At 38.8% G+C, this 69734-nt stretch overlaps 8 protein-coding genes and 1 long non-coding RNA gene across 9 annotated transcripts in view; 5 read left to right on the top strand and 4 right to left on the bottom strand.

Annotated features, from left to right (window-relative positions):
* Positions 1 to 1785, bottom strand: part of LOC130737095 (uncharacterized) — a 2346-nt gene extending 561 nt beyond the window's left edge. The window contains exon 1 of the mRNA XM_057588865.1: positions 1 to 1785. This exon is cut by the window's left edge and continues 561 nt beyond it. Coding sequence (XP_057444848.1) covers positions 1 to 1785 — 1785 coding nt within the window.
* Positions 1786 to 7825: 6040 nt separating this feature from the next.
* LOC130740065 (uncharacterized) lies at positions 7826 to 12316 on the bottom strand. The gene is made up of 5 exons (XM_057592560.1): positions 11890 to 12316; positions 11515 to 11613; positions 11165 to 11309; positions 10967 to 11071; positions 7826 to 10723 (listed from the first exon to the last, which is right to left on the bottom strand). The coding sequence occupies exons 1-5, from the start codon at positions 12076 to 12078 to the stop codon at positions 10590 to 10592; spliced, it is 672 nt and encodes a 223-aa protein (XP_057448543.1). The 5' UTR covers positions 12079 to 12316; the 3' UTR covers positions 7826 to 10589.
* Positions 12317 to 14444: 2128 nt separating this feature from the next.
* On the bottom strand, positions 14445 to 21078 carry LOC130740064 (uncharacterized). The gene is made up of 7 exons (XM_057592559.1): positions 20989 to 21078; positions 15954 to 16108; positions 15780 to 15878; positions 15645 to 15686; positions 15163 to 15307; positions 14916 to 15017; positions 14445 to 14829 (listed from the first exon to the last, which is right to left on the bottom strand). The coding sequence occupies exons 1-7, from the start codon at positions 21047 to 21049 to the stop codon at positions 14750 to 14752; spliced, it is 684 nt and encodes a 227-aa protein (XP_057448542.1). The 5' UTR covers positions 21050 to 21078; the 3' UTR covers positions 14445 to 14749.
* A 1900-nt stretch (positions 21079 to 22978) lies between these two features.
* Positions 22979 to 27207, bottom strand: LOC130740063 (glycine-rich cell wall structural protein). The gene has a single exon (XM_057592558.1). The coding sequence runs from the start codon at positions 27054 to 27056 to the stop codon at positions 26538 to 26540; it is 519 nt and encodes a 172-aa protein (XP_057448541.1). The 5' UTR covers positions 27057 to 27207; the 3' UTR covers positions 22979 to 26537.
* Positions 27208 to 31895: 4688 nt separating this feature from the next.
* On the top strand, positions 31896 to 37377 carry LOC130740062 (protein DETOXIFICATION 27-like). Its single transcript, XM_057592557.1, has 10 exons — positions 31896 to 32379; positions 32512 to 32574; positions 33197 to 33568; positions 33662 to 34783; positions 34870 to 34956; positions 35271 to 35327; positions 36478 to 36716; positions 36824 to 36942; positions 37058 to 37147; positions 37239 to 37377. The coding sequence occupies exons 4-10, from the start codon at positions 34719 to 34721 to the stop codon at positions 37296 to 37298; spliced, it is 717 nt and encodes a 238-aa protein (XP_057448540.1). The 5' UTR covers positions 31896 to 32379; positions 32512 to 32574; positions 33197 to 33568; positions 33662 to 34718; the 3' UTR covers positions 37299 to 37377.
* Positions 37260 to 43720, top strand: LOC130740061 (protein DETOXIFICATION 27-like). Its single transcript, XM_057592556.1, has 9 exons — positions 37260 to 37387; positions 40210 to 40515; positions 40606 to 41147; positions 41237 to 41323; positions 41541 to 41597; positions 42623 to 42861; positions 42972 to 43090; positions 43208 to 43297; positions 43393 to 43720. The coding sequence occupies exons 2-9, from the start codon at positions 40234 to 40236 to the stop codon at positions 43450 to 43452; spliced, it is 1476 nt and encodes a 491-aa protein (XP_057448539.1). The 5' UTR covers positions 37260 to 37387; positions 40210 to 40233; the 3' UTR covers positions 43453 to 43720.
* A 1905-nt stretch (positions 43721 to 45625) lies between these two features.
* Positions 45626 to 49180, top strand: LOC130740060 (uncharacterized). The gene is made up of 3 exons (XR_009020039.1): positions 45626 to 46083; positions 46350 to 46436; positions 46506 to 49180. It is a non-coding gene; the product is annotated as an uncharacterized LOC130740060 (long non-coding RNA).
* A 6255-nt stretch (positions 49181 to 55435) lies between these two features.
* Positions 55436 to 59713, top strand: LOC130740059 (protein DETOXIFICATION 27-like). The gene is made up of 8 exons (XM_057592555.1): positions 55436 to 55869; positions 55957 to 56498; positions 56586 to 56672; positions 56965 to 57021; positions 58568 to 58806; positions 58917 to 59035; positions 59154 to 59243; positions 59354 to 59713. Exons 1-8 carry the CDS (start codon positions 55588 to 55590, stop codon positions 59411 to 59413), a joined length of 1476 nt encoding a protein of 491 aa, XP_057448538.1. The 5' UTR covers positions 55436 to 55587; the 3' UTR covers positions 59414 to 59713.
* A 3357-nt stretch (positions 59714 to 63070) lies between these two features.
* On the top strand, positions 63071 to 66136 carry LOC130737094 (uncharacterized). Its single transcript, XM_057588864.1, has one exon. It carries the CDS (start codon positions 63071 to 63073, stop codon positions 66134 to 66136), a length of 3066 nt encoding a protein of 1021 aa, XP_057444847.1.
* The last annotated feature ends 3598 nt before the right edge of the window (positions 66137 to 69734 follow it).

Genomic DNA, 69734 nt, shown 5'->3' with positions numbered 1-69734 from the left:
AACCAAGTTAATTAAAACTTTATTAGCTGCTTCGACTTGTCCATTCGCCTGAGCATAATATGGCGTTGAAGTTAACAGTTTTATTCCAAAATCCTCAGCAAACTGAGCCATTTTCCTCCCAGTAAATACTGACCCTTGGTCAGTAGTTAACGTCTCAGGGATCCCATATCTAAATACTATGTGTTCTTGAATAAAACTAATAACCGTATCTTGGTCGACGCCTCTCAGCGGAATGGCCTCGACCCATTTAGTGAAGTAATCGATAGCCACTATTATATAGTCATGTTGTTTAGACGAAGAAGGATGTATTTGACCTATCAAATCCAACGCCCAACCCCTAAATGGCCAGGGTTTCACGATCGAGTGTAACTCACTTGCCGGTACATGTTGGATGCCAGCATGCTTCTGACATTCGGCGCAAGATTTGGCATATTCAATGCAATCTTTTAACATACTTGGCCAATATACTCCTTGTCGAAACAATGTCCACTTCATCTTATGGCCAGCCTGATGCGCCCCACACATACCATCATGAACGGCCTTGACTGCCCGAAACGCTTCTTCTTCACTTAGGCACTTTAGTAAAACTTCATTCACCCCTTTTTTAAACAATTCGTCATCCAAAATCAAGTAACTTAGAGCTCGATACTTTGTTCTTCGATCTATTGGTGCGTTTGGGTTTTGCAAGTATTTCACAACAGGTTTCCTCCAATCACTGTCATCCAAATTACTAATAACCAATACCTCCTGCTCGAACTCCACTTTCCTTTCTTTAAAACTAGGAATAAACTTTCTTTTGACCTTTACTAGCTCTTTAAACTTTTTCCGAGGTAGCCGGTAACCTGACGCAATTTGTGCCAAAACATTCGCTTCAGCATTCTCGATCCTAGGGATATGACATAATTCGACTTCATCAAAACTTCTTAACATTTTAACTGCTTTCGAATGATATTTCATTAAATTCTCACTAACGCATTGGTATTCACCAGTTAGTTGCTTAATAACCAACTCTGAATCTCCACGAATTAAAAGCTCTCTAGCCCCCAAGTTTAGAGCCGTTTCGAGCCCAATCAATAAAGCTTCATACTCTGCCTCATTATTCGAACACTCACCTTCGATGCCCAACTTAATTTTTGTCGGGATTCCTTGGAGTGAAATTACCAAGATACCTATCCCGGTCCCCTTCTTATGCCTCGAACCATCGAAATACATTTCCCAAGGTTTCAACGTCACCACCGTCTCCTGTTCTTTCGACCCACTATGATCAACCAAAAAATCAGCTATTACTTGGCCTTTCATAGCCCTTAAATGTTGATAACTTAAAGAAAACTCAGTAAGGGCCAACGCCCACTTTCCAATTCGACTATGAAGAATGGGCTTGAACAGCATATGCTTTATTATATCATAATGGGAAATAACGGTTACATCAATAGGTTTGATATAGTACTTAAGTTTAGTACATGAAAAATACAAACATAAACACAATTTTTCTACTAAACTATATCTAGTTTCGGCATCATTAAGGATTCGGCTCAAATAATATATAGCCCTTTCGATTCCATCTTCATCATCTTGAGCCAACACACTGCCAATAGTTTCCTCTGATGCCGAAATGTAGAGTTTCATTGGTTTTCCACGAATGAGAGGAGCCATGACTGGTGCCGTTGTTAGGCTGGCTTTTATTTCCTCAAACGCCTTCTGATGTTCTTCCATCCATTGAAACTCTTGTTCTTTCTTAAGTCGAAGCAATGTGGAGAATACCTTGGTTTTCCCGCTTAGATCCATGATAAACCTTCTCAAGAAATTGACTTTGCCCAACAAAGATTGTAACTGTTTTTTATTCGACGGTGGTTGAGTATCGAAGATTGCTTTCGCCTTATTCTGGTCGATTTCAATGCCCTTCTTATGAACAATGAATCCCAGAAATTGCCCTGGCTGTTCGTATGAACTTTGCTCCAAGTAAGCGCTCCACTTCCTCTTTTATCTTTGAGAACACCTCCGGGGCGAATCTCCTTGGGGCTTGCTTCACTGGTTTCCTACCAGGCCGAATTGGTAACTTCAACTCCACTAACTCCCGGCTTAAACCCGGCATTTCGTCATAATCCCATGCGAAGCAATCTTTGTATTCCTGCAACAAACTAACAATCCGATTCTTAAAACCCGAATCGATCAACGAACTTACATACGTCGGCCTTTTCTTAGTCCCATCTCCTAAATCAACCTCCTCCAAAGGATCCTGAGCCTGCATTTTTAACATGGGATCTAAAGATTGCTCGAATCCAAGGGGTTCATCATCATATATACAATCAAGAACCGGTTTTGATCTGTCTTCATTAAAATGATCCAAATCTAGGCACTCCTCCGGCTTGCAAATTTCTTCATATTCGGTTTCCTTTGCCGTTCCTATATATTGTTCGGCCTCCAAGGCCGTCTTTAATCTCATCTCGGCCGCATAGGCCGATATTCGAGCTACGCTCGACTCAATCATCTAATTCAACGATTTGCCACTCTCCAGTGGCATTCTGAGCACGAAAGTTTTTATTCCAAAGAAATCCGTACTCCGGATGAAGATTCATCGCATAACTAGTGGAACCTTCCATGTGTTCTTTTCCTTCTGATTCATACGGAGCAATGTTTGCCATCCGCTTCTCGAAATTCTTTCGGTCAACAAACTCCACTTCAGCTTTGTAGTAACTCTGGTCAGCATCAACATTTTCGACCACCCCATCTGGCCTCCAAATTGACAGCTTTTGATGAAGGGAGGACGGCACAGCTCCCACCCCATGAATCCATTCTCGTCCTAGCAACAGATTGTAGTTTGCTTTCGATGGCACTACCACGAACAGAGTAGGTCGAGAAACAGTACCAATTGTGGTGTCCACTAATAACATTCCCAAAGACTTAGAAGTTTTTCCCTCGTAATCAGTCAACATCATGTTATGAGGTTGCAAATCCTCGACAGATTTCCCAATCTTCTTAAGCAGAAACTTTGGCATCAAATTTATGGCGGCTCCGCCATCAACCAAGACTTTATTGACGCCTACTCCTTCAATGCGGGCCCACACAAAAAGCGGTTTCAAATGCTTCTTCATCTCCATATCTGGTTTCTTGAAAACAGCACAATCATCTTCGATTCCTCCTTTAGTCATCACATAATAGCACAGTGGATTGTCATCATCCTCCTCGACGTAGTAATCCTCTTCATCATCAGTGATTTCAGTTTTCACATCGAACTCTTCTGGAAGGATCGAGACTAAGCTGCACATGGACTCAAACTCAGACTCCAACATTTCAAAGTTGTCCTTCATTTCGACATCTTCAGACTGTTCCTCTTTCCCTTTTGCCTGGTTAGTAGTCACCCAATTCCCAGCATTCTTCATACTCTGCTTAATCACCTGAATAGGAACCATAGGAGCCCCACCACTTTGGCCCAAAAGTTGGTACTTGACTGGCCTCTCAGAACTGGATTGGCCTACCTCGAAGGCTTTCTCCCTCTGGTGACGCCTCCATTGAGTTTTTGTCATTGGGTTTCGACCTAGATACGGCCTTGGGACATAGGTATAATTCTTATGATTTCGAGAATTATCCATATAGGCAGACCCACTTCCCAATTCGACCACCTTAACCTTAGGGTGAGGCGCCTGACTCCTTGCCATCCACTTGTTGAACGGAACTCGACTTGGTGGCATATAAGTTCGACCACGCCCTCTTCCGAACCCAAAAGATCCCCTTCCCCTTATGAAGGGAGAATCAGCTCGTCCTCTGGACCCAAAACTAGGAGGCCTTTCCGGTATTACTGCGCGGCGTTTCTTGATTTCAGCATCTTCTATAGCTTGAGCAGCCACCTTGTCAAACACGACACTGCACCTTGGGCACAACATCACTTCAGAGTAAGACTTTTGGCAACGCTGCAGGAATTCCAACAGGCTTTCCTCCGACCGAGGGTAAACCACCTTCTTAGCGGTTTCGACATCTTCTTCCACGGAAGGAGCATCCATTCCCTCTTCAGACAATTCGACCTTCTCCATCCCTGGAGTAGGCCCCACAGCTTCGATATCATCTCCTCCAGTAGCAACCTGATTCAAATCAGACAACTCAACCATCATTATCCCGGCTGGCTCGACGTAATTGGCGTTGCCAATTTGCATTGGGTCAGAATCAATCTTCATAGCAGCCTTATCCTTTTCCTCGAACTTGAGCCGTCCTTCTTTGATTGCAGTTTGCACCAGATCCCTGAAACGTACACAATTATTAGTCCAGTGACTGAATACATTATGAAACTTGCAAAACTTTTTTCCTTTCCTTTGGTCGAAAGGTACTTCTTTTTGATCAGGAGATACTTTAATTTGACCATCTTTTAACAGAATATCATAAATCGCGTCGCATTTAGTAACATCGAAATTATACGCTTTCACAGGAAATTTACCAACACCTTTGTTTGTTTCCGCATTTTTAGATTCATAGGGTTTTAACATCCTACAAACATAAGGAGGTCCTGATACCAATTCGGCCACATCAACCTCCTGCTGTTCGATATCATCACAGTTGCCTGGATAAGAGTCATAATCGACTTCATATTCGTAACTTTCGACGAACGCAACTTTACCCTTCTTGGGAACTCTATTAAATTTTTCTTTTTCGAGCTTCAAATTTTCAATCTGTCTGACCCTGTCAGCCAATTGAGCCATGTCCCTAAGATGTTGGGTATCTATCTTCTTACGAATTGAGTAGTCTAGGCCGCCAGCCGCCATTTCGACTAACTCATGTTCTGGGACCTGAGTGAAGCACTTCGACTTCATTTGTCTGAACCTATTCAAGTAATCATCTATGGTTTCTTTGAATTTTCTTTTCACGCTGGCCAATTCCTTCAGACTGACTTTCGACTCACCCCTGAAGAACTGTTCGTGAAAAACTCTCTCTAACTGAGCCCAATTATGGATTGAATTAGGCAACAAAGTAGTAAACCAAGTAAAAGCATTTTTAGTCAAAGAGCTCGGAAAATATTTCATCTTCAGGTTCTCATTATTTGCTATATCCCCTGCTTCTATTTGGTACCTAGCGATATGTTCGACTGTCGACTCTCCAGTATCCCCCGAGAACTTGGTGAACTTAGGAACTTTCCATCCTCTAGGCAATTCTGTTTGCAGGACGAATTCGGAGAAAGCCGAAGCAAAATGGGGTCGATTTGCATAACCCACATTGAATCCATGTTGGTTCAATAACTGTTCGACTATGCCTGCTATATTTTGATGCCCCCTAACGTTATTTTGTCTAACTCTCTCGACTACCCTATCTGCATCCATATTTCGATTTATTAAGATAGGATTTTCAATGTTCAGAGGCATTTGGCCACCAAGGTTATCCAATTGATTTCGACCTTGCACTACCGCCACTTCGGCATTTGCTTGAAGCGGAACATTCTGAGGAACCGCATTTATTTCGACGGCATTATTCGCCGCTACCCCCACAGGATTCGCCACCTCGTTTCGAGGGACTCCAAAAGCGTCAGCAATTCGACCCATTTGTCTCGTCAACTGCTGATACGACTCATTTGTGTTTTGGATTAAAGGATTAAACACAGTTCCTATTTGTTGGGCCAACATATTCACCATTTCGTGGTTACTATCATCCATTTGTTGCCTCAATACGTTAACAGAGGTATTTGTCAACGAAGTCCCTAAATGGTTGACACTCGCCCCTGCCATCCCCTGAGGATAAATATTATTTCGACCCCCGACGTTGGAGGCCGAAGCCTGGTGTTGATTCCTCGGGGATCCGACTGACATTACGTTATCTGAATATATGGCAGGAAATGTCCCTACTCCAGCCATTAACCCTGGAGGCATCCCAAATGGCGGATTCACCGGCATGTTCACCGGTTGAGGGCGAGATGCCCCAGCAACCATTTGTGATACGACTGGAGTCGTCGGAGAGGGCACTGTAGCCGCTTGCGTCACCACAGGTATAACATTTTCGGCCACATTGGTCGTTGTTGCCTGTGCCGTTCCAGAGTTCAAGGCATTTCCCTCAACATTCACTCCAGCACCGGGATTTCCGGTTTGACTTGCCGAAGGTCCAGTATTCGCGGGAGGGGAATTACCACTTCTCGATCTACCATTCGCCATACTTACTAGTCTTCCACTTCTTAAACGCATAAACGTGGGTTAAGTAAGTTTGAATGATAACCGAATTCAACAACTATTTTCACAAAGAGGTCCCACTGGGCGTGCCAATTTGTTTACACCAAATTTTGGTAAAACAAATAGAGAATCCAAGGATCAATCTGGGACTGGATTCGAGTCCTCTTGGGTTCTTTGGTGAAAATAAATTAAATTTAGTCACTCAAAACTAAAGAGATTTAATAACAAATTAGAAACAAAACGAATACATTCGGTTTAAATGATAAAAGCAATAAATGAATTTTCTAAATCTGAATGATAATAATGAACTATAAGATGCAAAGTGTTACACGAATCCCTACTTTTTCACTCTAACTTGGCTTGTAATCATTGTGATTGATTGTAAGCACTTGAGAATTTTCGAGTAAAGATTGTGAACCCCTATTCTTTCTACAAACCTGCTATTTATAGACTTAAAAATGTAACTGACTTCTAACGGTCAATTGATAAAACCATTACAAGTGTCTTCTGAATATGTCTTCGTCCTACACGTGTCCTTTTTTGCTCCTTACGTGTCTTTCGCGAACTGTCTTCAAAACAACCGGCCTCCCGTAATGGATTCTTCACATCTCGAAAAAATACTTTCCAGCCGAAGTCACTTAGCACTTGGTAAATTTTCTTGAGTCTCCTTACTTTCGACTTCATAGGTCGAAATTATGCAACATAGGTCGAAATTATATAAAATTGTGTAGTCAACAGGGACCTACCTCAGACGGCGACACAAAGACAGAGACTAATATGAGGTTTAAGCCTTATAATTTCTTGGTGAGAATTAAAATTGACATTCAATTGTTCTTCCGATCAGCTAACACATACATGACCTTTGGTAACCCAACTTTGCTAAAATCACGTCTCGTCGGATTTTTTCAAGTCTAGCAAGGTATGGGTTCTTATTTAAAACTGACCTAATTGATCAGCATATAGGACCGAGTAAAGACAAGTTTAACTCATTATAACCCATCCCACGAACACCATATGTCGGCCTTTAATTTTACCAATTCAGTCATTCATAGACTACGAGTAAATGAGATAACTCATGCACCGTTGTTTTTTTTTTAATTTTTTAAAAAGTGATTTTAAAAATTAGCTTAAGTTAAATAATAATCTTTTACTACATGAAAAAATAAAAAATAGTTATACATAATATATTCATTTTTATTGTTTAATTTAATGTGTATATTTAATAAATCTTTCAATAAATAAGAAAAAAAGAAGCCAAGTACGGGCCAACTCAAGGCATCACAACCCATCCCGCGTTAGACTGGTTAATTTCCATACCGGAACGCCAAAGTTGGATCGGTCTTGAATTTGCTTGGTCATACCCAATAATTTATCTTTTTTCTTTCTTAAATATTAAGCTTAGTTGATCACCTATTAATAAGAGCAGTCTTTTACCAATTCAAACCTCAATCACAACAACATAACCCATTTAAACTTCCAAATCTTAACATGTACAAATCTTTAAACCCAGAGCAAGAAAATATTGGCTTTAGTAGCTCTCGTGAGCACTAATCTCAATTTCATAAACTATCAAATTGGTTGAGAAAACAAAATTATCTATGCATGAATATGAGGTAAGAAAAATCTATGTGAATATTTTACAAAATATCCATTAGTGAAATAATAAAAAGGCGGCATGTCTACCCCAGGCCGATGCCTTCCTCCCACCAAATAAATAAAGAAGTAAGAGCTAATGAGAACGAATACTAGGTTACACCAAAAGCGTTATAAATATTATAATTCCAAGCTAGGGACCAGAAATGATAGCAAGTTTAATTCAGACACACACTGATACTAAAACATATGACTTATAATAATAATGGCCTACATATATAGTTTAATGTCCATAGATCAAGCACACCGACATTCACTTACAACGATCTTGTTAGATTCATAGGGAAGCAAACAACCGAATCATTTAACCTTAGAACTTTGTGAAGAGGAACAATTATTTTAATGTAACAGTGGATTTGCATACTTTTTGGTATATGACACTATCATAATTAACCGGTTTAAATGGTTGAGGCTATTGTTCTTCAACAACACGATGTATGATTTGCCGGCAGTTGTGAGATTAATTATTGAGACTTTAATATTAAATTAAGTAGCTAAATCTCTATCAATAAATTGTATTTTTATTCACATCGTCCAACGATCAACTAAATGTTTGAAGAATTCAACTATCTACCAATTATGCTATAAGTTGTTGCTACGCTATATATATATGATACTTGGTATTAGGCAATGGACTTGTGCATCAGACTGTTTGGAGGTGGTTCGCATCTTGCAGGCACCGGTGGTGGTGGACACGATTTGGGCACGTGATGAGATTCTGAAGGTTCGAGAATGGTTGAACAAGGATTGGAGTATCACGTTTGTACATATCTCAGAGAACGAAATACTACAGCGGACTATCTTGCTATGAAAGCATCGCGAGAAGCGGCGAATCACTGAGTTTGGAGACATCCCTCGTTGTTCATTTATGCGTCACTATATTTAGACGCTAGTAGTTAATTTTTTTCCTGTTTTATTTTTCCTCTTATTAAAAAAGCATAAATATATAACACATTGAGATTGTGACCATATAATAGTAAATTTCATAGTCTATAAAGTATGCATCAAAGTTGAGGCTAATTATTTTTATGGTACATAATCAGCATAAGCCCCATTCTAAAGCAACAATGTTAAGAGGTACTGATAACCATTCATAGGCCGTCTATTAAGAAATGTATAAAATATATTAATAAATTGATTTTTTTCTGTTCATGAATTGACTTTTTATCTTGATTCATCAGTAACTAGGAGCTGAAGATCAATGTTCTTTAAATCATGGTTTTTGTGGCAGTTGAGAATGAGCTAGCTTAAAGGGTTACCGTTGCATGCTTCCCTAAAATATAAAATTGCTTTGCTTTGGGGTTTCACTTTATTTTCTTGCAGCTTTAATTTCACTCAAACATGGAACCTCAAAGTGAAATCTTAGGAAATGACATTCCCGCGTGCAAATGCAAAGATATAATGGGCCATCTAATCTTGCTTTATAAACAGTTAACTGGATTCCTTGATTAAGACATTAGATGTTCAATAATCATAGCAATCTAATTAAAGATGGTTAGTGTTAAAGCATTTACTTACATGTCAAATGAGCAAAATGGAACCCCCTTCAATCAAAACCATTGCATAGCATGAATTGCGGGTCTAAAGGCCATAGTAGATGGGGTCCCCCCACCCCACTCTGTTATAGGCCATGACCCAAATGCACCTCCCCAACTTGCCATTTAAGTTGTAGTGCTTCTGCCAGGCCCTAATGACCGGCCTAGATGTTGTTTTCAGTGAATCACCAACTTCATCTTTAAAAGATAAGGCATCAAAGAAATTAACCCACAGAAGAAGAAGTAAATACCGTTAAAAGTTCATGATTTTATCAAATACTAGTCAAATTAGTCCTTTACATTAATGATTAACTTGACAAATATTTTAACACATTTGTAGATTAATTTGACCGGCAATTTATACATTTAGGAACTGTATGAGTATGAACTAACTTTTTGGACGCTTACATTTTTAGAGATGATTTTAACAATTTAGTACTCCCTCCGTTCCTAAATAACTGATACTAATTTGGTTCTTTTTTTTGTTCCTATTTAACTGATACTTTTACAATTTCAAGAGAGCATTAATGCTACTTTATCAATTATGCCCTTCATTTATTGTTTGTAGGAAAATTGAAAAGTTAGAATTGATAAGAGAGATAAAGAGTATAATAGGAAGTTAGATAGTAATTTTAGTAAAACAAGAATATTAATTGCTACTTCTTAATATTTGTGCCACAACCTTAAAGTATCAGTTATATAGGAATGGAGGGAGTAGTGGTGTTTCTTTTTCTACACAGAAATTTATGAAGACCTCATAAACTAGCTAGCTAATGATATCTTTGCCATAATGCACCGACATTATTCATTTAAGCAAAAAGGTTTAAATTAAGAAGAATCTCAGCCAAGCGTGTAGAAGGGGGAATAAATGAAAATCTAATTGGGTTAGTAGAAGTTTGTAATGATTAACCATTGACCCACTAAGAAAGTTCCAGAGTGGGAGGGGAGGGGACCTTTCTTTTTATTGAATGTCTCATTCTTAATTAAACATCTTTTGACTTAACTGGCTATGTAAGTAGTAATCAGTACTTAACGGTGCATTGTTATTTGTCAATCTACACATTAGTTCCATAAGCAGTTTTCATGTTCTTGTAGGATGAAAGTGGATATTATTATACAGGGATGGATTTAACATATATGCAATATGGATGCTCCATGTTTTTTTTTCATACTTATTTTTGGGCTCAAGGATACCCTATATGTTTCATAATAGTATTATCACTGGTGGGCTGATTCACTCAACTTAGGCCCAACAATTTGCTCAGCTTGACCAAAAATATAAATTGGCAGGCCGAGCGCAATCTTTCACGGCCCAAGCGGTGTCCATAGTCATAGTAAGTGTCCCCTGAATGGTGTCAATGAAACCGAGCATAATTCCAAGACTCTTATCATCATCTGGAACAACCAAGCACCAAACAAAAATCTCAGACTTCTATCACTACTTGTGTACTATAGAACACACTCTTACTAGTACACGCTCCAACACACTCATACACTCATAGAATAGAATAATTAACAAGAGGACTAGCACGTAGCAACACACTGACACACTCCAATAAACTCATAGAACACAATGAGTATGTTGGAGTCAGTTTTTAGTGTGTTGCTAGCATGTTTTGAAAATTAATTACAACTAACCAAGCCGGGGGACGGTATGCCCTTGTGTGTGATAAATCACAACAGGCTCCACGAATTCTTTCAGCAAAGCAATGCTCTCTGGCATCGCTTTATCAGTCTCACCCCCTTCATCACATAACAACATGGACAAAGTGAATTATTAATTAGTATGTTAATGGGAGATACAATGCAACTTTGCAAGTTAAAATTAAGAACTACCTATAAAATGAAGAGATGGACACTCGATTGGTTTTGAAAATGCATTGGAAGCTAATTCAGGCGCTGCAAACTTCTCCCCTCCAAGCTTAGCTGCTGATGACAGAATCACGAACTTTATCTTGTCTACCTTCCCAAGTGCTACTCCCTAAACTCATCATCGATCACTTAGTTCAATCAAATTAAAAGTAATTAACAACATTTTATAATAGCAAACATATATGGGTTTCTTTCATCGTACCTGTTCTTACATTCCTGGCAGTGTACTCCCTAATAAGTGACAGACATACGTGATTATAACAACAACAAAAAAAGATGCCAAAAGTTCAATAGTGATCCAAGTCCAACCATACCTGAGAGTGTCCTAGAAAACCATCAAAAGGGCCATTTTTCACCATGTAATCTTCAATGTATGCTAAGCATTCTTCAAAGTTACTGTACTCAGTGAAATCCTGCAGCAAACAAAACAAACAGATACATCAATGAATGACATCAGCATCATTATTATTACCAGTGAATGATGAAATTTGTCCCTGAAAATATTGGACGCTCACGAGTTTGTCCCAATGCTGACTGTGTAAAAATGTCGGTCAAGTTACCTAGGACTAACTTGATCCACATTTTACATAATTAGTGACCGCAGAGATATTTCCTATATGCATGACGAACTTGCCAGTATCACACTTTCATGACTAATTTAACCATTCACTCTTATTATTATAACAAACCTCATTGGCTTGGAACCATTCAAAACTGTCTGGTTCCAGCATTGGAAATGGGCCATTGAGAAAGACGAGGTCCAGTTTTTGTATCACAGATTCTGGCCACTGTAAGACTAATCGCTTCAGGAATTCACCACTACGCGTGTGACCGTGGAGGCAGAGGATTCTGGGTTTATTCAAGCTATGATCTTCCATCAACTTGCTTTTAGATTTCACAAATGTGTCGTTGTGGGTTTTATTTCAATTGCTTGTGTAAACTTTTCTGGGTCATTATTTAGGGGGTTGAGTATTCAATGCCTTCAACTGCTCAACTAACTGTACCAAAAAAACCGCTCAACTAACAAACTTGGGCCTCAGATTTTGGCACAAGCTGTACCTATCAAAAGCCTCAAAATCAATTAACGAGCATTTGTTCGAGCGTTGCTTTCTGCACACCCTAAATGTTTTTCGTTAAGGAAAAATGTTAAAAGTTCTACATTGGCTAGAGATATAACCAAATAAATGTTTATAAGGGCTAAAACAAGGGAATTGGGTTTGGGGCCCCCCTATGGGGCTCCGCGCCCCACTTAAAGTGGGGAAATTACTGGAAAGCCCCCCTTGAATAGAATACGGAAATTTATCTTCCGTATTGACTACGGAATTTAATTTTCCGTATTCTATTAGTATGTAAACGACAGAGGGTTTTTTCAAACCCATTTCAGCGCTCTCTTCCAACCTTCTCCTTTCACCATTTAACTTGAAATTATGTGAATCTTTCAACCCTAGGGTAGTCGATTGATGCTTACGTAGAGGTTATGTTGGCTGAAATGGTATAAATTGGCTTTGGGGCGAGTTTCGATTCAGCAATGGCGTTAATGGAGGTTATGGTTCAATACGGAAAATGATTTTCCGTATTTGATATGGAACATCATTTTCCGTATTCGATATGGAACTTCATTTTCCGTATTTTGGGTCTGTTTAGTCTTTAAGCAAAAATCTAATTAGCTTGATTAATTTAGAAAATGTTTTTAAATTGATAATTAAGATAGTGAATTATATAGTGAATTTATAGATAACTTCAATCAATTGTGATTCACGAAAGAAAAATGATTCTGTCATCCCTACAAGAGAATACGGAACTTTATTATCCATATTGAATACGGAACTTTATAATCCATATCGAATACGGAAATTGATAATCCGTATTGAATACGGAATATAAATGTCCGTATTCACTACGGTAATTTGTATTCCGTATTTTATCGCGTCTCAGAACTTCAAAACATCATCATTCTAACTACTTAAACTACTTAATCTAACTACTTAAACTACTTAATCTAACCACTTCAACTACTTCAACTTACAACATAACAACAAACAACCAACAACACTTACCTCAAATGTTATCTTGTTGCATCCAATGGTGGAGAGCTTGGCCAATGAAGGAGTTGGTGGTGGTGGTAGGAAGAGTGAAAGTGAGGTAGGAGAGGGTGAGAGAGAGGGTGGTCTGGAGGCATTGAGGGGGTTAAGGGGGCTGGTGAGGGGTTGGTGACGGAGGAGTAATGGTGAAGGGGTTGGTGGAGGGAGGAGTAATGGTGGAAAAGGTGATGTCTGTCAGAGATAGAATACGGAATTTTAACTTCCGTATTCTATTTTAGTGAATATGGAAATTAAAATTCCGTAGGGCAGTTTTGCGTTTAAAAAAAAAGGGTGAGGCGCGGAGTCCCATATGGGGGGCCCCAAACCCAATTCCCCTAAAACAACCCTCAACTCTATAACTAGTTTTTGGGTTGAGTTAGGTCTCCATATTTCCAACATGGTATTATGACCTAGGTTTTGACCCTTATCTCCCTATGGTGTCTCTCTCCCTCTCTAGCTGCCAACGCACCTATGTGGCCAGCCACTACCACCCTCAACTCTAGACTTAGCTTTTGGGTTAAGTTAGGTCTCCTTAATTCTAATATGATATCAAAGTCTATCCTAGATCTATTTGCTTGACCTCCCATATTTGGGCTATCCGTTGATGTTCATTCACACTCTAGATGTCCAACCCTTAGCGTGAAGGGGTGTGTTAGAAGTCTCACATTGGCTAGAAATATGGTCAAATAAGTTTTTATAAATTTATCATGTTTTCCTTTACTTTAACTTCATTTTTTTTATAGTCCTTTACTTACCTTTCAACCTTTAAATTCCAAGTCTTTGCTCTATTTCCTGGGTGAACCTAATATGCACCAATTTTAGGTGGTGTAATTTTACACCATCTACTTTGACTGGGTATAACAGGTCAACACATTATTTTTTTAAAGAAAAAATATCATTAAAAATTTGTTATATATTAAATTTCTTTAAAAAAAGATGTGTTGACCTATTATAGCAGATTAAAAAAAGTGGTCTAAAATTAGACCACTTTAAAAGTGGTCCACATTAGGGGTCACCCCATTTCCTTAGCAATTTATTTCTTTCTTAGCCACTTTTCTTCTTACAGTAGTTATTCTTAAGTCGTGTACTTTTCACTTCTAAATAATAGCTAATTAAAAACTCTTAGAAATATTTTAGAAATCTGCATTGAGAAATAAATTTTCTTCCTTAAATAATTGCTTTTATTAGAGAATCATTGGGTTTGTTACCCGCCCGACTCATGACAGAACCCCTTTAATTGATGCTCAAATCAATGATGAATGCCTTATTTTTTGGGGGGTCAAAGTAAATTAGATTCTAGCCATAAGGCTGTCTAATGAGACTTACATCAACGGAATAACAATCTCGAAGGAGCAATATCGCAATGCTTAAATTGAGCTTGCTTAGCCATTTTTATTACAATGCAGCAGATCGTTCCTTTTCCCTCATAAGACTGACAGATAGGCAAATAATATGTATCCATCAAAGTTCAAGTCTTGCCTTGACCATCCGATTGTATCCCCTGAATGGTGTCAATGAAACTGAGCATAGTTTCAAGACTCTTATCATCTGGAACAACAAACCACCAAACCAAAATCTCAGATTTCAATACTTTCCTACGCATATAACACTGCAAAGTTAACTAAAAGACTAACCAAGCCTGGGGATTGTATGCCCTTTTGGGTGATGAATCACAAGAGGATCCACGAATGCTTCCAGCAGAGCAATGCTCTCTGGCTTCATGAAATCGGTCTCCCCTTCATCACATGACATATTTACAACATACATGGACAAAGTGTATTAGTACTAGTATATTCATTGTTACGTACTTTATGGGAGATACAATGCAACTTTTTAAGGCATAAAAAGAAACAGAAGAGACTAATTGTTTCTTGAAACTACCTATAAAGTGAAGAGAGGGGCACTCAATTGGTTTTGAAAATGCATTGGAAGCCAATTTAGGCAATCCAAACTTCTTCCCTCCAAACTTGGCTCCTGATATCACAATCAGGAACTTGATCTTCTCTACCTTCCCAAGTGCTACTCCCTAAAACCATCATCACTTAATTCAATAAAATTAAATCTAATTTAACTAGAGACTCTGGGCCAACACAAGTATATTCATTCTTTTACCATTATTTTAGACTGTTTGTCAGCTCAAGCATTCATTATTTATTTCACCATAAGAACATTTTTTAATAACGAGCAGGTGGATGCCAACTTATAACATGTTTGGATTAGTCTTTCCTCAAAAATCAATTCTATAATACAGAAGCTACTCACACAAGCTACTCAGTACTCGGTAGGCGAGTTGATTCCGATTCTAAAATCAATTGCAATTAAGGATAAAAAATGACTAAGAAGATGGGCTTCTTTTTAAGTACCTGTTCTTGCATTCCTGGCAGTGAAGCAGCTAAAATTGCTCCCTAATAAGTGACACACATACATACATGATAATTAGCACAAAATAAAAGGAAAAATTTAAAGCTACCAAAAGTTCAATAGTGATCAAACCATACCTGAGAAAATCCTAGAAAACCATCAAAAGGGCCATTTTTCACCATGTAATCTTCAATGTATGCTAAGCATTCTTCAAAGTTACTGTACTCACTGAAATCCTGCAAACAAATAGATAGCCCATGATTATTATACTCATACACCATGTGGTGATGTGTAGATTAATATTCACTGACCTTATGGGCTTGGAACCATTCATAGTAAGGAGGGTCATAAATGCCTTCAACGTCTGATTTTCCCTGTGCTGGAAATTGGCCATCGAGAAATACAAGGTCCAGCTTCTGTAGCACAGATTCTGGCCACCGTGAGACTAGTTGCTTGAGGATTTGACCACTGGTTAATAGATATGTAATAGATCAAGGACTAGTTTGTAATTAGTATTAGTTAGAGTCCTTGCTTTTAATTAGAAGTTAGTCAGTTGTGTTTTCTGTTAGAAGGTTATCTTGTTATATAACCTAGTATCTTTTATTCTGAAAACTACTGAAGCATTATCCTTCTGTAATCTTCTTCTTCATTTCTTGATTCAATGGAAATTAGTTTCAGTTTTGTTATGGTATCAGATGATTTCACGTTTTTCCGCACACACGTGATTCTTGATTCTTCTCTGTGAATCGATTCTTCTCTGTGCATCGATTCTTTTCATCTTCTCTCTGGCTTTCCAGATCGAGCTTCTTGTCTTCGCGATTTGCTCTGTTTCATAGCCATGGCCGCCGATGTAGTTTCTCCATATCCTTTCACCGTGCAGGATGCTCAAACCGTGTCACATGCGTTCTACATTCATCCGAATGAGAGCCCGTCGACGGTTCTTGTATCGCCACCGCTATCGGAAGGAAATTACCACAACTGGGCGCGCGCTATGAGGATGAGCCTCATGACGAAGAACAAGCTAGGGTTCATTGATGGTTCGATCGTGAAGCCTCCTCTGAATCACCCAATTTATCCATTCTGGCAACGAGGTAACATGATGGTCTTATCTTGGATCATCAAATCCATTTCCCCTGAAATTGCACAATCTGTTCTCTGGCGTGACAAAGCTACCGATGTATGGAATGAATTGCGCGAGAGGTTTTCTCAAGCAGATTTGTTTCGAATTTCTGAGATCTAAGAAGAAATATTTGGATTACGTCAAGGGGATAGCTCAATTTCAAAATTCTACACCTCGATGAAGACACTCTGGGATGAATTGGACATCCTCAATCCTCTTCCGGTATGTACTTGCAATCCATCATGTTCTTGTGGAGCTCTTAGGAAGATTGGTGAAGAGCGCAATAAAAATCAGGTTGTTCGATTCTTGCGTGGTCTAAATGATCAATATTCTGGTGTTCGTTCTCAGTTGATGCTTCTTGATTCCCTTCCGAATGTCAATCGCGTTTTTGCCATGATAGCTCAGCAGGAAAGGCAATTTGTTACAGAGAATGTTGCAGGTGCTAATGCCATGATGGCTTCTAAGGAAACTACCATGAGCAAGCCTAATTCTTCTAGTACTTCTGGATCTGCCGGCAATTCTGGAAGGTACAACTCTAAGAAGTGTACACATTGTGGGAAGATGGGTCATACCATTGAGGAATGCTACAGAAAGCATGGGTTTCCTCCAGGGTACAAGTCCAGGAAGTATCCTCCTAAATCTGCTAATTGTGTCCATGTCAATGAGAACGATCCAGCTGCAGATCCTCAAGATCAACCTTGCAAATTTGGGTTCACACAAGATCAGTACAACACTTTGCTAGCTCTCTTGCCTTCTCAGGATTCCCAAACAGCCAGTGTGAATGCTTGTTCCAAGATTGCCATCACCACCAAGAATGGTAAATTTTTAATTTGGGTTGTGGACACTGGAGCCACAGATCATATTTGCACTAATCTTGCTTGTTTCATCACTTACAAGAAGATTTCTCCTGTCAGGGTGTCTCTTCCCAATGGCACTATATGCATTGCAACAATCAAGGGCACAATTAGAGTCTCAGATACTTTAGTGCTCACTAATGTGTTGTATTTGCCAGATTTTACCTATAATTTGATATCAGTTTACACATTGGTTAAATGCATGAAGTTTAAGCTGACTTTGGAAAATGATGATTGTTTGATACAGGATTCCAATGCTTGGAAGATGATTGGCACAGCTAAGGCAATTAGAGGGTTGTACATCTTCAGAAATCAAGCCAGTGCTCCCATCATTGATGCCCACCTTGCTTCGGTCAAGTCTTCCAACTCTATCCATAAATCTCATGTAAATAGCTTTGTGAATAGCCTTGTAAATAGTTCAGTGTCTAATAATTCAAACCTATGGCACTATAGACTAGGACATCCTTCTTGTGTAAAGGATCAGTCCATTAAGGACCTTTTTCCATATGTTCATTGTAATAAAACACATTCTTGTGACATTTGTCCAATTGCTAAGCAAAAGAAGCTTCAATTTCCTTTAAGCACTAGCAAGTCAAGTTTTCTGTTTCAGCTTGTGCATTTTGATATTTGGGGCCCTGTTGCAACTGTGTCTTTGTCTGGCTTTTCTTATTTTCTTACTGTGGTTGATGATTTTTCAAGACACACATGGATTTATTTCATGAAATCCAAAGCTGAAGTGAGACCTCTCATTAAGACTTTTTGTGCTTTTGTTAGAAATCAGTTTGGCACTTCAGTAAAAACCTTAAGGAGTGATAATGGCCAGGAATTTCTCATGCCTCTTTTCTATTCTTCTGAGGGTATCATTCATCACACCACTTGTGTTGAAACCCCCCAGCAAAATGCCATAGTTGAAAGGAAACATCAACATGTCATTAGTGTAGCTAGAGCCTTGCTTTTCCAAGCTTATTTACCAGTTACTTTTTGGTCCTATGCTGTAGCACATGCTGTCTATCTCATAAATCGCCTACCTACACCAGTGCTAGACAATAAATGTCCATTTCAAATCCTTTACAATACAGTCCCTGACCTCACTAATCTCAAAATTTTTGGCACTTTGTGTTTTGTCTCAACACTTACCAGTCACAGGAAGAAATTTGATCCTCGGGCTACTAAGTGCATTTTCCTTGGTTTTAAACCTGGCACTAAAGGTTTTGTTACCTATGACCTCAAAAGTAGAGTCATTTCCATTTCTAGAAATGTGACTTTCCATGAACACATTTACCCCTTCAAACCTCTTGATAGTGACTTAACTCCAACACAAGCTTTACCTACTATCCTTCCTCCTATCTTTGATGATGACATACCTGTTCCAGCTACTGTACAAGCTCAGGAACCACCAGTTAATAACCAAAATCAGGTTATTGCTCCACGAACATCACAAAGAATAAGGAAACCACCATCTTACCTTCAAGATTACCATTGTACTCTCTTGTCTTCTGATAGTGTGCCAATTACTTCTTCAAGCACAGGTATCACTTATCCTTTATCCAAAGTATTGTCTTATGATCATCTTAATCCCAAGTATCAATCTTTTGTAATGAACATTAGCTCAAGCTTGGAACCAACAAGATTTTCGGAGGCAGTGAAACATGAGTGCTGGAGAAAGGCTATGGATCAAGAGATTGAAGCCTTGGAGAGAAATCAAACTTGGATTTTGGTGGATAAACCTCCTGACTCTAAACCTATTGGCTGCAAATGGGTGTATAAGGTCAAATACAAGCAAGATGGGTCCATTGAGAGGTATAAGGCTCGTTTGGTGGTAAAGGGTTACACTCAAGTTGAAGGAGTGGACTTCCAAGACACATTTTCCCCTGTTGCAAAAATGACAACTTTAAGGGTGATTTTAGCTTTGTGTGCTTCTCAGCAATGGCATCTTCACCAATTAGATGTAGACAATGCATTCCTACATGCATCCCTTGATGAGCAGATCTATATGACAATTCCTCAAGGACTAGTTTGTAACAAAGCTAACCAAGTCTGTCTTCTTCAGAAATCCTTGTATGGCTTAAAGCAGGCCAGCAGACAATGGTTCAACACACTTAGTGCTTCTCTCAAGAAACTAGGGTACAAGCAAAGTAATGCTGATCACACCCTCTATATTAAAGCATCCTCAGGTTCTTTTACTGCTTTGCTTCTATATGTTGATGATGTTCTTCTGGCTGGAAATGATATGCATGAGATTCAACTTGTCAAATCTTCACTTCATGATCAGTTCAGGATCAAAGACTTGGGTGAGGCCAAGTATTTTTTAGGTCTTGAAATTGCACGGTCCACATCAGGCATTGTTCTCAATCAGAGAAAGTATGCTCTTCAACTGATTTCAGATTCAGGACATTTGGCTTCCAAACCTGTTTCTACTCCCATGGACAACTCACAGAAACTAGGAACAAACATTGGCACTCCTCTTACTGATATAGGGTCTTATAGAAGACTAGTGGGCAGACTCTTATATCTTAATACTACAAGACCTGACATCACGTTTGCAGTGAATCAGCTCAGTCAGTTTCTTTCTGCTCCTACTGACATTCATGAACAAGCAGCTCACAGGGTTCTCAAGTATCTCAAAGGATCTCCTGGATCAGGCTTGTTCTATCCTGCTTCATCTTCTACAACTCTAACTGCCTTCAGTGATTCTGATTGGGCAGGTTGTATTGATACTAGGAAATCTATTACTGGCTATTGCTTATTCTTAGGTGATTCTCTGATTTCTTGGAGGTCTAAGAAACAAAGCACTGCATCCAGATCTTCTTGTGAATCTGAGTACAGGGCCATGGCAACAATAGTGTGTGAAATTCAATGGCTACACTACCTTCTTCAAGATCTGAATCAGCCACAGCTAGCTCCTACTTCCATGTTCTGTGATAATCAAAGTGCTATGCACATTGCACACAATCCCAGCTATCATGAGAGGACCAAACATATTGAACTTGACTGTCATATAGTCAGAGAAAAGCTTCAACAAGGATTAGTTCATCTCTTGCCTATTTCTACTACTCTACAAACTGCTGATGTATTCACAAAACCTTTGACTCCTGCACCTTTCAAGACTTGTATTTCCAAACTGGGCATGAAAGACATTCACCTCCCAGTTTGAGGGGGGCTAATAGATATGTAATAGATCAAGGACTAGTTTGTAATTAGTATTAGTTAGAGTCCTTGCTTTTAATTAGAAGTTAGTCAGTTGTGTTTTCTGTTAGAAGGTTATCTTGTTATATAACCTAGTATCTTTTATTCTGAAAACTACTGAAGCATTATCCTTCTGTAATCTTCTTCTTCATTTCTTGATTCAATGGAAATTAGTTTCAGTTTTGTTACTGGTCCTGAAACCGTGGAGGCAGAGGATTCTGGGTTTCTTCTTGATTTGATCTCCCATGATGCCCCAAAACTTGATTTTAGATTTCAAAGTTTGACTTGGATTTCTATTCTGGGACACCAAAACTCTCAGTAGTTAACTAGGGAGTTGAGTATTCAATGCCTTGAGCTACTTGAGTAACAACGTTGGGGCCTGAGGTACCTACCAAAAGCAAGTGTTTGAGGTGGTAAATTTCTTACCGTCACCAACATAAATTCGTACCTCCCAACTTTTACCTTCCGAGATTTAAATTTCTATTTTTTTTTGCTTTAAAATGTTAAGGGTGTCAAAACTTATGGGTGGAGTGAGAAAATAAACACCTTAATGTTGTTGTTTGGGTTAGAAATAAATAGTACAAGATTCTTTTTTACACTTGTTTGTTAGATATGATAAAAAAAATTAAAATAGTGAAAATGAGAAGAATGTTTAGCACCAAAAAAGATAGAGGAGAATGAGAGAATTGCGGGTAAAAAATTATGACAAAACTTGATCATTGGAGCAAAGTCTTTTAGAAAAAAAAAAGTTGCATCACAAAACGTTTGGCCCAAATTCTACAAGTATGGTAAATTATGAAAATATAAAGTGGGGATCAGATTTTTTTGGCCCAAGAAAAAAAAATGTGGGGATCAGATTTTTTCCAGGAAGAGGGTAAAGACTTCTTGAAATGGGATAATGTTTTTGTAGCTATCACCTACATATTACACTTATGTGATTGGTTCCTAACCAAATGGTGAAATTTGTTGTCACTTTTCTAGAGTTTCCACAATTTATTGAATAAGGTAAACAAGTGGCATGAGTAACAATTTTGAAATTGGGTTAAAATGTGCACATTATCTTTTTCTTTCAGTTTGATACGACAAGATTACTCTCAGTTACCAGTTGCAAAGACTTGGAAATTAGCTTAATTTTGTTCAGTAACGGCATTTCCAACCTTTGGCCTAAGTCATTACGCACTTTATGCTTTGTTTACAGATATCAACATAAATCCACATATGTGAGAACGAATGAGGGTATATGCACTTCTAAAATTTAATGGACTATGACTTCATTTTCATGATCTCAAGGTAATATGAGAGGGCCTCCATGACCATGTCCAATTGTTAATTTGTTAGTAATCTCTCTACTATTAAATGAGTGTTGGAAGAAACTTTTGTCCTTTCTATCTGACACTTTCTAGTTGCATTGGCACCAACCATTTTTATCCTTCGATCCATGTTCGTAAGTAGACAATTCCTTCTACGAATCAGAAAATTAGATCGCCGTGGGTTGAACGGTATTGCCTACGATTTGTGTAAATAGATAAATTTCTTCATCTTGACACTATAACGGTCAAACTAATTATGGTGGGAAACTGTCGTTAACTATATTACAAAGTGGAAAAAAATACATACACCATGGAACCACTTGCCACAAAGTAGAAAGATGATTTTTTTCATTTTAAAAACCGACACAAAAGTGAAAGCCGGGATAGTCATGACTGATTTAATTTAGAGAAAAATAAAGAAAAATAGTTATTACATAAAAATCAAAGATTAATAAAGTGAACTAAAATCTAGTGTAATGGACAAATAGTTGAGCTCCTTAACGAGTTCGATTCTTGAGTGGTGTATGAAAAATGATTTATAGTGAGACTCGCTTATTTAATGTGACCTCCCAATCTCGAGGAAATTAGTTTCATAGCTGTGTTTGATAGCTTCGAGAAGAAAAAAAAATAGTAGTAATAAACTTACATAAGTATTACATACTAGATAAAATTTTATTCATTTTCAATCAATTACTCCCTCCATTTCTATTTTTGTTAATGATGAGCTAGGAGTACTTTATAATATCATTTACTTTTATTTTTATAAGCCACATGCAAAGTGCTTAGACACAAATTAGTTGTATACGTTGATAATCAATGTTTCCATCAAAATATGTTGTACATTGTACAAAGTCAAAACAATGAAATTAACAGGGCAACAGATGCATTTATGTAAAATAAAAACCGAAAATAGTTTCTTTCTCATACATATTTCAGCAAGATGGAAGATTCCACGTCTCATAAATAGGAGATAATCCCACAAAAAGGAAATGTGCAAGCATCTTAACATTAGCAGAAAAACTAGCCTTCAAATCCATCCATGTGATTCAAATTATGGGAATGATAAAAAATTATACAAAATCATGATTAATGGTGCACATTGAAGCTGGAGTAGGTTAAATAAAAAAGACAAACATAAAGAATTGGAAAAGTCCAAGCAAACTTGAATAATTGCCAGCTTTTGCCAGCTCCTTGCTCATCATTAAAATTTATTTATTTTTATAAAAATATCACAATAGTGAAGACTGAAGACTTCTCGTATTATTACAATCAAACAATGGCAACGGCTACATTGAATTCAAGTGAATGATTAAATCGGTGATGATTGGTGAAAATGTGGGTTGTAGTCTCGTAGACAAGTTCATTCATATTGTAAAATATACTAAAATGTCCATCAAATAAGTCTATGTAATCACATAAAATGTCGGTCAACTTAATCCATACGACTAAAATGGGTGTTTCTATCTTTGGGGCGAACTTATTAGTGGTCTACACTATAAAGGAACAATTGGAACATTCAGTTTTTGGATTTCCACATTTTGCCACATGCACTTCTTTAGCCTTTTGTAGGACGTGTCTAGTTTTCACAGCAGGTTCCATCTGGTACCAGCTGCACACGGGTCCTTCATATCACTCCCCATCCATCATGTTCACAACAGCACTATATAGCACGACAACAAAACATGCACCCAACAAACAGTATTTCTCTTGCGAATATTATATGTGGAGGGGTTGGAAGGGGTAATGTTTCATTCACACCTCTCTTTTAAGGTGGAGAGGTAAAATGGTGAGAGAGATAGGAAAAAATGAAAAAGTAAGAGAAAGAAAATATGAGATGTGTTAGATGATAAGATGAGAGAAATAGAAATAAAAATAGGTGAAAATGGAGTGTTTAAAAAATGAGGTGTGTATATATCATTACTCGGGTTGGAAGACGAACATGCATGTTAGTTGTTTACCATTTGCAACGGTTAATTTATTATTCTTCATAAAACAAATATATATCCAGTTTGTCATCAATCAAAAATGGGAACCACCAAGCAAAATGACGTTACGATAAAAAAATGGAGAAATAAGACTTTTTCTTCCCCGGAAGGTTAGAAATTAACGTAAGGGTAATTATCATTCATTAAATATATATAATTAAGAATATGAGTGATGTTTACAGGTTTAATTTGTATTTAAGTTTTCTAAATTGTATTTCACTCCACTTTAGAGAAAGGTTATTACCGGACAAGGATGGCTTCGACACGTATGAAGGACAGTGCTTTCTGTTTTTGACATGATCTGTGACGACACGAACGAACACATCAATGGAGTAAAAAAGGTACGTGCCACGTGTGAGGCCTAGATTTATGGTTAGAACGTGAAGGGTAGTCTTCTAGTGCTGTAGGACAATGCTAAAGTTGTTGAAAAGTTAGAATAAAATTTCAGCGTGTAATTCACAATTAAGACTTTGCATTACTACACTCCTTTTTTACTTTATTTTTAAAGGAGAAACTGCAATCATTCATTTGAAGATAGAGTTATTTAACATTTGATTAACGCGGTAATAGGACTAGGAAAGTGGCTGGAAAAGCAGAGCACAAGGGTGTAGGACTGTAGGTAGACAGTGACATATTATGATCCGTTTCTCATATTTCTCCAGATGAAGTTTTTATGTTTATCTCATTATAAACATTCATATAGTTTTTTACGTAATTAACAAGTTTTGTTTTGAAAATAACATTTCAAAACTAAAAACTGAAAACAACAACCACCCCGAACATCACCTTAATATAACATAAAAAGTTCTAATGAGAGATGACCCATTATCAGAAAGTGACTGCTCACTTACCCTCAAAACCGACATATGTAGCTGAGCCAAAGGGGAAAAGGGTGTTGAGGTAATCTCGGGTAGCTGCAATGGACAAAATGACAAACAAGTACATTCACAAATATTACAGTGCTCGATGCATTATAACCAATTTGGACACGCCCCACATCTGCCAGCTAATAATTGGTACAATTGCACATGCAGTTAGGGGTGTACAAGACCCGGCCCTACCCGCCAACCCGTTTCGGCCCAAGCCTTTAGGGCCGGGTTCAACCCGGCCCGTTCATTAAAAGAGATCGGGTTCGGGTTGATCTTTGAGTTATCCGACTTCGGGTAGGATCGGGTTCGGGTTGACACTCGGGTCACCCGGCCCGTCCCACATATATATTTTATAAAATTTTAATTTGATATAGTGATTAAAATGTGATACATGGTGCTCAAATTTATCTTACCATGTAGATGAGATTAAAATATTTAACATCTACCTTATGAATTAAATAAATGTTGGTCAAACTATGTACACTTTCATGCTCTAACAAGAGAAAATCATGTGTGCGTATTATGCATATGTGAGACAAGTGAAGAAATGATGAAACAAAATGTAAACATCTCAAGTGCAATAGATTATGAAAGAATTAGATCCTTTCAAGTTATTTCTTCTAAAAAATAGTTCCAACTTATAACTCTTTTAGTATGTTATTATCTTTAAATTTTACAATTAGTATCAAATAGTCTTAAACTTATTGTCCCTCGGGTCAACCCGGTCCCGTCCTACATAGACCCGTCCTAAATTGGACCCGCATAATGTCGGGTTGCTTCGGGTCTAGGGACGGGTTAGGGTCTATGAATTGACCCGATCAACATTTAGGGTCGGGTTAAGGTTAACCAAAACCCGTCCCAACCCGTCCCTTGTACACCCCTACATGCAGTAATATACAAGTATTTGCTCTGGTTCACCAAAAATTTCAAATGAAGAATTGGGTGTTGACCCACTACTCACCGCCTCCACGATAAAAAGAAGCGTGGCTAGCTGGGTGAGGCAAAAGTGATCAAAATAACACATAATTAAATGATTATATCAAAATTTGTTACAATTAGGTTATGCTATATAGACCAGTTTCAAAAAATATATATAAACCTATTTTTTTTCTCAAGAAATTATTTCAATATACCATTTTGTGACTGTTAAAAGGGTAACAAAATTATATGTTTAAAGAATGTCTACGAAAACGAAAAGTACATGTGCCTATACTTTTGGCTAATGTATTTCTTATTCTAAAAAGATAAATCCTTGAAAGTAAATATTAACTAATGGTTCCCCTTTAAACAAATGTAATGTCTTTAAGAATGGGTGATATGGTAAAAGGAGAGAACTTTTAATATTATAAATTTTTTGAGTTCTTTAATAAATACTAGTACTCATAAAACACTAGTTGTAACAGTTATATTATATTATTTTTAGACATAGGAGTTGGAGGAATCTTTGAGAATTATTGATGCATTAATAGCTGTCCTTCCACACCTCTGAAGCCCCCACTTTCCAATCCCACCTCTTTTTATATATCCTATTCCTTTATCATCTTTCACCTCCACTTCTCAGCTTTTCTATCTCAAATCTCACACACACAATACTGTTCTCCTCTCTGTTCTCTCTGCCCCCTCTCTGTTCCTAGAAGCCACCAAGAGTACAAAATGGGTTCCATTGCAGTAAAATTGTTCCTGATCTTGGGGCTTCTAGCCACCTCCTGTGTAGCACAAGCCCCTGGTGCAGCACCAACACAAGCACCGACAACAACCCCACCACCACCGCCAGCAGCAGCACCTGCCCCACCTCCAGCAACTCCACCACCAGCAGCTACCCCTGCTCCCACCACTACTCCACCAGCTGCCACCCCTGCTCCCTCCGCCTCCCCTCCAGCTCCCACTCCAACCGCTTCCCCCACCGGTGCACCCACCCCTTCCGCTTCCTCTCCACCCGCCCCAATCCCATCCGGCCCAGCATCAGGCCCAGGCCCCGCCGCTGGACCAGGCCCAAACAGCGCTGATACACCACCACCTCCCTCCGCTGCATTCTCACTCAACCAGCCCATCATTGCTGGCACCGCTCTTGTTGCTACCTTCTTCGCCATGGTCTTGGCTTAGGATTCTTCCACGTGGAGGCCCTTGGACGGACGGGATCTATTTGTTTCATTGAGTAGCATTTTTCTATTTCGGTTCATGACTTTTTATTAATTATTATGTGTTCTCTCTATTTATACTTTTTCCTTCGTTGATGTGTTTGTTCATTGGATATTTTGGAGGGTGACCTTGATCGATGATGATCTTTCGTGATTTGGTGGTGATTCATTGTTTTGGTGTACGTTTCACACGTGTATGTAGATGACCATGATGATTTCATTGTACATCCAATAATCATAGAATAAAACTGTTTGTCATTCTTTTACCTACAATCTTGTCGTAGCAATCCCTTTTGATTCGACTTGTTGGGCACCTTTTTGCGAAATTCCTCTGTTCCCTGCGTAGAGATGTCGTATGAAGATGCTAAATTAGACTCATTCCCATAGTTTGATCTGAGATCTCTTATATATAAGGAGTGGTGGTGTGTAATTGTTTGAATCTGATCACATTATACTAAGATTTCCTACCTTTTTCTTAAAAAAAATTGGAGACTAAGCATGAGTGCTTTAGTTGGTAGAGCAAGAAAGCAATATTTAGTAAGCATCTCTAAAAAAAACTGTTTTTCATTTTCATCCTTTTCTTAACCCTTTTCATCTCAACAAAGTACGCATCATCAGTAGTGCTACCAAATACAAATTATAATTAGATAATAAAAGTTATAAAGGTGAGGAGTAGTTTGTGTGTGTATATAAATTCCTGAAGACTTTTCTACAGATTCTTATGAAGATTGTGATCAAAAGCCAACGGCTGGCAATTGTTATGATGAGAAAGTTGGTTTGATGAGAAATAATGTGTGAATCCAGGTTGTGAATTAATACCTTCCATTCACTTACATTTTCTTTTCATATTTTGTATCACATCACATTGCTTGTTACATTTTTAACTTCTCTTTTATCTTGTCACTTGTCTACTCTCTTCTCTCGATTACGCTCAGTTCCGTAGGAATGAGTTTAGGAAGAAAGAAGTAGGATAGATGGGTAGGGGAGAGAGAGAATATATCACCTTTGTTTGATGGAGAAGAGATTGAGTGGAGAGAAGTAATAATAAGGGGACCTCACAGAAGTAATAATAATATATCACAATTTTTTTCTAAATATAATATTTCAATGTTAAAGTAGCCAAATAGATGCCCCCAACAAGAATTTAAATTATTGCGAGCAAGTTGGATCTGATTAGCAATTGGTTAAGGGTAAACTGTTAATCCATAACTTTACTAGTGGATTGGATCTATGCGTTTAGCATATACTCCGTTTCTTATGCTTTACCAATTTTGTTTCATTTCACTTGGATTGTTATTTATAAGGGTTCTCCCTGACTTGTACTCACAAGCATGGATATATAACATCTCCTTTGAACTCAGCAAGGCCTTTAATTAAATGCATATTAAATTATTAATCTATTAAAAAGCACAAGAAGCAAGAGAGATGGTGTTCGATCTATAGCCTACTCTATCACAGATTCAGATGAAGCCAAAAAGAAAGGAAAATCAGAAAAATGAAGTGAAATCAGATCGATAAATTGTAGGAAAACATACCGCAACAGTTACTAATGCAATTGCTCCATCAATAGCATCACCAACTTTAGTCTTGCCTGCTTATAAACATAACATGTATGATGTGTTATTGGAGAAAGCTTTACAATCAGAGGTAAATTCAAGTATTCAACCTTTCTGGAATGAAATATGTGGAGAAAAACAAGTTAAGAACAAAAAGCAGTAAAGGTCTACTAAGAAAGATGACTTAAACTCTTGTGAACAAGATTTTCATAACTCAAAACAAATTGCCTGCCTTTTCTTCTTAAAATTCAACTTGCCGTGAAAAACTAAAGAAACATCTCACCTAGGCCCTAGCACATGCTATATAAGCTGTGCCTGTATTACTGATCCAAAAAGGAGGAAAGTACAGTTTTTAGAAACAAGTGGTGATAGTTGGCAACACACTAACCTGAATGGCATGGTTCTTGAAGCTTAACATTTTCCTTTTCCTTTCTGGTGCGGTACTCCATGTAGATGACACTGATATAATACACAATCCAACTTCCAATAAGGCCATAGAATAGAACACCTGAATCAGGGTGCCTGTGGTGTATGAATTACTCAGGCACAAGTATCTGTTTTAAAACAAAGGCAGCTCAAACAAAACACACAATCATCTTGCCACACCAATTATTTAGATTCTATGTCTCATAAAGTTAACACTTTAAAGTTCGTGCATCAATTATGAGCTAGAAAATGGGCTTTAAGACTTCATATTGCAACAAGCTACTGCTACAGACACACATTCGTACTTGAAAGAGTTAAAATCATGTGGAGTCTTTATTAAGATCTCTGCTTAAATTTAGGCCAGTAGAAAAAGCAGCGTTAGGTGGTGTCTATGGACAAAGCAAAACTTAAACTTCCACTTATAACAGAGTGCTAAGGTGGTAAAATTGCATCTGTATGCACAATTCAAATATCCTTGCCCATTTATCTCAAATACCAAGAAGATGTATCTAGAACTGTCTTCTAAATACTGTTGCATTTAGAGCATGGCCCAGCTTCACAGAAAAATAACTTAAACATACTCCCTCCGTACCCAAATATAAGTCTATTATTATGATGCCTATTACATGATGTGTATAACTATACCTATTATATGATGCCTTTCATTTCCATAGAGCATTGGCTTCTTTTTCTTCAATCCACATTCTGTGCTCTAAATGATGTAGGTGTGCCCATAAGATACTAGCAAAAACCAAGTTAAAAGGTTGTTGTGACAACAATAAAATGCAATAACCATAAGATATGTACCATGAAAATCATGACTTGAGATATACCTTGAATAGCTTATCAAAGTGTTGCTGCTACCCAATATCTGAAACACATACACTCCACTCAAGTTTTTCTTTATTTAGACAGCACCTACATGGTTCGAGTAACTCAGATAAACAAAGCAGTTTATTTTCCTTAGACAGCGTCCTGTTTCTTTTTCTATTGCTAGTTGGTCACCTAGAAGAAATAGGAACACAAAAACATGACAGATTAGAGAAACCATTACCAACCTAGTTATGCAAAACAGAATAATTCCAAATCTCTGAATAATTTCAATGTTGACAAGGTCAGGCTACAAGCATTCAACTATATAAGAACCCAATTTGTCTTTATTCGAATTCTCTCATTATATGATCTGCATTTGAATTCACTTAACCGAATAAAATTTGAAACAACACCTCTTTTGTTGCAAATATGGGGTCAATTTTCCTCTCTTGCCGAGCCTCAATCCAAACTACCTCTCTTCAAGTAGAGTGAAATCTTACAGAAACTTAAAGACATAGGGTCCAGTTAAAATACACATGAAGGGAGGTCATGAAATTTAACATCACTGAATGGATTTATTGTAATCATTTCAAAAACTCATGGCACAAAATCAGACACTCAGAAAATAAGCCAAAATGTTAACACTAGTCAGAATTGCAATAACAAGTAACAGCAGTTCAAGCCGGGAACAAGAACGTTCTCTTTTGTGCAATTTTGTTTAACACCAATTTAACTCAAAACAATAAAATTACATGAAACTGGAAGGATAACGCGAGCAAATGGTGATGAAACGAGAGGAGAGAGCGAAGAAGCTTACGCTAGAGGCATGGTAGGAAGTGTTGATGATGTAGCTGGTTGATTTCAGCCTCCGCCATTACCTTCTTTGACGAGTACCAGTTAGGGCTTCGAAAGAGAGATGCAGAGAGGTGGCGAACGAGAATGGATGAAAGGACGAAGCGAAGCCATGTTTTCCTCAAGAGAGAATTGAAGAGTGTGCCCCCGATTTTGGGTTTAAGGGTTTAGTCATTAGTGTTTTTATTTCCCCTGAATTTTTTGAAAAGCAAATTCTGTTTTTTTTTTTTCCTTTCGGGAGGGAAATTCCGGCGGAGATGTTTGATTCGTAGGGCTAGGAGATCGGTGAAGAGGGCCGGACAACCAAGCTAAAAGTTCTTCCATTATGGTTATATCGACCCATGCAAGGCTGGCGTTTTTATGAGTTAGACTCTCTTAAAAAATATGTATCTTGTTGTTATTAGACCATCTACAATGGTTTTTTCATTCAACACCCCGCTTTTTCACTTTTTACATTCCACATCATCTTCATCTTCTTCTCTCTCTTCCACATAATAATTCAACACTCATTCAACTTTTACTCACTACAATAGTTTTGTTTAATAAAATTCAACACCCTACCCCACCACTTTTATTTCATATTCTTTACTTTTTTTTATGTTTTTGTTTTTGTGATTATATATTAATAACAACTATCGATTTAATTAAATTAAAATAATTTAGAGTTAATTTTTTTTCTTTCTAGTTTAGTAATTTTATATTCTTAATTAATTTTTTCTTGCAAGTAAACAAGACGACATATAGGTATAGTCATTATTAAAACAAGTGAAATTACAAAAAAATTAAAAGGGTTATTGTTGGGATCCATTTCACTAAAAATATGTTTAGAGCTACAAACAAGAGTTTATTGGAGGCTAAATAGAAAAAATAGAGAGGAAAATGTCGTTTTTTTTTTTCTGTGTCCAAATCAAATGAACCAAGTCTATATTTATAGAGAGAAAAAATGATGAATTTTAGTGAAAAAAAATTAAAAAAATAATAATTTATTACGAAATAATTGACCCCAAATAATTAGGATGAGATAAGAATCTAAAAATTACAACAACCAATGAGATGTTGGCATGTGTAATGAGTGGGACCAAATCACTATTCATTCGTTGAACATTAAACAACCAATTCAACAACCCCACTAGAGGCATTCAACGGTTGAATGAGTTTTTCAACACCCATTCAACTATCTCATTGCAACTAGTTTTATGAGTATCAAATCTTTTATGCTCTGCTGTATAGTCTTATACTTATACAGTTTCGGAATATCTATTGTTCTGCGAGATCGGCTAGAAACCTGCCAGAACCGCTCCTTGTCCGTACCTCACTGCACTGGTGGCAATCACTCCTCGCCCTGGTCGGCTCCGGTGTCACATAATTCCCTCCATTTATAGACCAATTGTATTGATTCCCTCCATTAGCTCCAATACAAATTAAGAAGTGAGATTTAAGAACGAAAACCCTTCCCCAATCCCTAACGATTCTTTTACGGCCTCGCACTCTCCAGAGTTCGCTCCCGATGACTTCTTCCCCGGAGTCGCCGCCGGTGCTCTGGATCCGGACCCATCCACGACAGCTACTTGCGCCTTGGCGGTTCATATCCGACTCCGAGTGGGAGGATGTGATTGCTCGCGTCGGAGGTAGGTTCTGAGAATGTTCGCTATCAACCATGAGAATCTCTTTCTCCATTTTCATAGATTGTTCGACTTTAGGTTTTTTCAGTGATTCAATTCAATGGTTTGATATTTGATTCATATGTTTTTCAATTTCAGATATGGTTTTTCAGGTCATCTCGCACATGTTCCCTTACAACCACTCATTGCTCGTTGAAACAGGTAAATGAATTGAACGACCTTAACCTTATGTTGTAATCTCTTAGTGTGTGGAGTTTTAATTTTGTGAATCGCTTAGTTATTGAGGAAATTATGTGAAACAAATTGGTTTGCCAATATAGCTAGAGACAATTACAGTTAGTTCATTTCTTGGGCAGATTTGAAATCCATATCCATTCAAACAAACCATAACACCAACCAGAATTTTGCACAGTAGCCACCATTTTATACAATCTCTTGTTGAGGATGTGTGTACTAAGCTGCAATTTTAGTCAATAGAAAAACTAGAACAAAATGATGCAGCAGAAAAGTTAGGAGTGCCTAAATCATACTGCTATGCAGCACTACATGTAAAAGGAACTTTATTTTCAGTGCATACTTGTCAACCTTTTATTGTGCCAGCCTGATGCAGACATTTTTTCTTCTTTTTTCATTAGTCAAGTGAAAGGTCCCCACATGGGATACTGACCCCAATTTGTTAATTTTGGACATTATTACTGAACATGCACCAGTTTAATTTCTTTCGGTGTGTGAGCGCATGCATATTTAATTTACACATACACATCCGGGGAAAGCATAGTTCATGTTAATATCTTCTTTTCAGTGGCATGTTGTTTAATTTCAGTGTTTAGTTTATGGAGATTAGAGAAAGATCAAGAGATGACCCATCAAAGTGTATTAAGTTATTTCAATGCTCATTTCTTTGGAAGCTCACTGAATATAAGGTGTCCCACTCTTCTGCCGAGCCAGTACAGTTATTATTGTGTTACTCCTTTAGTAGAATGTTTTAACTTACTCTATATTTCCCCTCAGGTATCAGTTTTGCCACAAATGATTTTCCTTAACAGTGTATTTGGGTATCTTTCCCTTCTATGATTCTTAAATGGTGTACTGTCTCTGAAGCGGACCTTTATCATGCAATGATGTATATATATTTTGAAGCCCCACAGACAATCTTGGTGAGAATCAGTAGTTATGGAGCCTAAGACCACTTCAAGTATGAATCTGGTTCCTTGTTTATTGTTACTTAATACAATAATGTTTTGTTTCCTGGTTTTCATCATGCTGTATTACTGCTCTTGATGTGCAGATTGTGTTATTGCTTTTGGCCATAATTGCAGTTCCATGGATGCTTTTTCCAAAACCTTTTTATACTAAAGAAGCGGCATACTGAGGTGCCACTTTTACCTGCATTGTTTATGATTTCCTTGCTAGAAAGTTTGTTTTATTCAACGAAACCTCTATAGATTGTGGTTATTTTATACAACGAAACTTTGATACATACACATCTACTTTCTCTTTTATATCTATTCGATAATTCCACTTATTTCTTCCTATCATTTTATTTTTATTTTTCCATCACATCACACATTAAATCTCACATTTCACTCTCTTTTCTCTCCTTCTTACTCTTGGTGTGAGTGTACATAAGTGTGAGGATAACATTATTGTAACTAGCTATCAGTTTGAAATATTATAAAAATTGAAGTTAAATACAAAGTGTCACTCAACACCAAAAAAAGAGAGTGTGTAAATATCATATGCAGACAAACCAAATCTGTATAAAAAGCTCAAACATTGCACATATTATCATTACGGCATTACCTCTCTTCTTTCTTCTGTTTTGTTCCTTCTCTTCTTCTCTGTTGAGTTTTTGAATCCAAATAAACTCTAGTCACAACCGGCATAGCTAGGCTACTCAAAGATGCCTAGCAAGGAGGTTTCACCGTTAGGAGAAATAAATGCTCCATTGTTGGAAGTTCACCCTTTAACAGATGCAGCAGAACAAGAACAAGACCTCAAAAGAAAGATTTGGGTTGAATCCAAGAAGCTATGGCACATAGCAGGCCCCGCAATATTTAGCCGTATAGCATCGTATTCCATGTTACTCATCACCCAAGCCTTTGCAGGCCACCTAGGTGACCTTGAACTCGCAGAGGTTCTTGCAGAGCCAGCTTAAATCCACCGTTATTGCCTGGGTGTGTCTAGTGGCGCTTTTGGTGCACGTGTTTATCTGTTGGTTATTCGTTTTCAAGCTTCAGTTTGGTGTGATTGGCATTGCTGCTACCAATAACTTCTCTTGGTGGTTCGGCCTTTTGGGTTATACTGTTTGTGGCGGTTGCCCTCACACGTGGTCTGGATTGTCTATGGAAGCTTTTTCTGGTCTTTGGGAGTTTGTTAAACTTTCAGCTGCTTCTGGAGTCATGCTCTGGTACTTTCTTTCAAAATTATGCTATGATTATGTATGTTCTGGTTTTCTTAACATTCTTGACGGCTTTTATTTTCTTTCAATTTCAGTGTGGAGAATTGGTATTGTAGAGTTCTGATAGTGATGACTGGAAATCTTCAGAACGCTGAGATTGCCGTGGATGCTTTGTCCATATGGTAAGAATTGTTCTGTTCAGTGCTAGTGTATGAACCTACTGGAAGAGAGAGTAAAATGAAAAATAAAACTTAAGAGTGTAGAAAGAAAGTAATTATTTTTACAATTTAATGATAAAATTTAATGAATTGTATTTTTATTCTTAAATGGAATGATGTGTATTCTCACTGGATACACCCGGGAGAGAAATTTTAACAGTAGAGAACTGCAGGAGTGCATAATTTGGATTTTGGATTTTACTTTCTTATTCCAATATAAAACTGTTGGTATTATTTTCTGGGCTAGCTCATAATCGATGCTGTGTTTTTATTGGCAGCATGTCAATAAATGGCTTGGAAATGATGATTCCTCTGTCATTTTTTGCTGCAACAGGGTAAGAAAACATTGGTGGCGCCTAGTCGTCAAACAAAAATTGTGCACTATTAAAGTTGGTAGTTGTTTTTTTTTTCTTTGTCTGTTGTCGATCTTTAACTAAGAATCCTTCTCTCTCAATTTGGAACTCTCTGGATTGGTAGTAAAGAGTAATGTGCCCTTTGAATGCACAATCAGACAGATTCCTGGCGAGTTTGTTTGTCTTCCCCTGTTTAAGAATTTTGTATTATAAGTATTTTGACACGGTTCTAGTTGAGACAGTGACCAAATCTGTATGTTACGGTGTTGATTGCTCCATCCTGAGGCTGTGACAACTGAGTGAACTGACAACCCAACTGGTGCAGTTTCACATGTTTATCAGTTTCACATGTTTAACACTAGGGAAGACTAGAAAATATGTTTGGTCAGCAAATTGCCTACTTGTTAGCCTTTTTTTTTCGATACATCGGAAAACTAGCAGAAAGAAAACTAACTAACACCCAATAAATCCCTCATGATGAGGGTTTCCATATCATGACATGGTCTACTCAAAACTTGGAGCCCTGGAGCACTAGAAGCCGTTTTTGCAATGAAATCAGCTACCTGGTTACAGTCACGATGAATTCCTCTCACTGCAACTTGCCAATCCCTTGCCAGCATGGTACGAATCTGCTGCACTTCCGTGATAAAACGGTCCACTTGTTAGCTGCGTCTATGTTTTAGTAATGCCAATAAAAATTCAGAAAAAAATTCTCACTCACTTTTAGGTGTATGGAGAAGATAAAAATGAAGAAAGACATGCTGAAAAGTTAGAACAATAAACAAATCTATTGGTTTTCATTCTTTCCATAGATAGAGCCAAAACCTTAAAGAAGAAAAGGGGAATGTTTTTCCCTAGTTACTCCGATGATCACTAATTAATTATTTACAGAAAGATTCTCTTCAACATAAAACGATAATTGGACAGTACTAGGGATGTTCCCTACTGTATAACATGTTTAGTTTAATACTTTTGAATCACCTCAGTTTGCAAGTTGTAATTCTTAACTCTTGATCTGTGTTGGATTCTATGCAGCTTGTGAAATTAAACATCCCCCTAGTTCATCACAGCTTTAAATTTATTAAGATACAAATAGTTTTAGTTACATGTGAAGTTAATATGCAATCTGTAGAGTGAGGGTTGCAAACGAGCTGGGAGCTGGGAATGGTAAAGGAGCCAAGTTTGCTACTAAAGTATCTGTGGTCACTTCTTCAATAATAGGACTCTTCTTTTGGATGTTGATTTTAATATTTCACGACAAAATTGGCTACATATTCACTACAAGCAAACCCGTCCTTGATGAAGTAAACAAGCTTTCTCTTCTGTTAGCCTTCACAATTCTTCTTAACAGTATTCAGCCAGTTCTCTCAGGTAATTAACACCTTACCCTTACTTAGCCTTTCAGCTTTCAATTTTTTTTTAACTGAAATCAATTACATGCTATATATTATCTTGTCCTCGTTGGATAATATGAACAGGAGTGGCTGTGGGATCAGGGTGGCAATCATATGTTGCATACATAAATTTGGGTTGCTACTATCTTGTTGGGTTGCCTCTTGGATTTTTAATGGGGTGGGTCTTCAATCAAGGAGTTATGGTGAGTTTTCTGTTTCTAAAAGTTTGTTCATTTCTTTTACTACCATATGAAATTCATATGTATGAAGTATAATTCTCATGATTCTAACAACTAGTGAAATTGAACAATTAATTAGGGAATCTGGGCAGGGATGATTTTTGGTGGGACAGCACTTCAGACATTGATATTAGGTGTGACTACCATTCGGTGCGATTGGGATAGAGAGGTAACTAGCTACCAGTTTTATTTTTCTTGTGTTATTGGCACTTTGGATAATCTAATCTTAATTTGATATTTTGTGGTGGTTAACATTACAGGCTGAGAAAGCAAAACTGCATTTGACAAAGTGGTGTGATCCAAAACGAGAACTGAACTAGTACTTCTTATAGAGGGGCCAGTATTCATAACCTAAATGCCAAATTAAGGAATAAATGGGCATAATTGTAGACGGACTCCTTGACTAAAAGTGCGTAAGTACAATAGAATTTCATTCTTAAAAGTAATAAAATTGCATATGACATTAAAAACAATTGATTTCTTTTGCCAATTTTATCTTTGTCTTTCAACGAGTATAAATTCGTTTGGTAAACTAATCTCTCATATAAATACTTTTCTTACTTTATTAGGGGCTTTATTAGACTAATTTTACTATCGTATTATAAACAAAAGGCTAATAAATTATGTAAATTTATAATTGTAAAAAAGTTTCAAATTAATTAAAAGTGATAATAACCTTTAAAATTAATTGAAGAATAAGAAAATCTTAAATTAAAATTCACATATTACAATATGTCACAAACGGATGACCCAAACAAAAGACTAATAAATTATGTAAATTTATAATTGTAAAAAAGTTTCAAATTAATTAAAAGTGATAATAACCTTTAAAATTAATTGAAGAATAAGAAAATCTTAAATTAAAATTCACATATTACAATATGTCACAAACGGATGACCCAAACAAAATTAACTTGAATTTTTATGGTTTTTATAGAATCTCATACAAATTAGTAGTTTGGTCTCTTTGTTGGGAGTCTTTACAATCATACAATATATTATTGATGTGCACCTTGATGTTCTAATCTACTTTATCTTCAAAAGAGATAAACATAAATTTTTCAACATGAAATTAATTTGATATGAAAGGATCCATTGCCTTGGACAAATTGTGTATTTTAAGCAATATTAGCGTAACATTCAATAAATGTTATTGTAAATTCACTTGTGAATAATTTTGAAATGTTATACTTAAAGGGTTACATTCAATGAAGTTTTTAATTTAAAACACCATTTTATACTTTGTAAATGAGGATCATGAATTATTTTAGTGATTCTTGGAAAGACGTGACATGTTCACATTAGTTATCGCTTTATACTATACAATTTTATTAAAAAAAAGAAGGGTTAATCATCTACTTGGTCCCTGTCTTTGTCTCGCCGTCTGAAGTAAGTCCCTCATCGGAAAATTTGCAAATTAGGGTCCTCTTGTTTGCAATTTGTGTGGAGCAGGTCCTCGCCGGAGCCCGAAGCTCCGGCGAGTGATGAATGGACGTGCTAACTGGATTTACTTATCTGACGTGGCAAGGAAAAAATAAATAAATAAATAAATTTATTTACATGTCAGTTTTTTTAATGTAATTATCAAAATAAAACCATAATTAACTAACAAATTCATTTCCCCCCAAATAATCTCAATTCCTGAAATTACCCCCAAATTCCCATTCATCTCTATCAATTTAGGGTTCCTGACTGAGGTCTTCTACCCTCTTCATCATTCACCAATTCTTTTCAGAAAACAAAAATTTCCATCTTCTCCTCTTCCTCCCTCTCCCACCATACACACCCACCCCCACCCTCAACCGAAACCCCAACCCCCACCCCACCCAACCGAAATCCAAAACCCCCACTCCTGAACCCCACCCATAACCTGAACCCCACCCTTAACCTGAACCCCACCCATAACCGAAACCCCAACCCTAATCTAACACCAGAAAGGGGAAAGAAAGAAAGAAACAACAAAGAGCTTGAGTTGGTTCTAATAATCTGAGTTCGGATCCAAAATTTTGGGTTTGGATCTGAGTTTATCAGAGAAGGAGAAGGAGAAGACGGTGTGTGAGAGAGAGAGAGGAACAGAGAACGAGATTCGCGAACGAGATTCTTGGCCACTACCACCACTCACGGCTTGGCCACCGCCACTAATTCTACGGGCTGCCTCCATTGGTGTTTCGATTGGAGAGGTGCCTTGCTTTTTGGACGGTGGGTGCGTGTTGTGTGTGTGGGATGGGTAGCGGTAGTGAGTGATTTTGTTTCTGGGAGTGAGTGATTTTGTTGCTGTGGGGGGTTTCGACTGCTTGATTGATGATGGGGAAGAGGATTTAATATGAAGGATGTTGTTGTTCTGTCACTCTTCTCTGATCTGAACCCGTGCTCCCCTATTTCTTCCACCACTATTTCATGTTTCTGTTCTATCTGTTTCTTGCTGCTGCTAGTTATTCCCCCTGTCTATTCTCTTTCTTTTGTATACTCCTTGTACTGTGTAATTTACTTGCACCTCTTGTGCATATTCTAATATAAACTTGGCTTACCAAAAAAAAAAAGCTATTTTGTTTCTGGATTTTGATTTGTGTTTCTGGATTTACAAGTTTTGTTGAAGAAACAGTTCTGGAACATTCCAAAAGTAAAAAATTTCTGGGTTCTGTTTGCATAGATTGGTTAATTAGGATTAGTTAGTTTTTAGGGTTAATTAGGGACTGTTAATTAAATAAAACTGATTTGTATATTTTTTAATTTTTTTTCTTGACACGTCAGCCTCATTTATCCAGTCAGCACGCCCATTCATCACTCGCCGGAGCTCCGGGCTCCGGCAAGGACCTGCTCCACACAAATTGCAAACAAGAGGACCTAGATTTGCAAATTTTCCGGGGAGGGACTTACTTCAGACGGCGAGACAAAAACAGGGACCAAGTAGATGATTGAAGAGGAGTGTTGAAATAACAATTGTGAATGAAATAGTCTCACGTTGGATATGTAAGCAAGAGTTAAAGAGTATATAAGTGTAAAGACTTACTCACCAATTGCGTTAAAATTTTGTGGCGAATGTATGTAAATGATATCTATTGTCCAAGACCACTGTACTTATGCTCTTGGCCTCATGAGTTGCTGTGCCACTCCAACAATAAAAACTTCCAACGTTGCACATATTATCATTACGGCATTACCTCTCATCCTAGTTTTGTTTTGTTTCCTTCTCTTCTTCTCTGTTGTGTTTTCAATCCAAATAAACTCTAGCCACAACCGGCATACTACAAAAAGATGTCTAGCAAGGAGATTTCACCGTTAGGAGAAATAAAAGCTCCATTGTTGGAAGTTCATCCTTTAACAGATGCAGCAGAACAAGAACAAGACCTCAAAAGAAAGATTTGGGTTGAATCCAAGAAGCTATGGCACATAGCAGGCCCTACAATATTTAGCCGTATAGCAACCTATTCCATGTTAGTCATCACCCAAGCCTTTGCAGGCCACCTAGGTGACCTTGAATTCGCAGCTATCTCCATCGCCAATAATGTTGTAGTCGGCTTCGACTTTGGCCTCTTGGTACAGATTAAATACTTTTAATTCTACTATGTAGTTCTAATAGTTAATTTATTTTTCTTAACTATGGCTTTTAATCTATTTCATTTATAGTTGGGCATGGCAAGTGCGTTGGAAACACTATGTGGGCAAGCTTATGGGGCAAAGAAGTACTACATGTTAGGCGTGTACATGCAACGTTCTTGGATCGTTCTTTTCATTTGTTGCATCTTCCTTTTGCCTATCTACCTATTTGCCTCGCCGGTTTTGAAGTTGTTGGGGCAGCCTGATGATCTGGCAGAGCTTTCCGGTGTGGCGTCGATGTGGATGATACCAATGCACTTCTCCTTAGCGTTTCAGTTACCTCTCCAAAGATTCTTGCAGAGCCAGCTTAAAACCGCCGCTATGGCCTGGGTGTGTCTAGTGGCGCTTTTGGTGCACGTGTTTATCTGTTGGTTATTCGTTTTCAAGCTCCAGTTTGGTGTGATTGGTATTGCTGCTACCAATAACTTCTCTTGGTGGATCCTCACGTTGGGCCTTTTGGGTTATACTGTTTGTGGCGGTTGCCCTGACACTTGGTCTGGTTTGTCCATGCAAGCTTTTTCTGGTCTTTGGGAGTTTGTTAAACTTTCAGCTGCTTCTGGAGTCATGCTCTGGTACTTTCTTTCAAAATTATGCTATGTTTATGTATGTTCTGGTTTTCTCAACATTCTTGACGGCTTTTTTTCTTTTCTTTCAATCTCAGTGTGGAGAATTGGTATTATAAAGTTCTGATATTGATGACTGGAAATCTTCAGAATGCTGAAATTGCAGTGGATGCTCTGTCCATATGGTATGAATTGTTCTGTTTAGTGCACTGTACGTAGTGTATGAACCTGCTAGAAAAGAGAGTAAAAATTGTATTTTAATTCTTAAATGAAAAATGATGTGTATTCTCACTAGATACACCCTGGAGAGAAATTTAAACAGTAGAGAACTGCAGGACTTCATAATTGTTGGTATAATTTTTATGGCTAGCTGATAATCGATGCTGTGTTTTTTATTGGCAGCATGTCAATAAATGGCTTGGAAATGATGATTCCTCTGTCATTTTTTGCTGCAACAGGGTAAGATATCTTGTTTTTAGTCTGCTATATTCCCTGCTATACCAATTTTCTTTCTTTATTTGTTATTTTCAGTACTCGCCTTGCCTTTTAGTATTTTGCTTACTCTTTTCGAGTTTTCTGCATCAAGTCAAAAATGGAGGGCCATAGTCAATAACTAATTGGGTGGCAAGGGTCAGGTCAACAAGGCCCATCAAAACACAAGGCTGAGATTAGATAGGAAAATGTTGTGGGTGTCCTAAATTAAAATAAAGTGAGAAATTTTGATGATTAGTAACGAACCAATAATTCTCTGACGAAAATATTTCCACAAGATTACATTGCAGTGGTGATTGGAACATTTGGACATTAGGAATCGGTCAAAATAGAAAGTACAAATTAAATTAACATACGTCTGTCCTGACATCTGCATAAACAGCATCACCATGAAATCTCTGTCAATAATTAATAAAGAAGAAAAACATTACAGCAGCCACAGAAAACATTGGTTGGTGGCGCATATGTTTGGTCAGCAAATTGCCTACTTGTTACTTGTTAGCTACGTCTATGTTTTAGTCTTATGCCAATGAAAATTCAGTAAAAAATTCTCATAGCACTTTCTCACTCACTTCTAGTTTTTGGTGTATGGAGGAGATAAAAATAAAGAAAGACTTGAAAAATTAGAATAAAATAAACAAATCTATTGGTTTTCATTATTTCCATAGCCAAAACCTAAAAGAAGAAAAGGAGTATTTTTCCCCTAGTTACATCAGATGATCATTAATTAATTATTTATTGAAAGATTCTCTTCAACATAAAACGATAATTGGACAGTATTAGAGATGTTCCCTACTGCATAACACGTTTAGTTAAATACTTTTGAATCACACATTCACACCTCTGTTTACAATTTGCGATTCTTAGCTTTTGATGTGTGTTGGATTCTATGCAACTTGTGAAATTAAATATTCACTCAGCTCATCGCAGCTTAAAATTTATTAAAATACAAATAGTTTTAGTTACATGTGAAGTTACTTTGCAATCTGTAGAGTGAGGGTTGCAAACGAGCTGGGAGCTGGGAATGGTAAAGGAGCCAAGTTTGCTACTAAAGTATCTGTGGTCACTTCTTCAATAATAGGACTCTTCTTTTGGATGTTGATTTTGATATTTCACGATAAAATCGGCTACATATTCTCTACAAGCAAACCCGTCCTTGATGAAGTAAACAATCTTTCTCTTCTGTTAGCCTTCACAATACTACTTAACAGTATTCAGCCAGTTCTCTCAGGTGATTAACACCTTACCCTTACTTAGCATTTCAGCTTTCAAAATTTTTTAACTGAAATCAATTACATGCTGTATATTAATTATCTGGTCCTCATTGGATATTTTGAACAGGAGTGGCTGTGGGATCAGGGTGGCAATCATATGTTGCATACATAAATTTGGGTTGCTACTATCTTGTTGGTGTGCCTCTTGGACTTATAATGGGCTGGGTCTTCAATCAAGGAGTTATGGTGAGTTTTCTCTGTTTCTAAATATTTGTTCATTTATTTTACTTCCATATGAAATTCATATGCATGAAGTATAATTCTCATGACACTAACAACTAGTGAAATTGAACAATTAATTAGGGAATCTGGGCAGGGATGATTTTTGGCGGGACAGCACTTCAGACATTGATATTAGGTGTGATTACCATTCGGTGCAATTGGGATAGAGAGGTAACTAGCTACCAGTTTTATTTTTCTTGTGTTATTGGCTCTGACTTTGTATAATCTAATCTTAATTTGATATTTTGTGGTGGTGAACATTGCAGGCTGAGAAAGCAAAACTGCATTTGACAAAGTGGTCTGATCCAAAACGAGAACTGAACTAGTACTACTTATAGAGGGGCCAGTATTCATAACCTAAATGCCAAATTATGGAATAAATGGGCATAATTGTAGACAGACTCCTTGACTAAAACTGCGTAAGTACAACATAATCCATTTTTTTGAACCCAATAGAATCCATTCTTAAAAATAATAAAATTGCATACGACATTAAATACAATTGATTTCTTTTGCCAATTTTATTTTTGTCTTTTAACGAGTGTAACGCGTTTGGTAAATTTGAGTGAGTCTGTGACGATTCCTCCGAACAAATGACTTTCTCACTTTATCCTCTTAATTATCAAGCGGCTTTATTATTTAATTTTATTATTTGTTAAACTAATTTTGTTATTGTATTTTAAATAAAGAGAATAATAAATTACGTTAAGTTATAATTGTAAAAGTTTCAAATGAATTAAAAGTGACATTAACCTTTAGAATTAATTTAAAAATAAAAAAATCTTAAATTAAAATTCAAACATTAGTATATTACATTATGTTACAAATGGATAACCCAAACAAAATTAACTTGAATTTTTATGGTTTTTGTAGAATGGATAACCTCTTCCAAATTAGTAGTTTGGTCTCTTTGGTGGAAGTCTTTACAATATGTTGTCAACGTATACCTTAATGTTCCAACCTACTTGATATCCAAAAGAGATAAATATAAAATTCTTAACATGAGAAAAATTCGATATGGGAGGATCCATTCCCTTGGACAAATTGTGTATTTTAAGCAATATGAGCAGAACATTATATAAATGTAATGTTGTTGTAAATTCACTTGTGAGTAATTTTGTTATGCACTTTGTAAATCAGGATAATGATCTTTTTTAAAGTAAAATTATATTGATGAGGTATAGTCAAATGATATAGGCTTAATTGCAACTTTGATCCTTGACGTTTGCCAGAAAAGTAATTTTGATCTCTCACCTAATTTAATTACATGGATGACCCCTAACGTTCACACTCGTTGGCAACGTTAGTCCTTCTATCAATTTCCGTTAAAATCTAACGGTTTCTAGAAAAAAAATCCAGAAATCTATCATCTTCATCTCCCCCTCTCATGTATTGTTGCAAGCTTTCATTCAATTACTCATAGCGTTTATGTTTTTTGGCTTCTTTTGCTATAACTTTTTTCCCAATTCCCATCCTTGCTAATTCCTCATAACTCACAACACAATCTGTCCCTCCAAACTCTCTACAACAACAACACATTTAAATTAAACCTCAAATCCCATCCTTATTTCCCAACCTCAAAATCCAGCCATGAATCAAGCACCGCCACCGCCACCTCCAACCCTCTCTCCCCACAGCAGAAACCACCGCTACCTCCAACTCTCGCTCAACCACAGTCATCACCATCACCATCACCGATTCCTCTCTCCTCCATGGAAGAACTTAAGGAAGCCATGAAAGGAACACCATGGCCTTTTCCCTCCATTTCTGATGAAACCACGAGTTCCATGAGGAAACTACCACCGCCATTTGATTCCTCGTCTCATCCGCAGAGAACCCCCTCAATAAATTTATGCTTCACCGCAAACGCCGCCGTCCTTCGTCGCGCGCCGCCACAGGTGGCGATTTCCGGCGATATCTCTGCCGTGCTCCAAACTGAAAAAATGAGAGTACTTTCTGGAAGCTCTCCACGTCCTCTTTTCGAATCCGAGACCAGATCAAGGATAGGAGGAATCTTTCTTCATTGCCTACGATCTGAAGCGTTGAAGGTGTTGGTGTCTTCTCTCGCTTTGATCTGGGTTTGGGGGTAGGAGTCAGGTGTGCGATCTGAAGTGTCGGAGTTGCGGTCTGGGTTTGGGTGGAAGAAGAAGAAGTGACTCTGATTTTTATTTTATCATTGAAGGAAGAAGAAGAGGCTCTGGTTTTTGTGTTTTGCCTGAGTTTTGTTGAATATAATGAAAAAGATGGTTAAAGATGATGAAGAAGTCTATAAATTTCTGGATTTTTTTAATTATTTTTTTTCAGAAACCGTTAAGTTTTGGATAGAATTGGACGGAAGGACTAACGTTGCAAACGGATGTAAACGTCAGGGATCATCCATGTAATTAAATTAGGTGAGAGGTCAAAATTACTTTTCTGGCAAACGTCAAGGGTCAAAGTTACAATTAAGCCAATGATACGAAAATAACCCAACCCAACGAAAATAAGCTCAAAGTTTGAGCGCACCATAGATGAAAAGAAGCCCTCACAACAATTAGACAAACCCCAAAGCACACACCACCACTCCACAAAAACCTCAACAGCCAAACTACCCAAAGCACACCCACTCCAACCTAAAGAAGACCTTCACACAATGATTTGAGAAGCAATATAAGAGAAGACTACAAAATATGAGCAATCATACTCCATGTTTAATCGCTTCTCCATCAGTAAGTCACTATGTACACATCATAAGGTCTCGACAACTCTACTGGTAGCACGTTCAACTCTGCACCAACTTCTTCCACTGGACCATACCCCTGAAGCTATCAGCCTGGCTATTCTTCTTTCCCATGATCATGATTTCTATTTCCAATTCATTGAATGTGTTTTCAGTTTTACCTAATGGAAATCTAAGCAAAGTGACAACAATTCATAACCGTTGCGTTCAAAATCTGCAATTCAACTAAAATATGGAGGTAATTAATTCATTATTGATTCAATAGATTGTTCGATTTTAGGTTTTATCAGTGATTCAATTCAATTGGTATGATTTTAGGTTTTTTCAGTGACTAACGATTCTCTTTGAGGAGTGAGAACTGTTACTTTGATCAATTTTCTCAGGAATGAATATGTTAAAGTGCCAAAATTCTTATGAGTTCTCTTTACCATTTTTGTAGAAAGCTAGCATGCTTAATTGGTATCCAAATTATGAGTCATTTAATTCAGCTATGTACTTTTCCAGTCATTAAGGAGGAAGCTGCAAAAGAAAAACACGTGATGAACCTTCTTCCAAACTAGGTACAATAATGCTGATTGTTTTCCCAAAGAGGTGAGCCACATCCCTCACATGTAATGTTGGTCTCTGTAGAGTATTTGTACTAATTGTTGCCCTTTTCAGCTAGCATGTGGACTCTGAAATGCTAAATGACATGCTTGTACATAGATTTCAAGTTTGGAACTAAAGATCATAGCATGTGGGAATTGCATAGCAGCTTTTTTCTATGGCTGTGAGATTCCTTGGCTTACTGGTCGAGTTGTCAGTGAAGCTGCTTCCATTGTTGTTGGACCACAGCTGCTCTCCTACACATGTTTATTGTTCTGGTATCTCTCTCTCTCTCTCTCTCAATATTATTATAAATTGTTGTATGTGGAGTTAATTTTATGCAACAATGTAAAGTTGTAGCTGATAATTAGCAACATTTAGTATGTTGCCTATGTATAATTGTGTTAGTTTAGAACTGTTGTCGTAGGACTTCTATGCAACACTTATAACTTGAAATAAAAAATGGGTAACACTATTGCACTAGGCTAAAAAAATAACTGTTGCGTATTCCTCATAGTATAGGTTAGAGTTTCAGACATGTTTCCTGTTGGAAATAACACGGAGTCGGGTTTATACTACGAAGGTCGAGCTCCATCTGCCCAATGTGATTAAACCGAGCCTTGCTTCTCGATGCTGATGAACGTTACGTGTAGTACCTCGGTTAAGAGGAATTTTCGGTGATATTGCGCCTTTGTTTCGGTATCGGCCAGAAACACTGGTTGATCTTGCGTGCCAGCAGTTGGTAAAGAAAATGATGGCCTGGTGGCCGAGATTGTACCCTGTCTTGGCAAGCGAAGACTAACCAAAAGCGTAAAATACAGCCAAATACTGGAGGTAAATAATGACAAGCGGTTAAGAAGTGCTCAAGTTCAGAGAATGCTCTGAAAAACTGGAAAAGAGATGCAGACTACCTAGTTCAACTATGAATGTAGAAAAATATAGTAAGCATGCTGAAACTCATGGTTACTTTTTCAAAAGTAAAACAGTAACTGAACTTAAACTATAATGCGATGAAAATAAATCCACCAAGTTGGGAAACAAAACACTACATGAATGCCAATTAAATGAATAAAAGTGATTATTTTAGAACACTTATGCAGAAAATAAACACAACAGAATGCTGAACTTGGAAATGCCGAAGGATGCTGGAAATCTAGACAATGAACATGTAATTCATATTAACAAATATCAACAACACAGCGAAATTAAGGAACAATAATATGTTGAAAGCGAAAGATTTAAGCATGCAAGATTGTGTCTTTACTCTTTAGCAATGATCAAGCAATTAGAGTAATTTGAAGAAGGTGCAAGTAGTAAAGAACTTGAATTGAAATTGCAAATTTGAAAATAGCAACAAGATTGGAATAAAGTGGCTGGAGTTTACTGGAAACTCAACCACTCTTGAATCCAGTAGGAACTGAGGCGTTAGTTTAGATGTTCAACCCTTTCTAAGTCTTCCTAAGTCCTATTTATAGTTGAAATTCAAAGAACTTAAGTCCTAAGTCCCTTTTCTCCAAACTTTCGATCCCCAAATGTTATTTCTACAGTGCAACCTGTCTTTTTAGGGCTTTCCCACTGAAACCAACCTCCACCTATCTCTTGTTGTTGAAGCGAGTCTGAGCGGCCAAGGGATTGCCTTGGAAAGAGATTGGCACATTTGATCTGATCTAGTTAAGCCGGAAAAAAGTTCACTCCAATCCAGCTCTAATAGGAGCTTCAATATTTTTTTGGAGTGAATCGACAAGCACCTTCCATTTCCCATCGGCATAATGGGGCCGACACTTTTTGAAGTGTTGACCATTACAGGCCTTCCGCCATTCGGTGAAATTATAACGTTGTTAACTGAACCGACGTGCACTCTCAAATCAACGACTGTTACCTCTTGCGGTCCCTTTGTCACCATATATTCCAAGGTCACTGACACCGTTACCGACACAAAACACAGATTTTTAACTTACTGGTTGTTTGCCCATGTAATTTGCCCTATGTTTTCGGGGGTTAGCAAGGCCTACGTCAAACTTGCGTGTGCAAGAAACTTGCTTTGGGCCAATTCCTTCTTGCTTCTCTATATTCTGCCATTAAGGATATTGTACAAGGCATCTGATACAACATTCGGGTTAGAAATCTAGTGGGGCCTATTTGGCTCCTTCAGCTTTGGCTAACGACCATCCTAAGTGGTCGCTTCGATCTTGAGTCTGTTCCTTGGTAACCGAAAATAGCTGCCTTTCGGCTCGACCCGTTGACACCCCTAAGGCCAATCTAATGAAGCCTTTCACTTTTATTTCAACATCTTTTGGAACCTATCCGCCCAGACAAACATTGTTGACCTTTTCGATCAGCCGCCCTTCTTGGTTCTTGAAAGAAAAGATTTCGACGATTTCGATGTTGAAAAATGAGTTGTCGTATTGTGCCCTCAACAACTTTTGACTAGATTGCCGAGATTTAAGGATCTCAATGTAGTGAATTATCGGCCAAACTATGTCAGTTATCAACTCGGTTTCAGTGAGGCCCTGCCTTTTTCTTTGACCACTCAATTTGATAAGTTCTATCGACATTCCAACCCGTTGACCTTTGCAGAGATCTCGTTACTCTTGGAAAACAATTGACGCTTTTCGGCTCATTTTAAGTGGGGAGATTATGCACTGGTTAATTTGGTGATAAATACTTTTACCGACTAGCGGCGAAGATACTTTTGCCAATAAATTTTGTGGCTATAGCCTTCCATAACCACCAATAATTATTTTAAATACTTTGCAGATTGTGGCAGTTAGAAACCCCCACTTACATATATTGGATATGTCACCCAGAAGGTATGTACAAGAAACATTACTTTTTTTTATAAGCCAATTACTTTATTAAAGTGAAGTACAAGGGCAAAATTTGATAACGGTTTTTTCCTTGTTAGTACTGCTTTGAAACTAAACCCTTATGATTCAATCATAGCAAAGCAGATACGAGTTTATCGTCCTCAGGGATTGTGTGAACATTGGTTCCACGAGCTAAATATTGATTTGAGCAGATGAAAATATGTTTGATAAAATTGTTTTTGTTGTTTTTGAATATAAATGAAAGCAGTAAAAGAAAGTGTACAGAGGTAACAAAGAAGAACACATATTCAGATTGCATTTTAACCTAATCCTCTAATTGTTTCCACTCAATCACTTCTGTAAAGGTACATTTCACTTATGATGCCGAGAGTTATCCACCTAACTATCCCTAGTCTAGGTGAATCTATCAGTCGGAATTCCTAGACGTAATCTCTTACCATCTAGAAAACCCAAAAAGAACACTAAAGCTCAAATTCTCTCTCAAAGACATTTCCAATGACCGATTCATCCTAAGACAAGGTACCCTAGGTTTGCGAATCTCCGTTGTTACTCTGGAAACTCCTGTTAGAACTCAGAACCACACATGTCACGTGGAAGTCCACTATTGTTCCTACCCAAGATATTCTAACCTTAAGACAACTAGTTCATTGAGTGGTTTCTCTCTTAAACCGGACCCGCAATTATCTCCCGATCTCATGCTAGTCCTTGGAAATCTAACGCAAATCAATCGATACTTGAAGCGAAAAAAGTAAAACTTTAACACAGTGTTGTGACCTAAGACATAGGCGCTCTACTTTCATTTATCTAAGCATTCACCAACTCATATCAACCTCTCGATCTATTTACAAATTAGTGAAGCTCATTTGACTATCAATTGATTGGTTAGAAGCATGAAACATAGAAAGAAACACCATACATGAAATATTATCATTTACATTCATGAGAAGAGCTTACAACAATCAAAGCATCAAGTTATAACATCCTAAATACAAAAATAGAAACAAAAAGTACAAGGGATAAGGAAGAAGAGATGAAACCCAGAAGAACGGCGAAGCACCCACGACGATAGAAGCTTTCCCAAGCTTTCCATTGCCTCCAAGAGGTTGTCACGGTCCTTCGGCGGTTGCCGCCACGCTCCGGAGCTTCAATCTGTCAATCCTAGACCCAGGACCCTTCCCCCATGAAACCCAGCCTCCTCTGAATGTTTTAGGGAGGAAAAATGGTGAAGAATGGAAGAGATACTGAAAATTTCGTGGTCTGGCCTTTTATAGAGTTTCTGGCCGACCTTAGTTGGCTCAAGCCAAGCTAAGTTGACTCGAGCGAACCTTTCTTCATGCTGAAGTAGTTAAGACCGCCTTCAGTCCGCTCAAGCTAACTCAAGTTGGCTCAAGCGAACTATGCTGAAAATCTAGTGTAAAGTGGTGGCTTCAGCTCTGTTTCCAGTCCGCTCAAGCTAAATTTGAGCCAACTTTCCTCACTTTATTTTCTTGCTCAAGATTCAAAGTGATCATCTTACTCTTACATCAAAATTAAGACATTAAATATTAAAAGCATAATATTTACATTATTTTTATGCTAAAACTAAATATTTTCTAAGCAAGCTACTTTGGGGATAAAATGATCAACAATGCAAGCATACTGGTCAAATAAGTGCCTATAATGATAATGAAAAACACGTAAAAATTGCACTTATCAGGTACTTCAACCCAATCCAAAGAGAAAGAAAGACAAATAATAAAACAATTACAATATTACAATACAAGATAACATAAGCTAAAAAGAAAAAGAGCCCCCCAAAAGTTGCTCCTTGGAAGCTAGACTCTATAAATAATGTCTCATTAAAACCTTACTAGGAAAACCTCCTTAGAAAAAGTCTAGTGAAAGAAAGAGTACAAAATTTACAAAGCTCAAACAAAGCCACCAAGAGCCATTATATTCCCCTGCCCACTATTCCAATCATGCCAACGGACCCACCAATTCCTACAAGAATTCAGCAGCAATAAACTCCAACTTGAGACCCAATTAACCAGCACACAAAATGTCCCTGCAGCCGCAAACTTACAGAAAGCCATATCAGCTAACTCAGGAAAAAGGAAACAGCTCAATAGGATTCCACACATCCTCTTCCAAAGCCAAGCACGTCTCAGCTACAGATGCTGCTAATGCAAGCTCTTGGATTCGTGACCCACTCAAATAATGATGAAGAGAAATAATGGTTACTAGCCTTAATCCACAGCCAAACTTTGTATTGTATAAAGTTCACTACCTTTACTATTTCCACCTCATCACCCTTAAAAATTACATTATTACGTAGGGACCAAATTGCTCCCACCACTGCAATCCAAATAAGAGCCAATGCCAAATCATGCTGTAAAAAATGGGTCACAATACTGTTTGGCAATACAACGCTGCACCCCCACCACCAGCAGGACGGATTTAGAGATTTAATGTTGTGGGCCAATTTTATTTTTGTCAAAGGCTTAATACATCAGAAGGCCCCTGAAATTGTAAAGGGAACCAATTCCAGGGCCTGTAAAATTTTCGCATCAAATTGGGTCCTTAAGAATTTTTTTTTTAATTCAATTAAGGACAAAGTGTGTCAACCGCTGATGTGGCTCGATTTTTAGTCCGTCACATTATCCACGTGGCTTTTATAATTTTTTTAAATGACAACTTATGCCACATGTTTTAATTTTTTAAAATCTTTAATTATTTTTTATTCCAACTCATTTCAATTATAAAAAACTAACCTATCTTTAAAAAAATAAAATCCTAACCTAATCTTCTCTGGAATTATCGATGAAGAAGGAAGAGGGAAGAAGAAAAGGAAGAAGAGAAGGAAGAAGACCATGAAGCCGCCCTTGCCTACGATGGCGTCGCTCCCTCCCTCCGTGGCCTTTGCCTCGACCTTAACGCCCCCTCCTCCGATCTCCACCACCATCGCTGGCCTCTGCTCGACCTCAACGCCCCCTCCCCTGATCTCCACCATTACCGCTGGCCTCTGCTCGACCTCAATGCCCCCTACTCCGATCTCCACCACTACCGCTGGCCTCTGCTCGACCTCAATGGCCTCTCCTCCTATCAAGGTCAGATTCCATTTCAATTTCTTCTTCATAACTTGTTTCTCAATTTCCCCCCAATTTTTGATTTTGGGTTTACATGGTTATGTCTCATTGGTTTGATTCTGGGTTTGGTGGGTTTTGCAGATGGGGTTTTATGAAAATTCTGCTGGTTTGATTATGGGTTTGGTGGTTTGATTCTGGGTTTCATGGTTTGATTCTGGGTTTAGTGGTTCTCCAATCCAAGAGTATATTTGATTTTGGTTTGATTGTGGGTTTAATGGGCAAAAAAAAAAAGAAGTTTTCCTTCACAGTATACGAATGGATTTCCAATCCAAGAGTATGCTTGGCCAGCCTATGAAGCTTTCATCTGCATGTTCTATGCGTGTTTCTAGTTCTCAGTGGAAAGGTGGGCATCTTTTCTACTATTAATTGCTGCTGGAAATCTTGTTGATTGTATTGAAGGCAACTCAAGGAATTTTGCTGTATGCGTGGAAAAGCTAGGGAGTTTAGTTAGTCAGATTGGAGGTAGTTTGGGGGTTCTGAAATTCAATAGCCTTGGGGGTTCAATTTGGGGGTGAAAATGTTTAAATTAGGGATTGGTTATAGGGATTATTAGATTAGATTAGGTTATTTATTAAGTTTTTAATTTTTTTTTCTAATTATTTAATTGAGTTGGAATTAAAAATAATTTATTATTATTTTTTTAATTAAAAAATAATAATAAAAGCCACGTGGAATTGATGACTGGGATAAAATTGAAAGCTGGCACACTTTGGCCTTAATTGAATTAAAAAAAAAATTCTAGGGACCCAATTTGATGCAAAAATTTTCTAGGTCCTGGATTTGATTCCCTTTACAATTACAGGGGCCTTCTGATGTATTAAGCCTTTGTCAAAACATAAAAATTTGTAAATACGACTAGAGAATGCAATACCAAAATGAGTCTCTTGAAGATTCATGTGAGTACTACTCTCTTTATTTGTAGTCTGAACGCTACATGACAAGAATAATATAGTTTTTTAGCAAAACACTTTTTTCTTAATAAAAATGGTTGAACAAAGAGAAATTAATAAAAGAATAACATTATTAATATAGACGGAGAGGAAACAATAAATAAATGAAGTAACAAATAGTAATGAAACTAAAAAATGGGTCACAATACTGTTTGGCAATACAACGCTGCACCCCCACCACCAGCAGGACGGATTTAGAGATTTAATGTTGTGGGGCAATTTTTTTTTGTCAAAACATAAAAATTTGTAAATACGACTAGAGAATGCAATACCAAAATGAGTCTCTTGAAGATTCATGTGAGTACTACTCTCTTTATTTATAGTCTGAACGCTACATGACAAGAATAATATAGTTTTTTAGCAAAACACTTTTTTCTTAATAAAAATGGTTGAACAAAGAGAAATTAATAAAAGAATAACATTATTAATATAGACGAAGAGGAAACAAGAAATAAATGAAGTAACAAATAGTAATGAAATGTGAGTATAGCAGAATCAAACTATTCACATTTTTTAACAATAAATATGCATGTGAATGAAATTTTATATACGAGTTATGATATATACACACCTCTCCACTTCTTTTCCACCTCCATTCTATTTATTTCTCTCTTCTTTATCAATCAAATCACATATCACTTCTTTACTTTCTCTCTCATTTCTTCTTATCTCTCTCTTCTTCCACCTCTCCACACCTCAAAAGTGAGGTGTGAAGATATAATTATCCTTTATATACATACATTTGAACTTGATTGAATTATATATAATAATTATAAATCAGTTATGAATAATGAGTCTCAGTCCATAGAGTTATTCATGGTGACTAATTACTCCCCCGTTCCTATTTAACTGTTCACCTCGAAAAAAAAAATTTATTCATATTTATCTGTCAACTTAACATTTCAAGAGAGCATTAAATGATGTTTTTACATATAATGTCATTAACAGAATAATAAACAGGAGAGATAACACACATTTTAAAGGGTAAATTAGGAAAATAATCCTCACTTTTTTCTAAAAATCAAGAAAATTAATTACACCCTTAATATGTGTGTCCTCACCCAAAGTTGACAGTTAAATAGGAACGGAGGGAGTAATTTACTAAGTCAAAAACATGGTAAGTCAAATGAACTGTGGGTGGGGGCACTTATAAAAATGTACAAGTATGTGGGGGCATTTGTATTTTAGTGAGGGTAATATAACTCTTATTATCATAAATCTATAGTATTACTAGTGCATTTTATGAAAATTCAGTGGGGGCATTTGACCCCATGATGCACAACATACATCGGTCCCTGCCCACCAGCCATAAATTCTCAACCAGATTCTCATCAAAACATTCTCATCAAAACAGGACAAGTAGTAAACATTACTGTTCTTTCTTTCCTAATGTTATGACCCACTTGAATTTCGTGATTTATTGATTCTTTGAGCATCTTTAATGGGAGTATGTAATGTCAAATACATACTACCATCAATATCTATTACCATTGGAGTATATTTTAATTCTAACATGACTAGTGAGGGTATGTGAGAGTAGATACTCAATTTAGTCATGAAAAGTGTATTTACATTTATTATTGCTTAATGTAAAAGGTTTAAATAAAACTTGTAATTAATAAAATAATTTTTTATATAAACTTTTAAGAGTTGTTGGGTTGGAGTAAAAATTAATAAAATGATGTAGATGATGTGACATTATTGGGAGTTGTAAAAAGTAAAATGTAAATATTTTAGTGAATATCATGGTTAAAGATGCTCTTAGAAATACATGACTTGTTCATGTTCGTCATTGCTTTATACTATACAACTTTGATACATACACACTTACTTTTTCTTTTATATCAATTCGACAGTTTCACTTATTTCTTCCTATCATTTTTTATTTTTACATCACATCACAGATTATATCTCACATTTCACTCTCTTTTCTCTCCTTCCTAGTTCTTACTCTTGGTGTAAGTGTACATAAGTGTGAGATACCATTATTGTAACTGCTATCAATTTGAAATATTTATAAAAAATGATGTTAAATATAAAGTGACAATCAACACCAAAAAAAATACGCAAGTGTCAGTTTTAAATATCAGATGCAGACAAACCAAATCCGTATAAAAACCTCCAACGTTGCACATATTATCATCACGGCATTACCTCTCTTCCTTGTTTTATTCTGTTCCTTCCCTTCTTCTCTGTTGAGTTTTTGAACCCAAATAAACTCTAGCCACAACTGGCATAGCTAGGCTACTCAAAGATGCCTAGCAAGGAGGTTTCACCATTAGGAGAAATAAAAGCTCCTTTGTTGGAAGTTCACCCTTTACCAGATGCAGCAGAACAAGAACAAGACCTCAAAAGAAAGATTTGGGTTGAATCCAAGAAGCTATGGCACATAGCAGGCCCTGCAATCTTTAGCCGTATAGCATCGTATTCCATGTTAGTGATCACCCAAGCCTTTGCAGGCCACCTAGGTGACCTTGAACTCGCAGCTATCTCCATCGCCAATAATGTTGTCGTCGGCTTCGACTTTGGCCTCTTGGTACAAATTAAATACTTTTTATTCTACTATGCAGTTTCTAATAATTAATTTTTCTTAACTATTGTTTTTAATCTGTTTCATTTCTAGTTGGGCATGGCAAGTGCGTTGGAAACACTATGCGGGCAAGCTTATGGGGCCAAAAAGTACTACATGTTAGGCGTGTACATGCAGCGTTCTTGGATTGTTCTTTTCATTTGTTGCATCTTCCTTTTGCCTATCTACCTGTTTGCCTCGCCGGTTTTGAAGTTGTTGGGGCAGCCTGATGATCTGGCAGAGCTTTCCGGTGTGGCATCAATGTGGATGATACCGCTGCACTTCTCCTTCGCGTTCCAGTTTCCTCTCCAGAGGTTCTTGCAGAGCCAGCTTAAAACCGCTGCAATTGCCTGGGCATCTCTAGTGGCGCTTTTGGTGCACGTGTTTATCAGTTGGTTATTTGTTTTCAAGCTTCAGTTTGGTTTGATTGGCATTGCTGCTACCATTAACTTCTCTTGGTGGATCCTCACGTTGGGCCTTTTGGGTTACACTGTTTGTGGCGGTTGCCCTCACACGTGGCCTGGTTTGTCCATGGAAGCTTTTTCTGGTCTTTGGGAGTTTGTTAAACTTTCTGCTGCTTCTGGAGTCATGCTCTGGTACTTCCTTTCAAAATTATGCTATGTTTATGTATGTTCTGGTTTCTCAACATTCTTGACGGCTTTTTTTTTTTCTTTGAATTTCAGTGTGGAGAATTGGTATTATAGAGTTCTGATATTGATGACTGGAAATCTTAAGAATGCTGAGATTGCCGTGGATGCTCTGTCCATATGGTATGAATTGATCTGTTCAGTTCTTGTGTATGAACCTACTAGAAAAGAGATTAAAATGAAAAATAAAACTTCAGAGTGCAGAAAGAAAGTAATTATTTTACAATTTAATGATTAAATTATATGAATTGTATTTTTATTCTTGAATGGAAAATGATGTATTCTCACTGGATACACACCCGGGAGAGAAACTGCAGGACTGCACAATTTGGATTTTACTTTCTTATTCCAATTCAAAGTTGTCGCTATTATATTCTGGCTAGCTGATAATCCATGCTGTGTTTTTTATTGGCAGCATGTCAATAAATGGCTTGGAAATGATGATTCCTCTGGCGTTTTTTGCTGCAACAGGGTAAGATATCTTGGTTTTAGTCTGCTATATTCCCTGCTATACCAATTTTCTTTCTTTATTTGTTATTTTCAGTACTCGCCTTGCCTTTTAGTATTTTGCTTACTCTTATCGAGTTTTCTGCAAGTCTAAAATAGAGGGCAATAGTCAATAACCGATTGGGAGGCAAGGAGGTCTGATCGATCGCCCATCCAAACACATGGCTGAGATTATAACAGGAAAATGTTGTGGGTGTCCTAAATTAAAATAAAGTGAGAAATTTTGATGATTAGTAACGTACCAATAAATTTCTGACGAAATTTTTTCCACAAGATTAATACCAGTGGTGATTGGAACTTTTGGACATTATGAAACGGTCCAAATAGAGAGTACAAATTAACATACGTCTGTCCTGACATCTGCATAAACAACATTCACCATAAAATCTCTGTCAATAATTAATTAAGAAGAAAAATATTAAAGCAGCCACAGAAAACATTGGTGGCGCCTAGTCTTCAAACCAAAGTTTTCCATTATTAAAGTTGGCAGTTGTTCTCTTTTCTTTGTTTGTCGTTGAGCTTTAACTATGAATTGTTCTCTCTCAATTTAGAACTCTCTAGATTGGTAGTGAAGAGTAATATTTAAAGAGTAATGTACGTGCCCTTTGATTACGCAATCAGACAAAGATTCCTGGCGCGAGTTTGTTTGTCTTCTCCTGTTTAAGAATTTTGTATGATAAGTATTTTGACACGATTCTAGTTGAGACAGTGACAAATTTTGGATGTTACGGCGTCTTGATTGCTCAATCCTGAGGCTGTGACAACTGCCAACCCAATTGGTGCAGTTTCACATGTTCATTGAATCTAAGATTATCACTCGGGAAGACTAGAAAATATTTTTGGTCAGCAAATTGCCTACTTGTTACTTGTTAGCTACGTCTATGTTTTAGTAATGCCAATAAAAATTCAGAAAAAAATCTCACAGCACTTTCTCACCCACTTTTAGTTTTAGGTGTATGGAGGAGATCAAAATTAAAGAAAGGCATGTTGAAAAATTAGAATAAAATAAACAAATGTATTGGTTTTCATATTTCCATAGAGGGATTAACTAAATGACCCATGTGAAAGTTTGGGTTAAATAACCCATCATCCAATCACATTGGAGATAGGTGAGTTGGAATTTCTATATTTTATTTATTAATTTATTTTCAACCCATTTATCTCTAATGTGATTGGATTCCATAGATAGAGCCAAAACCTTAAAGAAGAAAAGGAGAGTGTTTTTCCCCTAGTTATACATCAGATGATCATTAATTAATTATTTATAGAAAGATTTTCTTCAACATAAAACTATAATTGGACAGTACTAGGGATGTTCCCTACTGTATATAACACGTTTAGTTTAGCACTTTTGAATCACCTCTGTTTACAATTTGCGATTCTTAGCTTTTGATGTGTGTTGGATTCTATGCAACTTGTGAAATTAAATATTCACTCAGCTCATCGCAGCTTAAAATTTATTAAAATACAAATAGTTTTAGTTACATGTGAAGTTACTTTGCAATCTGTAGAGTGAGGGTTGCAAACGAGCTGGGAGCTGGGAATGGTAAAGGAGCCAAGTTTGCTACTAAAGTATCTGTGGTCACTTCTTCAATAATAGGACTCTTCTTTTGGATGTTGATTTTGATATTTCACGATAAAATCGGCTACATATTCTCTACAAGCAAACCCGTCCTTGATGAAGTAAACAATCTTTCTCTTCTGTTAGCCTTCACAATACTACTTAACAGTATTCAGCCAGTTCTCTCAGGTGATTAACACCTTACCCTTACTTAGCATTTCAGCTTTCAAAATTTTTTAACTGAAATCAATTACATGCTGTATATTAATTATCTGGTCCTCATTGGATAATTTGAACAGGAGTGGCTGTGGGATCAGGGTGGCAATCATATGTTGCATACATAAATTTGGGTTGCTACTATCTTGTTGGGGTGCCTCTTGGATTTATAATGGGCTGGGTATTCAATCAAGGAGTTATGGTGAGTTTTCTCTGTTTCTAAATATTTGTTCATTTATTTCACTATCATATGAAATTCATATGCATGAAGTATATTTCTCATGACACTAACAAGTGAAATTGAACATTTAATTATTCAGGGAATTTGGGCGGGGATGATTTTTGGTGGAACAGCACTTCAGACATTGATATTAGGCGTGATTACCATTCGATGCGATTGGGATGGAGAGGTGACTAGCTAGCTTTCAATTTTAATTTTCTTTTGTTATTGGCTCTGTCTCACTTTGGAATAATCTAATCTTATATTTGATGTTACCCTTTGTGGTGGTTCACATTGCAGGCAGAGAAAGCAAAATTGCATTTGACAAAGTGGTCAGATTCAAAACGAGAACTGAACTAGTGCTTCTTTAGAGAGGGACCGGTCTTCGTAGCCTAAATGCCAAAGGAATTAATTGGCATAATTATATCATGACATTAGAAATAGTTATTTCTTTGCTATTATAATTTTTTTTGAACGTTCTTTGCCATTATAATTGGTCACAGAAGCAGTCGTTACCATTTAAGTTTATAGTTCTTCAAAGTTCAAACAGTAAGCGTAACCTTATTTTCATATTTTAAATTTAAAAGGACCGTGCGTGTAAATACTAAAAATATGTGTGTAAAAAACAATTCTTTTTGTGGATGGACATAATTTTATTTACATCCTTGCTATTACTGAGCTGCAATATTGCAAGAAATGCAGACTCAAGTGTGGAAAACATAACACTAATTTATGGAACTGTTTACTATTTTTGTATTGTGGCAACTGGTTTCTGAAACCTTGTAGAACTTACAACGCCTTCTGAAATAGGTAAGAAAATGTTAGTTTGACTAGGGGTACTTTTAAATTTTACAAAATGTTAGGTGGTGTGGTTAGTATTTAGGGCGTGCAAATAGCAATATAATGTAGATAGTTAGCCACGTAATAGAAGGCCCGAGACATTGGAGCCCAATCATCCACTGGATTTCCTACTCCCCTCTTTATTGGGCTCACTATAGTAAAATATAATGGACTGGAATAATATTATTTTTTGGGCCCCAAAAGGCATGACTTTATTTAGAGCTGTTTAATTGCTTGCATGCTTTTGACCAAAAAAAATTGCTTAAAAGCTTAATGATGCTTCAGCTTTTGCTAGGCATTTTTTGTTATTTTCTTTGGAAGTGTCTTGGAAGTTATATACTTGTAGTAGTGACAACAAATCTAGTGTAGATTTGTTTCGTTTGCAGCTCCCACGTGCTATTGTTGTTCTCAGAATCTCAGTGTGTCTTGTTGGCATGTTGGCTAGTATGGGATCTATCTTGGGCCCATTTGTTGGCTCTTGTTTTGTTCACCTTTAATCTTTGGACCCCAAAACAAAAAAACTTTAATCTTTGGACCCAAAAAAGATGGCATATAGGCTGTGGAATGATTCTAATTCTTCAGTCAACCAAACCCAAAATTTGAACTTTTGTTTTTAGTACAATCTATTTCTTCTCTTGGTGCATTATTGATTTGTTATGATGGTAAAACACCAAGTTATTACAAGCCACGTACCTTGGCATGCGTGACCCGAGAATTTTTCCCTGAAACATAGAGACAGAGTCACTGAAGAAAATAATATAAGGTGCCTTACAATGGGAAACAATAAGCTACATCGACATCACACATGCCATTTATTTTCCAAAAAGTTGAAGGTAGCACTACCTTAATTGCATGGGTTATGGCCCAGTTTGGAAGAGTTTATTGGAGCTTATCTGACAGCATAAGCTCTTATGCCAGTGTTTGGGAGAGCTTATGCAAACAGCTTATGACCTGCCATAAGCTATTTTCAGCTTATTTTCATAAGCTACTCAGGATAGCTTATGAAAAACAGCTTATGCTTATATACAACTTATTTTTAATTTATTTCAATAATTTTTCAAAAATAGCTTATGAATAAGCGCTTATGACCGCTTATGTCATAAGCGCTTATGATCATAAGTGCTTAATTAAGCTGTTTTTCCAAACGGGGCCTATATCTATCTACAAGAAGCTAGGTTACAACCAGATTTCCAAAGCGATTACATTAGTTGATGATGAAATCAATTTCTCCTTTAATTTGGCTGCCCAGACAAACTTTCCGCTAATCAAATTGAAAAACGTGTGAATTTCAAGCCCACCAAACGGTATGTTCTAATTTATATGATGGGTGCTGAGGTATACATAGCTTTTCATGCCAAACAACAGTATCTTTTTTTTAATATCGAGAAAAAGAACATGATAATCGATTGGATTAGTTATCTAATCATACGATCAAGGACATAACAAATCTTCATATCACCTTTTGTGAGTCAATAATGTGGTAAAGCTGAGACATATTTTGTCATGTCCCATTCAGTCACGGTGCCCAACTTGCGTTGCACGCGAATCTTTGACAAAAGGGCAATATCGAAGGTGGTGGGTGACTAATTGGGAACCAAATTTTACATATATTCCTCATCATGTTACTGACTACAATTAATTGAGAGATTATTAGTTAGTTACACATATTATCATGAGATTGGGGTACCTAATGAAGAGGGCATGCATTCTTTTGTTTTATTGGTGTAAATTGTAAAATTATATGTTTTAGTTTTTGCTTTGTATGACCCCTTTTCCCTTTTTGCCTAATAAAACCCAAACACCACGCGATTAAAATATTACGATAGGCTATTTGCTTTCATCAACCTCTATATATATATGGTGCAAATCAACTGGATCATAAATGCATTACAGCATATAAAGTGGCCAGCAGAATTTTTTTTGACACATTCCAGTTCAATATTGCTATTACGAAGAGAAGCACAATGTTATGACTTATTAAAATTTTGTTATTTTATGCCAAACGTTAGGTGGTAAGGTAGGGAACCACACCACTTTATCGACTTAACTACTAGTGTGTGAATGATTATATAAACATACACACCATGATGTCTTTATATAGAATAGGGTTATTTGTAGGACGAGCGAGGATTAGTTTGACCTTGCCTTAATTCCATCCTAATTTTTGATCGGGTCAGTATTTTGTAGGTTTTAACCTAATTAGAACTAGAAGATATCTTTATGATAAATTATTAATATTACATTTGAAACAACGTCATGCTAAAATGGGTTTGATCAGTAGCCCGTTTAGCCTGCATTTTGTTTATGAGTTGGTGTTCTGGGACGACCAGGGAAGGGTGTCACCCGATCGAGACAACCAGGTAGGGGTGTCACCCGTGTGAGACGACCAGGTAAGGGTGTTACCCGAGTGGGGCCCAATATGGACGACCAGGTAGCCGTGTTACCCGAGTAGACTCGACCACGAGCGGGACGGCGCTCACCCCTAGCTCGAGGACATGGACCCCACCACCTAGGGGTTGACCTAGGCCAACCACCCTACGGAACTAGGGTGGTTGGATGGTGGGCCCCCTAGGCAATCTAAACCGTTGGATCGCTGCAAACCGCAGAGGGAGCAGGAGGATCCAACGGCCCTTGACCCACCAGTACGAGCCATGCATGACGTTGCATGGCTCCAACCCTAATACCCCAACTTGTATATAAGGGGGGCAGCTCACTCATTCTAAGGTACGTTACTCTCTCTAATTTCTGCTACCCCTTTACTCGATTCCTCTACTCACTTTGGCATTGGAGTCCCTTGCAGGAGCCCCTCCCGGGTCCGTCCCGCAACTCAGTGCACAGGCTTCTTTTCTTCACTTGGCAGCCCTGCTCTCGTGGTCCACCCGATCATTTGGCGCCGTCTGTGGGGATCGAGTAAACTTTTCCTTCACCACGTGCCGTCAGAGACAAGTGCAGCAGCAACGAGCAATGGTAGAAACCCGACAGACCTCTCGCCGTTTCAACCGAACCCCCGAGGGTCATGTGGAGACTCTGGACGAATCCGCGAACCACCAACACTCCCCCCGGCCCCAGAGGACTACCCCTCCGACTCCTCCCCGGGGACGATCCCCGGAGACAGGGATCCTTACCCCCCATGCCGCGCACGAAGCCCTGTGTAGGCTGGAGGCCCGGGTTAGGGCGATGGAGGAGGAACATCCTCTAGAGGAAGGGCAGGAGCGCAATGTCCAAGTCCGCAACACTCGGGACGAGATCCGCGCCCTTCGAGCGCGCCTCCGCCAGCTGGAGGAACTGGAAGATCTCTCTAGACAAGAACCGGCGTTCTCTCAGGAGGGGGAAACGGGAAGGAGGCCACCTCCCCCGTCAGACCACCACAACGATCATGGCCAAGAACAAACCACTGAAAGGGCCGTGAATCAACCCCCCCATCACCGCAGGTACCACTCCCAGCGCAGAAGTTACTCCGGACGGAGGAGCCCCGTTTCCACCAGGGAACCCCTCAGGGACCCGACCCGCCCACATGGCACCCTGGTGACCTTACCTCAGACGATCAATGGCCCTCTCTCTCCAGACATCATGGCGACCCCTTTCCCCCCAGGATGGTCAAGGCCCAAAATGAAGCTCTATGAGGGTAACTCCGACCCGACGGAGCACATCAACTTCTTCGTGGGAGCCATGCAGTACGCCGGGGCTGCTGACCCGATCTACTGCCGCTGCTTCCCGATGAGTTTGGGGAAGGGCCCGATGAACTGGTTCCAAAACCTCCCCAACAACTCCATCCACAACTGGGAAGGAGTCTTGTCCAACTTCTTGACCCAGTATTCCTCGGTAAGAAACATTCCGAAGTCAGAAGAAACATTGGCCCTGATCAAGCAGGGCGAGAAGGAATCCCTGAAGGCTTTCCTTAACCACTTCAACAAAGAAGCAGGAGACATTCCGGACCTCCTCCCTCAGGTCCACCTGATCTTGGTACGACAAGCGCTTAGGCCAGGTCCTTTCCTAACTTCTTTGGATGGAAAGAAGGCCCGGACACTGGAGGAATTCCAGACCCGATCAGAGAAATATATTAACATGAAGGAGGCAGCAACATTAATGTCCACCAATCAAAACCCAGGCCATCGGCTCTCTAAGAAAGCCCGAGACCCCGGTGAACCTAAGCGCGATCGCGAACAGCGACGGAAGAGCCAGGATGAGAAAAAGCAGAAGCGGAAGAAGTTCGATAGTTACACCCCCCTGAACTCTTCCCTCTCCCGCATCTTGCGGGAGAGAGCCTCTACTGACCTCAGGGACAAACCTCCCCCGCTACTCACACGGGGGGATAAGCTGGATTCCAAGAGGTTTTGCGAATTTCATGACAGCCCCGGTCACAACACGGACGAATGTCTGAACCTGAAAGACAAGGTGGAAGAGCTGGTTAGAATCGGGAGATTGTCAAAGTATGTCGCCATCTCCTCAGGCAACCCCCCTCGTCCACATTCGCCACCCCCCAGACGATCACCCACCCCACCCAGGGCCCGGACCCCCCCCCCCAGGAATCGTGCACGTACACCTCCTCGAGAAAGGAGCCCCCGTCGTAGAACCCCCGACCGGCGCAGGAGTCCCGAACGCCGTAGAAGTCCGGATCGGCGCCACTCTCCAAAACGGCGGGACCGAGATGATGTACGACGACGCCACGGGACCAACCTGGTTGACGTCGGCTCGATTGCTGGAGGATGGGCAGCAGGTGGACCGTCAAACAACAGTCGGAAGAAAAGCACTCGAGTTATCATGTCAGCCGCTGGGAGGCCCCGTCCTAACTCCCTTCGTACGCCGCAACAGAAAGTTCCCATCACCTTCACAGAAGACGACTACGGCTCGGACACCGGCGAGGAGGACGACCCGATCGTCGTAGAAGCCCTCATCGCAAACGGTAAGGTACGGCGAGTACTCATCGATACAGGTAGTTCTGCTGACATTATGTTTTACGATGCTTACAAAACCCTAGGCTTATCTGTGAAAGACCTGATCCCCTATGACCATGTCCTGATCGGGTTCACTGGGGACAGAGTCCTACCGTTAGGATATTTTGATGCATACCTCTCCCTAGGAGACCCTAATGTTTGCAGGACTATCAAGGCCCGGTTCTTAGTGGTGAAATGCCCAACAACCTACAACGCCATCATCGGCAGACCAAGCCTCAATGTCTACCGAGCCATCATCTCCACCCACCACCTGATGCTGAAATACCCGTGGGCCGGTAGGGCAATTTCCGTACGCGGAAACCTAACCATGGCCAGGGGATGTTATAACTCTAGCTGCAGATTGGCGCGTGAGGATCGCAAGAGGAAAGAACCCGACCGAGGTAAAAGGGTCGAAAACTTCCATCTCCGAGCAGGAGCGTGCTTGGCGGACATCGATCCACGAATGGACCAATCCAGAGAGGACCAACGTCTAAAGCCGGACGGGGAAGCACGGTCAGTCCAGATCGGCCGTGGCCTCGAGCAAACCATCAAACTGGCGCGAGACCTCCCTCGAGATCTTTCCAACCGACTTGAGACCCTCCTGAGAAGCAACGGGCACCTATTTGCGTGGTCGTCCGCAGATATGCCAGGCATCGACCCGGCATTCTGCAGTCACAAGCTATCAGTAGACCGTAGATTCAAGCCAGTGGCCCAGAAGAAGAGGCAGATGAGCGCGGAGAAGCAGGAAGCTATCAAGGAACAGACAACAGAACTTCTGAAAGCCGGGATCATTCGCGAAGTTAAGTACACCACTTGGCTCTCGAACGTGGTCCTGGTTAAAAAATCCAACGGAAAGTGGAGGATGTGCGTGGATTACACGGATCTGAACAAACCCTGCCCTAAAGACCCCTTTCCCCTCCCCAGCATCGATGCCTTGGTGGACAACTCCTCTGGGTACGAATATTTGTCCCTCATGGACGCGTATTCTGGGTACAACCAGATTCCGATGTACAAAGACGATGAAGAGAAGACCGCTTTTATAACCGATCGGGGGACGTATTGCTATACTATGCTCCCATTCGGCCTGAAAAACGCAGTGGCCACCTACCAACGATTGATGACCAGAATCTTCGGGGCGCTGATCGGGAAGTCGGTCGAAGTCTACATTGATGACATCATCGTGAAAACACCAAAGGGGGGCGATCATGCAGCCGATCTGGCCGTCGTGTTTGAACAGCTGAAGAAGTACAATATGCGCCTCAACCCCGAAAAATGCACCTTCGGAGTCAAGAGCGGAAAGTTTCTGTGATATACGCTCACCAGTCGTGGGATTGAACTAAACCCCGAAAAGTGCCAGGCTATTGTAGAAATGAAAAGCCCTAGGACGGTCAAGGAAGTCCAGCAATTGGCGGGGCGGATGGCAGCAATCGGACGGTTTCTCCCGAAGTCTGCCCTAAGAGCCTTACCACTCTATGCCCTGCTAAAGAAAGGAGCAAACTTTACTTGGTCAGAAGAGGCCGAACAGGCTTTCTCCCGGCTGAAAGAGGCTCTCACCTCCCCACCGATCCTATCAAGTCCAAAGCCAGGGGAGCCCCTATACTTATACTTAGATGTCCGAGACAAGGCTGTGAGCTCCGTGCTGGTACGAGAGGAAGCGGGAGCCCAGCTTCCGGTCTACTTCGTCAGCCGCTCGCTCAAAGGAGCTGAGCTAAGATATCAGATGCTCGAAAAAGTGGCACTCGCCCTCCTAACCACGGCCAGGCGACTCAGAAGGTACTTCCAGTCTCATAGCATCATTGTCCGCACAGACCAACCGGTCAGGCAAGTCCTCCATAAACCGGATCTAGCCGGTCGAATGGTGGGTTGGTCGATCGAGCTTTCCGAGCATGATATTCGATATGAGCCCAGACGGGCGATCAAGGCGCAGGTCCTCGCAGATTTCCTGGTCGAACTCACGAGCGAAGAAGACCCACCGGCGGAAATCTCCTGGTCGTCCACGTGGATGGCTCTAGCAACAAAGAGGGGGCGGCGCCGGGATCGTCCTACAAAGCAACTCAGGAATGATCGTAGAACAGTCGCTACGCTTTAATTTCCCGGCCACTAACAACCAAGCTGAGTATGAAGCTTGCATCGCCGGTCTGGTGACAGCGCGGGACCTGGGAGCGCAGGACATACTTGTCTGCTGCGACTCCTTACTAGTGGTCTCACAGGCTAACGGAGAGGCGCAGGCCAAGGACCCAATTATGGAACAATACCTCTCCTACCTGAAGCAGTTGGCTTCCACCTTTCGTAAGGTGGAGTTCCGCCACGTCCCAAGAGCTGAAAATGACCGCGCGGACACCCTAGCAAAGCTGGCTAGCACCGGGAAACCCGGACTGAACAGGACAGTCATTCAGGGCACACTGGCCCTCCCGTACGTCGCGGGCCCCGACCGGTCCGCTGGAATCCACACCTTGAGCGTTGGCACGGACGACGATTGGAGGACCCCTATTGTTAAGAACCTCACAACGGGCTGGCTACCACCCGACAAGTCGTAGGCCAAGAAGCTGACTAGGAACGCTTCCTGGTACACCTTGGTGAACGGAGACCTCTTTAAGAGAGGATTTTCCACTCCTCTTCTTAAGTGCTTATCAAAGGAGCGTGCAGAGTATGTGCTCGCCGAGATCCATGAGGGCAGCTGTGGCCACCACCCCGGCGGGCGTTCCCTGGCGAGAAAGGTCCTCCGGGCCGGCTACTACTGGCCCACCCTGGAGAAAGACGCAGCCGACCACGTTAAACGCTGCGACCCATGCCAGAAACACGCCGACCACCGCTTAGCCCCGCCCGAACGTCTCTCAACTATGGTCTCCCCTTGGCCTTTCCACCAATGGGGAATGGACCTCTTGGGACCTTTTACAACCGCGCCAGGACAGCTGAAACACCTGGTCGTCGCGGTAGACTACTTCACCAAGTGGATTGAAGCAGAACCCCTTGCAACTATCACTTCGGCCCGCATACAACGCTTCTTTTACAAGAACATCATCAGCCGATTCGGGGTACCTGGAGTCCTTATTACCGACAATGGCACACAGTTTGCCTCCCAAGGGTTCAATGAGCTCGTAGACGGGCTACACATCAAACACCACTTCACCTCTGTGGAACATCCCCAGACGAACGGACAAGCCAAAGCGGCAAACCGAGTAATCCTTAGAGGGCTCAAGAAAAGACTGGACGACGCTAAGGGCAACTGGGCAGAGCAACTCAATCATGTCCTTTGGGCATACCGCACAACGCCGCACTCAACGACTGGGGAGAGCCCCTTTCGTGTAACACCCCGGTTTCTCAACTGAGGAGTCACATTAGTTACCTAACAAAATCTAAGGACTATTTCGTAATCCTAAGAAAACACAATATATTTTTTTCCCTTTTCGAAACAACTGAACATAATTGAATATATAACATAGACTTTATTCAACAACCTGTTCCCGACATAATAATAATAATGTCTTACATCATCATGAACAAGTTTCCAAAATAAGTACGCACACTTTAACAGTGGCGAAATAAGGTTTAAACAACAGAGTTTTCATAAGGAAAAAGAAACTCAAACATAGTCCACCAAAAAGGGAGAAGCAACTGCTTCATCCACCTCTACTCGACCGCCCACAATCACGGTCTCCGACTCGAACAGCTAAGCTTCAGCGGAAGGCTCACCATCGCCTAATAGCGTTAAGCGCCCAAACAACAAATAGCAAATAGAAAAGGGTTAACTCCATACAATTATCATGTATGAAAGAGAAAATCATGCTATTCAAATTTAACTACCTATCATGGTAAATAAACCAGCAACATAACTAAACTCATATATCAACAACCTAATCATATAACATCAATTCGGATATCGACAACCTAACATATAACATCAATTCAAATATCAAAAACTTCAACAGTATAATATCAATTCAGATATCAATAAACCAATAACTAAAATCCAACAACATAGGGTCAGGTGTTAGTTCCCTATAATGCAACTATATGCTTCTACCAAAATGGATCGATCAGCAATGTCTCTCAAGACGGGACAATCACGCGGGACCACACCCACCTCATTGCCACTTTACGCCACTCCGGACGGGACAATCGCGTGGGACCACACCCACCTCATCGCCACTTTAGAACATCTCGAAAGATGGGACAATCCCGCGGGACCACACCCACCTCATTGCCACTTTATAACGCCTCGAAAGACGGGACAATCACGTGGGACCACACCCACCTCATCGCCACTTAAGAACCAAAGCCTATATGCCAAGTCAGTCAACAACAATCCCCAAACCAATGATTAATTCGGAGTAACCACATGTTATTCCTATTATCAACGAACATAACTCAATTCAATTGCATACCAACTCAGTTCAATGACAGAAACCAGTAAACGGCCGAAGCCTCTCAGAAAACGGAGACACACGTCTCAATAAGTTTACTCGGCCGAAGCCTTCAGAAAACATTTGGCACAAGCCTCAGAAACAGTCAATATAAGCAAGCATACAACATTGCAAGCATAATAATCATAATCCAATGCCAATCAATATAAACATCTTCATCTCAAACGCAGGCAGTGCGATAAAAGCAGGCAAGACTCAAAGACACTCTAAAACCGAGTTACCCTTACCTTCGTGAGTAGAAGTTGGGCATGGAAGTTGTGAACCTAGAACAAGGAAACACAATCATCAACACAAGCCCTACTAGAAGTAACACTATCTAATAACGCTAATCGAAACCGGAAAGAAAGCTTTTAAAGCTTCAGAGTTCCTCTTAAGGCACGAATTGACAACGGAACTTCGTTCGCTAAAACGAGCATAACTCGAGCTACAGAACTCGGAATGACATGAAACCAGCGCCAAAATTTCGACAATCAAAAGAGCTAC

The sequence above is a fragment of the Lotus japonicus genome, chromosome 2, assembly GCF_012489685.1.
Source record: "Lotus japonicus ecotype B-129 chromosome 2, LjGifu_v1.2".
In the NCBI taxonomy this organism is placed as follows: Eukaryota; Viridiplantae; Streptophyta; class Magnoliopsida; order Fabales; family Fabaceae; genus Lotus; species Lotus japonicus.
Note: the sequence above shows the minus strand (reverse complement) of the source record. Positions and strands in the feature narration are given on the sequence as shown.

What these genes read in the sequence shown, in the direction of transcription:
- LOC130740065 (XM_057592560.1), bottom strand. Translation starts at nt 12,078, where the DNA reads ATGGAAGATCATAGCTTGAATAAACCCAGAATCCTCTGCCTCCACGGT. An exon ending in AATGGTTCCAAGCCAATGAG is followed by an intron (nt 11,614 to 11,889) that starts GTTTGTTATAAT and finishes TGTTTGCTGCAG; the next exon opens with GATTTCACTGAGTACAGTAA. An exon ending in TCCATCTCTTCATTTTATAG is followed by an intron (nt 11,072 to 11,164) that starts GTAGTTCTTAAT and finishes TATGTGATGAAG; the next exon opens with GGGGTGAGACTGATAAAGCG.
- LOC130740064 (XM_057592559.1), bottom strand. Translation starts at nt 21,049, where the DNA reads ATGGGAGATCAAATCAAGAAGAAACCCAGAATCCTCTGCCTCCACGGT. An exon ending in CCCCTCTCTTCACTTTATAG is followed by an intron (nt 15,018 to 15,162) that starts GTAGTTTCAAGA and finishes CATGTGATGAAG; the next exon opens with GGGAGACCGATTTCATGAAG. An exon ending in GCATACAATCCCCAGGCTTG is followed by an intron (nt 14,830 to 14,915) that starts GTTAGTCTTTTA and finishes TTGTTGTTCCAG; the next exon opens with ATGATAAGAGTCTTGAAACT.
- LOC130740063 (XM_057592558.1), bottom strand. Translation starts at nt 27,056, where the DNA reads ATGGCGAAGAAGGTAGCAACAAGAGCGGTGCCAGCAATGATGGGCTGG.
- LOC130740062 (XM_057592557.1), top strand. Translation starts at nt 34,719, where the DNA reads ATGGAAGCTTTTTCTGGTCTTTGGGAGTTTGTTAAACTTTCAGCTGCT. An exon ending in GCTTCTGGAGTCATGCTCTG is followed by an intron (nt 34,784 to 34,869) that starts GTACTTTCTTTC and finishes TTTCAATTTCAG; the next exon opens with TGTGGAGAATTGGTATTGTA. An exon ending in TATTCAGCCAGTTCTCTCAG is followed by an intron (nt 36,717 to 36,823) that starts GTAATTAACACC and finishes TAATATGAACAG; the next exon opens with GAGTGGCTGTGGGATCAGGG.
- LOC130740061 (XM_057592556.1), top strand. Translation starts at nt 40,234, where the DNA reads ATGTCTAGCAAGGAGATTTCACCGTTAGGAGAAATAAAAGCTCCATTG. An exon ending in GTGGATGCTCTGTCCATATG is followed by an intron (nt 41,324 to 41,540) that starts GTATGAATTGTT and finishes TTTTATTGGCAG; the next exon opens with CATGTCAATAAATGGCTTGG. An exon ending in TATTCAGCCAGTTCTCTCAG is followed by an intron (nt 42,862 to 42,971) that starts GTGATTAACACC and finishes TATTTTGAACAG; the next exon opens with GAGTGGCTGTGGGATCAGGG.
- LOC130740059 (XM_057592555.1), top strand. Translation starts at nt 55,588, where the DNA reads ATGCCTAGCAAGGAGGTTTCACCATTAGGAGAAATAAAAGCTCCTTTG. An exon ending in TATTCAATCAAGGAGTTATG is followed by an intron (nt 59,036 to 59,153) that starts GTGAGTTTTCTC and finishes TTAATTATTCAG; the next exon opens with GGAATTTGGGCGGGGATGAT. An exon ending in GATGCGATTGGGATGGAGAG is followed by an intron (nt 59,244 to 59,353) that starts GTGACTAGCTAG and finishes TTCACATTGCAG; the next exon opens with GCAGAGAAAGCAAAATTGCA.
- LOC130737094 (XM_057588864.1), top strand. Translation starts at nt 63,071, where the DNA reads ATGGAGGAGGAACATCCTCTAGAGGAAGGGCAGGAGCGCAATGTCCAA.